Source organism: Amblyraja radiata, chromosome 12, assembly GCF_010909765.2.
Source record: "Amblyraja radiata isolate CabotCenter1 chromosome 12, sAmbRad1.1.pri, whole genome shotgun sequence".
NCBI lineage: Eukaryota > Metazoa > Chordata > Chondrichthyes > Rajiformes > Rajidae > Amblyraja > Amblyraja radiata.
In genome coordinates, this window is record NC_045967.1 from 23,347,550 (window position 1) to 23,419,638 (window position 72,089).

Sequence of the window (72,089 nt, forward strand, 5' to 3'; positions counted from 1 at the left end):
ATTTTATTTTCCCAGGGAAAATGTCCTCATAATCCATTCACAGATTTGGGAATTTTTCCAGTTATTCCTTTTTTCAGATTTTTTTTACTTTGGAAACTTTCCATTCCAAGGGTGTCCAAGTTTCCAAGATTCACTTTTGATCTATACCCTGTAAATTTGACTGGTTTTAAGTTCAATACATTCCTGCTTAACTAATACGCAATTTCCTCATGTTTCCACATCATAATCACCCACCTTCTGCAAACCCTTTCTCTCATCACCCACTGTTGATTGTGAAACACGTTTTCATTATCCTTTCCTCTGTTCATAACTTTGCATCTAACCGCATTGAAATCATATAAATAATTTAAGTTTCATTGCATCAAATGATCTTTTCATTTTTACTAGTTGAAAATTAGTCAATTTAATGATATATGCAGAACCAGAACCAATAATATAGTTGTGCCATTTCAATAGCAGTTGCATGCCATGTACCAATCCTGCTTTTCGTTAACTTCCATGTTACAATGGAATAAATATTTGCCAATTCCAGTACCCAAAGACTCTATTGGTATAAACTCTGATACCAGAAGTTCTCAAGGAGCTGCTGGTTGTCCAAATGCAGTATTGGTAATATGATGTACAGTTTTTAAATTGGTAGTAAAATAGAACAACGTCTGTGAGAGATGCTGACTGTTCCATGAAGATATTCATTTCTGCTATTGTGCCAACCTTGTTGACCCCAAGCAAAGCTCAAAGATTCTTCACTTCCAATACCCAGGGATTTCCCAAACATTCCAACATTAGAACCCTCATGGCCCAGTGGTGGAAAATGGACATCTATAGAAGGTTGAGGAAAATACTATCATAACAATTAATTAATTAAACATTTAAACAGGTACGTAGATAGGACAGCTTTAGAAGGATATGGGCCAAATGCAGGCAAATGGGATAGTGTAGATGGGACATGTTGACCAGTGTGGACAAGTTGGGCTGAAGGGCCTGTTTCCATACTGTAAGACTCTATTACTGTATAGAATTCCCAGGCCTTAAGGTGGCAATTTTTCCACTGTCCTGCTGCCAGATTTGAATAGAAAGGAATGACTGAAGGACAATAAAAAATAAAGTAATTAACATTTTCTTAATTGAAATGTGTTAATTTTAATTTAATGGTTGTTTTTATGTCTTCGTGTTTTTTACTTTATTTCTCAACTTTCTTAAAGATTTGAAACTTTTAAAAATAATTTGCTTAATTTTTAAGACCTTATGAACATTTTTCAGGGTCAAAAGCACTACCAAAATGTGGTATATTACATTTCATTCACCACTTATGATGAGAGAGGCCCTGGGATGTGCCACACCCATCAGCAGTAAGCCGGCTTAGTTGAGAGAGTTGGCTTGCAAAGCGGGTCTGTTTCACCGAGTCATAGAATGATAGTGTGGAAACAGGCCTTTAGGCCCAACTTACCCACACCTGCCAACTTGTCCCAGCTACATTTGCCTCACCTGCCTGCATTTGGTCCATATCCGTCCAAACCTGTCCTGTCCATGTACATGTCTAACTGTTTCTTAAATGTTGGGGTAGTCCCTGCCTCAGCTACCTCCTCTGGCAGCTTGTTCCCATCACCCACCATCCTTTGTGTGAAAAAGTTATCCCTCGTATTCCTATTAAATCTTTTCCCCTTCACCTTAAACCCATGTCCTCTGGTCCTCGATTCACATACACTGAGCAAGATACTCTGTACATCTAAGGTGAGTTTCAGGCATGAGCGAATATCACAGGTAGCTTAGCAGGTGGTGAAGAGATTTAAATCAAAACATTGAAAGGGCATTGACATCTCAAGAGAAATCCAAGAATAGCCTACTTAAACATAATTGAAAAGGTAACTAATGTATCACTGCTGACCAAGTCCTACAAGTAGATGTGTAAATCCTAGCCAAAACCGAGCTAAAATAAAATGAAGAATTTATGCATCTACAAAGCCTGTTAGCCTTTTTCTGTAAGAAGCCACAAGCTGCGAGCTGGTGCCAGGAAGTCTAGGTCCCAGATCAATACATCAGATAAGGTGAGGTCCAGATGTCCTCCCAATTGATAAAATGTATGAGGATTCTGCAGAGAAACTCTAAGGTGTTGTAGGTGCATTGTCTTGATTGGATTGCTGCAAAGGGATTGTAAATAATGCTAATATTGTTGCAAGACAGTTATACTGCTGTTTGATGATTGGTTGAAGTGTGACGCCCTGGCTGGATTGTTGGCACTGCCAGGGTAAATGTTGCATTATTCAGTTAGCTGATTACTTTCCAAAAGCTTCGATAGAAACAATGTATTGGGACTCTTTGTAATTGGGTTGGGGAACTGTCAATAATACTTTAATGTAATTGATATGTGTGATTGGCTTGTAGAGGGCACCACCCCAATGTAGGTCGGCCCCTCAGGGTTCGATGACCTATAAAAGGTAGCCCCCACTAGGATCGTTGTCGATCTTCTGGAGGGGCGCTTAGGACTGCGTGACCTTTTGGAAGTGTCTGCTTGCACGAGGCTGAAGGGCTTGGCCAGGCAGGGACAACGATCGAACCCGCGGTGGTTTAGGTATCGTATAGGGGATTTGTTGTTCGTTAAAAAAATAAAGTTTAGTGGTCCAGTGTTTTACTGAACTAGACTAAGGGGGCTTAGCTCTAGGAGCATGATTACAGATGAAGTGGCAATCTACCAATTTTTATGTCCTTTGAAAGACAGAAAGCTAAAGTGCCTGTCTCACTAACGCGACTTTTCAGCAACTGTCTTCGACCTTCAAGCTCGAGGGCACTCGTCTGAAAAACCATGAGCTGGATCAACCATCAGTGATGAAACCGCTAGCCGGATCGATCATCTGCACACACACACACACACACACAAACACATCGCAAAGGCGGGGGCCAGGGAAAGCGGGGGAGTGCTGTCTGAAATTCACACCCGTGATGAACAGGAAGGTAAACTACAGCTGGCACAGTTACGGTAAATCCTTTAGAGAGCGCGGAGAGGGGACAGAAGGGGAGAGAAGAGGCAAGAAGGGGAGAGAAGGGGAGAGAAGGGGAGAGAAGGGGAGAGAGGGGGGAAGAAGTGGGGAGACTGGGGGGGAGGGAGGGAGAAGGAATGGAGACACTTTTAAGAAGCCAGACAACTTTTAATAAAGTTTAGCGGGCATTTAACATTATTGGTCAGTTTATTTACCTTTTTTTTCTCTACGAACTTTACCTTCAACTACCTTCGATTGCCTTCAATTACCTACAGTAGCATTATGACCTACTACGACCTACCTCGACTAAACCTACGAGTGAAAAAATATTGATTTTTTCCATAGCAACTTTTTTTTACTTGCGGGCATTTTGCATCTTGCTAAAAAAAACGCCGTGACCTAACTAAGGCCTCGAGTACGTGGGGACTACTCTCGAGCATGAAGGAGAGTTACAAAGACCTCCTAGGACCTCTTGTCGACCATTCTGCTGTGATTGTGAGTTGAGGACAAACTCTTCTAAATTCGCAAATTAGGTTCCCGCAGTGGGACAGGCCCTTAAGTATTCTTACGCCACGCTTAATTTCTACAATGAAATTAGGACATGCATGAGGCTATGGAGTGAGAAACAGAGATAATTTTTCAGTTCAAAATGTTGTTTCTCTCTTTATGGTTGTTTCTCTCTTCATGGATGTTACCCAAACTGCAGGTATTCCCAGCATTTGCAGTTTTTATTTTGGTGTTCCTTGCATCTGCATTTGCTTGTTCTTTGACTCATTTTTCCGGTGATCATTTACAGTCTCTATTGTACCTCTACATCACTGTGGGCATGCATCAATGAGGGTGATATGACAGCTTGCTGACCGTAGTTCACCTCATTTCTCATTATATATTTTACTATTGCAAGCAGTGTTGTTGTCTTGTCAATGTTTTTGCCCTGTAGCTCAGGACATATGGAAATATGCAAGTTTGCAGTAAACAGTAAGCACCAGTCTGCTGGGTGTTCACAGATTTGCAGAAGGACCCTGAGGTTGGTTTCCTCTTCAATTGCAGGCAGAGATATTTATTGTCCCTTCACGACCTGCGCTCTGTCATTGATCCTCTACATCAGTGGTTCTCAAATGGGGGTATGCGTACCCCTGGGGGTACGTGAAGGCACTCCAGGGGGTACGTGAGATTTTAAAATATAGGCCTACATATATGTAGGCCTATATTTTTGCACTGGTTAGGGGGTACTTGGCTGAAAAAATATTTCACAGGAGGTACATCACTGAAAAAAGGTTGAGAACCACTGCTCTACATGACCAGGCAATGTGCAAGGGCAGAACTGTGGAAATAGATTTGAAACCTTGTATTTTCAGATTGGCAGGAGTACCACTGGGTATTCATGGTGAGCATTATGTGATTCTGATGTGATGTGATAATGTGATCTCCTGGTATAACAGTGTAAACACATTATTAATGCTTCAAAGCTTATGACACAGTATTATAGACTTATAGGTCAAGAGTGTTTCATTGTTACCAGCAGCAGAAATGTGGAATTATTATTTGCAGCAGCCTAACAGGCCTGTTATGCATTGACACACAGATAGGCAATAATATAATAAATTAATAACAGTTATACTTGGTAACCATAATATTGGAAAACCAAAGTTCGAATGCAACCAAAGACTCAGTCCATAGAAGATCTTAGTTGCAGACATAGTGGTTAGTGGTATGCAGTGTTCAAGAGCCTAGTTGATGGGAATAAACTGTTCTTTAACTTGATGATCACAGTTTTAAAGCTCCTGAACCATCTTCCCAATGGTAAAAGTAAAATGAGAGCATGGTGGTCTTCATTGGTGTCCCATTGATGAACATGTATATTACTAAAAGTCTGAGCTTGACCACTTCCTGTTGTTCTATATATTGATTTTAGAAAAACGCTGACACGTACAGCTGTGATTCTTGGCCATCTTACTCAGAGTCCCCCTCCGTTGCACAGGGCAAGAGTTATTAGTGTTTAAAAAATGTTGAAATTCTCTCTTCTGAAGGCCACGCCCCTTCCGGACGGACTATAAAACTCGGAAGTGTTGAGTGCCTCAGTCAGTCTCTGCAAGATGGGGGAGCGAGATCATTACGTCTCTCAGTCTGAGCCGTGAATAACACTGAACACATGTCTACTAAACTGCGAGTGTGGTTTTACTGACCTTGAGTGCCCTTAATGTAGTTTGGAAATGAAAATGTGGTTGGTTTGAAATGAAGCACAGCAAATGGTTGGTGGTGGTTGGTTTAAGCTGAAGCATAGCAAATGGCTGGTGATGGTTGGTTTGAACTGAAGCACAGCCAATGGCTGGTGGTGGTTGGTTTGAACTGGCAAATGATTAAACGTCTAAACTTGACAACTTCCTGTTTGCATTGATTTTAGATAAAACACTACCACTTACAGCTGTGATTTTTGGCCATCTTACTCAGTCACCCTCCGCTCATCAGGTGCAGAGGAGTCTTCCCATCAATGAAAAATAAAAGTGTTATTAGTGTTTAAAAATGTTTGAGAATCTCTCTCCTGTCAATCACGCCATGAAGGCCACGCCCCTTCCGGTGGGAGGTGGAGGATTATAAAACCCGGAAGTGTGGGTGTAGCTCAGTCTTTGCAAGATGGGGAGGGAGAGGTCACAACTCTGTCTGAGCTGTGAATCAACTGAACACACTGAATGTCTACTGAACTGTGAGTGTGGTGTTTATGTGGTGTTTTGTGTGGTTTTATAGACAATAGACAATAGGTGCAGGAGTAGGCCATCCGGCCCTTCAAGCCAGCACTGCCATTCAATGTGATCATGGCTGATCACCCCAATCAATACCCCGTTCCTGCCTTCTCCCCATATCCCCTGACTCTGCTATTTTTAAGAGCCCTATCTAGCTCTCTCTTGAAAGCATCCAGAGAACCTGCCTCCACCGCCCTCTGAGGCAGAAAATTCCACAGACTCACCACTCTCTGTGAGAAAAAGTGTTTCCTCGTCTCCATTCTAAATGTTTACTCCTTATTCTTAAACTGTGGCCCCTGGTTCTGGACTCCCCCAACATCGGGAACATTTTTCTGCCTCTAGCGTGTCCAAACACTTAACAATCTTATACTGCACCTGAATTTGGTGGCTTTGAACCCTGCTTGAAGTGGTATGAAACTGCACTTGAATTTGGTGGCCTTTCAAGGAATAGCCGTGGGTCAACTGCCAGCCCACCAACCGTGAGTGAGCTGCTAGCACATCTGGCTTGAGTGACTCTGCCACCCCAAGAATCCATTTGGCCAACAATGTCCATATTAAACCTCTGGAAACCAGTCCCTTCAGCCCACAACACCCATACTAGCCCTCCAGAACCCCCCCCCCCACCCACTCCACTAGCCACCAATATTGGAAATGCTGGAGAGGTGGGACCAGCACTCCCGTGTGAACATGGGTCCCACTTAGTCTAGTAGGTTATAGATTTTCTCTTATCATCTCACGTTGATAGTAGGATAATTGTTCTGACACCATTCAATCAGATTATCAATCTCCCTCCTTTACTCTAACTCATTATTGGGCAGTGGGTAGGTGCTATAGACCTGCATGGGAAGGTAGACGCTCCCGCCCTCACAAGTCTCGGGCAGATGGGGCTCGTCGGCCTGTGAAGGCAGTCCATCTAGGAGAGGGAAAACTCTGATTTAAACCCTCCACTGCCTTGTGGCCATATCCAGTCATGAAAAAGGCTCCAGGAGTAAACCTCAAGAAAATCCGGCGTCGGAGCTCCTAAGGCAGTTCGTCATTGTCTACAACTTCGCTCTGGCAGCTTCTGCGACAACGCTGATGCCAAACTGTAACGGCTCTGCTGTTCCTTTGGATCGATCAGCTACGTGGAGAGGGGGGACGTGTTGTACGGACAACAGCCTGTCCTCCATATGACATCGCCCAGGCTTGCATCCGACCAGGATGCATCACCCATGGTCAATCATGCTATCATCTGTGAATTTAAATATGGCATTGGAGCTGTGCCTGTCTTCCCCTTTCATTGGTATAGAAAGAGTAGAGCAGGGAACTGAGCACACAGCTTTGCGGTTATGTGGCCCGAGAAGATGCATTGATGTTCTCCCTTTCTAAGCAAGCATAGAAAGCATCGAGCTTTCCAGGAGTAATGAATCACTGTCACTGTAGCTACTACTTGATATCATCCTTTAGGAAGTAATGGCATGCAAGCCCTGCCACAGCTGCTGAACATTTGTCTTATCTTCCAGTGTCTCTTAGCTTTTCCAATGGCCATATTGAGCTTGTTCCAGGAATTCATAAATGACCCTGTATCGCCAGACCTGAATGCCTTAGATGTGAACCTCAATAGATTGTCGACTTCCTGGTTCATCCAACATTTCTGGTTAGGGAACACATGGATGGCCTTGGTGGGAATGCACTCCTTCACACACTTCCTTATGAAGTTGGCTCCGGTCCGTTATTGAATCCATGAACATCATCCATTCTACTGACTCCAAGTCATTCCTCTGTCTCCCCTGGCCAGCTTTATGCAACTTCACCTCTGGAAATCCACTCTTCAGTTATCTGTATACAGGAAGAATGAGCAGGTAATCTAATTTTCCAGGTAAGAAATGTGCTGGTGTTAGTTAGGGAGTGATTTTTTCAAACTAGCTTTGTTGAAAATCCTGGTCATGATGGAGAAAGCATCAGGGTATGCTATTTTGTGTTTATTGACCATAACATGCAGTTACTCCAGTGCTTACCCGATCATCTGACTGGAGTGGGGTGTAGACTGTAGTCATGATGATGGAGGTGAATTCCCTTGAGGGGTGGAAGGTTTGGCATTTCACTCCTGGATGTTGCAGGGAGCAGGTTACACTAGCCCGCTTCGTCTGAGGACCGCAAAGAGTTTACCATGAGGCAGATGGCACCGCATCTACCTATGCCCACTGCCACTGTTTTTGTTTGCATCTTTGAGCACTCAACCTCCTTAGAACCTTCCCTCCATCTCTGCAGATGAGCAAGGAGTGGCAGAGGGAATATATATTATTCTTACTTGGGAGTACTTTGAATATGATGTCCTCATTTGCACCTGTAGGCAGCACGGGAATTGGTGTGAAGAAAGTGTGAATGGCTGTAATATTTCAACATATGATGTAGTGAAAGGAATTTTTTTTTAAATGGCCAAAGTTCAATTGCTTAATGTAACAAGCAAGGAGAATCTAATTTATCAAATGGAAAGCAGCATAGCTTAATGGTTCATGGCTACAATGACATTTGGGTCTGTGACCTTTTATCATAAACTTTGAAACATGAATAATGAAGTTTTAACATTATTATTCCAATCCAAAAGCTACTACAGGCTATGAGTTCCTTGTAAGTCTCCTGCCCATCTGAAAATATCAAAATGTTATATCCTTTTCCACTGCCTGAATTCATAATTATAAAATGTATTTACATTTAAAATAATTTACAAAAGAAAAGGGGACAGTGGAATACCACTCAATAAAACACATCAAGTATTAGAAATCTTGCATCTGAACACACTTCCTTTCAACTTTTTTCATTACAAATTTTGATGTGGTGTATTTAAAATGCAAATTGTCTTAATAAATATGTCACCTTCTAATCAGAACTTCCATCAGCGATGCTGTGATATCTTCGTTTTTTTTGTTCCTCAGTTCTTGTCTCTCAAGCAAATAAATTCTTGTGTCCCAACACAAATTGCCATAGATTTTACGCCGGCAACAGCAATAGAGGTAATGTGTGATTATCTATGTTCTTGTTCCTTGTGTAGTTTATTTATTGAACTTGATGGACCAATGGTGATGGGAAAAGATTAAAGTCACAGATGGAAAAACGGTAAATAGAGAGCTGCAGTCATATTGAATTATAATTATCTTTTGTGATAAAATTGTACTGCATGAAATTAGCAATGAACAAATTAATTTTCAAAAGTAAACATATTAATATTTTCACTCAGTGTTTGGTGGAATTTCATATTAACAAATTAATTTCTTCATTTTTATTGCTGTTCACATCCTTTTCCATGATATAGCAAAATGCTATATTCTAGTGAAATTCAAATCATTCACTACAGCATTTCACCCCATCTACTTCCCAGATAACTATTTTTTTGAACCACTAAATGTATTTCTGCTGTCTTCAGGAAATGAATCCAATCATTCCCCTAAAGGTTTTATTACTGTCAACTTAGTGGTGAAACTATGTGCTAGCGCATGTACAAAAATAAATAACATTCAGGAATATCAAAATTCTACAGTCCTTTTGGAGTATCTTAATTGTAATTCTAAGTGTTTTCTGATTTCTGTTCAGGTCCAGGAATGAGTAGGTTAACATATGATGAGCATTTGGCGGCACTGGGCCTGTACTCGCTAATGTTTAGAAGAATAAGGGGTAACCTCATTGAAACCTATACAATATTGAAAGGCTTGCATAGAGTGGATGAGGATAGGATGTTTCCACTAGTGGAAGAGTCTAGGACTAGAGGTCATAGCCTCAGAATTAAAGGATGTTATTTTGGGAAGGAGATGAGGAGGAGTTTCTTTAGTCAGAGGGTGGTGAATCTGTGCAATTCTTTTGTTTTGGATCCCAAGTCAGTGGATATATTTAAGCCAGAGATAGATAAATTCTTGATTAGTACAGGTGTCAGTTGTTATGGGGAGAAGGCAGGAGAATGGGGTTAGGAGGGAGTGATAGATCAGCCATGATTGAATGGCAGAGTAGATGATGGGCCGAATGGTCTAATTCTGCTTCTATCACTTATGATCTTGTGATCTTATGAGGTCCAAACCAATCTCCTCCCATGCTTCCCTCAGTATCCTCAGGCACTGGGGACTCATCCACTCTAATGTTTTTCAAGACATCCAACACCACCACCTTCTCAATGTCAACATACCCTAAAATTTAAACATGCACCTCCCTGATCTAAAAAGACCCTAATGGGACTTATCAAACAGTAGCCTGGATATAGGATGCAAGTTGAATCAAGAGTTAAAATTGGCATGTCATAAAGGTAATGCTAGGGTTGTTATGGGAGATTTAATATGCAGGTAGACTGGGAAAATCAGGTTGGTACTGAACCCCAAGAAAGGGAGTTTGTGGAGTGCCTCCGTGATGGATTCTTAGAGCAGCTTGTACTGGAGCATACCAAGGAGAAGGTAATTCTGGATTTAGTGTTGTGTAATGAACCGGATTTGATAAGGGAACTCAAGGTAAAGGAGCCATTAGGAGGTAGTGACCATAATATGGTAAGTTTTAATCTACAATTTCAGAAGGAGAAGGGTAAATCAGAGGTGTCTGTGTTACAGTTGAACAAAGGGACTATGGAGTAATGAGGGAGGAGCTGGCCAAAGTTGACTGGAAAGATACCCCAGCAGGGATGACAGTGGAACAACAATGGTATGTATTTATGGGAATAATACAGAAGGTGCAGGATCAGTTAATTCCAAAGAGGGAGAAAGATTCCAAGGGGAGTAAGGGGTGACCGTGGCTGACAAGAGAAGTCAGGGATAGTATAAAAATAAAAGAGAAGAAGTACAACATAGCAAAAATGAGCGGGAAGCAAAAGGATTGAATAATGTTAAAAGAGCAACAGAAGATAACTAAAAAGGCATATACGGGGAGAAAAGAAGAGGTACGAAGGTAAGCTAGCCAAGAATATAAAGGCGGATAGTAAAAGCTTCTTTAGGTATGTGAAGAGGAAAAAAATAGTTAAGACCAAAGTTGGGCCTTTGAAGACTAAAAAAGGTGAATTTATTATGGGGAACAAGGAAATGGCAGATGAGTTGAACAGGTACTTTGGATCCATCTTCACTAAGGAGGACACAAACAATCTTCCTGATGTACTAGTGGTCAGAGGATCTGGGGTGGTGGAGGAACTGAAGGAAATCCACATTGGGCAGGAAATGGTGTTGGGTAGACTGATGGGACTGAAGCCTGATAAATCCCCAGGGCCTGGTGGTCTGCATCCCAGGATACTTAAGGAATTGGCTCCAGAAATTGTGGCTCTAGAAATTCATTTTCCAATGTTCTATAGATTCAGGATCAGTTCCTGTGGATTGGAGGGTAGCTAATGTTATTCCACTTTTTAAGAAAGGTGGGAGAGAGAATAAAGGAAATTATAGACCAGTTAGCCTGACATCGCTGGTGGGGAAGATGCTGTAGTCAATCATAAAAGATGAAATAGCCGTAACAGGATTAGCCGTAACAGGATCTGTCGAAGTCAGCATGGATTTACGAAGGGGAAATCATGCATGACTAATCTTCTGGAATTTTTTGAGGATGTAGCTAGGAAAATGGACAAGGGGGAGCTAGTGGATGTAGTGTACCTGTACTTTCAGAAAGCATTTGATAAGGCCCCACATAGGAGATTAGTGGGCAAAATTAGGGCACATGGTATTGGGGGTAGAGTGCTGACATGGATAGAGAAGTGGTTGGCAGGCAGGAAACAAAGAGTAGGGATTAACGGGTCCCTTTCAGAATGCAGGCAGTGACTAGTGGGGTACCACAAGGCTCGATGCTGGGACCGCAGCTATTTACAATATACATCAATGATTTAGATGAAGGGATTCAAAGTAACATTAGCAAATTTGCAGATGACACAAAGCTGGGTGGCAGTGTGAACTGTGAGGAGGATGCTATGAGAATGCAGGGTGACTTGGACAGGTTGGGTGAATGGGCAGATGCATGGCAGATGCAGTTTAATGTGGGTAAATGTGAGGTTATCCACTTTGATAGCAAAAACATGAAGGCAAATTATTATCTAAATGGTGTCAAGTTGGGAAAAGGGGAAGTACAACGGGATCTGGGGGTCCTTGTTCATCAGTCAAAGAAAGTAAACATGCAGGTACAGCATGTTGGCCTTCATAACAAGAGGAGTTGAGTATAGGAGCAAAGAGGTCCTTCTGCATTTGTATAGGGCCCTAGTGAGACCACACCTGGAGTATTGTGTGCAGTTTTGGTCCCCTAATTTGAGGAAGGAAATTCTTGCTATTGAGGGAGTGAGGGAGTCACAAGATTAATTAACGGGATGGCGGGACTGTCATATGCTGAGAGAATGGAGCGGCTGTGCTTGTATACCCTGGAATTTAAAAGGATGAGAGGGAATCTTATTGAAACATATAAGATTATTAAGGGTTTGCACACACTAGAGGCAGGAAACATGTTCCCGATGTTGGGGGAGTCCTGAGCCAGGGGCCACAGTTTAAGAATAAGGGGTAAGGCATTTAGAACAGAGATGAGGAAACACTTTTTTGCACAGAGAGTTGTGAGTCTGTGGAATTCTCTGTCTCACAGGGAGGTGGAGGCCGGTTCTCTGGCTACTTTCAAGAGAGAGCTTGATAGGGCTCTTAAACATGGTGGAGTCAGGGGATATGGGGAGAAGGCAGGAACGGGGTACTGATTGTGGATGATCAGCCATGATCACATTGAATGGCGGCGCTGGCTCGAAGGGCTGAATGGCCTACTCCTGCACCTATTGTCTATCGTCTATTGTCTATTGTCTATTGTTTATTGATCTGACCATCATCCATATCCTTCTCCTTCATGAATACTGATTTAGGAAAGCAAAGAACTCATTTGAAGTTTGTTACGTTTGCGGATGATACAAATGTATTTTGTTCAGGGAATTATATAAAATAAATAATGAAAACAGCAGAAAGAGTATTCATAGTGCTAAAAAAATTGTTTGATATTAATAAATTATCCCTAAATGAAAATAAAACAACATTTATGGTGTTTGGTGGTGACAGGGTAAATTGTGAAATAAAATTGAATTTAAATGGAGTTGAAATTGAAAGAGCATATCAAACAAAATTCCTGGAAGTGATTATAGATCATAAACTTTGTTGGAAGCCACATATAGAATACATCAAATGGAAATTATCAAAATCCATTGCTATTCATTACAAAACAAAAGATCTGTTGAATAAGAAGTGTTTTTTTTATATTGTATTGCTCGTTTATAATGCCATATATGTCATATTGTGTTGATGTTTGGGGTAATGTATATAAAACAAATATAGACCCTATAATTAAACTCCAGAAAAGAGCTATGAATAATACATAAACCTTCTTACCGTGAAACTACAAATCCATTATTCATAAAGGCCGGTACCTTAAATATTTTGGATATTGTGCATGTAAAGACATTATAAATACTTTTCCGAGTTAGGAATAAAGGCCTTCCTGGTAGTATTTAAAAAAAAAGAAAAATTAAGAGAAGGACATTATAATTTAAGAGGGTTGTGTATTTTTGAAACATGTAAAGTGAGAACCAATGTAAAATATAGATGTCTCAGTTTTGGGAGTCAAATTATGGAACCGGCTTAGTAATGAGTTGACATTTTGTAGCTCTCTGTTGAGTTTCAAAAAAGTCTTAAAATGTAAAATAATTAAGGATTATAATGTAAAATGATTAACATGTAAAATAAGTAAGGATTACAATTTATAGTACATTTTATTTATTTTTCTTTCCTTTGTAATGCTGATATTCTGGGTTATCTTATGGATTGTATAGGATAGGCATAAATAAGCTTTGTGACTTTAGCCTATTCCTTTTTCGGTCATTGATTATGTGAACGTTGTGTGAAATGGATACAGTGTTGATTCATATTCACACAGCTTGTAAAGTTTTGTTCTTTTTAATGTATGACCGAAATAAACTATTCATTCATTCATTCATTCATTCAAAAACTATTCATTCACTCATTCATTCATTCATTCATTCATTCATTCATTCATTCATTCATTCATTCATTCATTTAGCACCTCACTCATGTCTTTTGGCTCCATGCATAAATTGCATCTCCTATCCTTGAGTGGACCTACTATTTCCATAGCTACCTCCTAATTTCCATGTAAAATTCCATGTAAAATGCCTATTGTACCTAATCCTACTCAGCATTACGGTCAAAGAGGTGCTGAAGGTATTATCCTATATGAAGTTAGGCAGATCTCCCAGGCATGATCAAATATATCCAAGGACATTGTGATAATTAGAGAGGAAATTGAGGGAGCCCTGGTTAAAATTTACGAGTCCGTCTTAAATGCAGGGGAGATGCCGGAAGACTGGAGGGTGGCAAATGTTGTGCCTCGATTCAAGAAGGGCTGCAGGGAAAATGCTGGAAACTATAGGCCAGTGAGCTCAACTTCTGCAGTTTGAAAATTACTAGAGAGTATTCTGAGGGATGATGTACATGCATTTAGAATGGCAATGGGTTATTAGGGATGGTCAGCGTGGTTTTGTGTGTGGGAGATCATGTCTCACAAATCTGATTGAGTTTTTTGAAGATGTGACCAAAAAGATTGATGATGGCAGAGCTGTAGATTTTATGTATATGGTCTTCAGCAAATTATTCAACAAGGTTCCATGTGGTAGGCTGCTCTGGAAGGTTAGATCGCGTGGGATCCTAAGAGAGATAACTGAATGGATAGAAAATTGGCTTAATGGAAGGAAGCAGAAGGTGATGGTGAAAGGTTTTTTCTCAGACTGGAGACATGTGATTAGTGATATGCCTCAGGATTAGGTGCGGGGCTGTTACTGTTTGTCATCTATATCGATGCTTTGGATCAGAATGTACATGGCAAAATTAGCAAGATTTGCAGATGACACAAAAGTGGGTGCTATTGCAGATAGTGAAGATGGTTGTGAAAAACTGCAGGAGGATTGTGAATGGTTGACCAGGTGAGCTGAGGAATGGCTGATGAAATTTAATGCAGAGAAATTTGAGGTGTTGCATTTTGGGAAGTCTAACATGGGCAGGACCTACCCAGTGAATGGAAGGGCTCTGAGGAGTGTTATAGAGCAGAGGGAGTGCAGGTACATAGTTCCTTGAAGGTGGAGTCGCAGGTAGATAGGGTGGTCAAAAGGCTTTTGTCACATTGACCTTCATCAGTCAGTGTATTAAGTATAGAGGATGGGAAGACATGTTGCAATTGTATAAGGCATTGCTGAGACCGCATTAAGAATATCGTGTTCAGTTCAGGGGACAATGTTATAGAAAAGATATTGTCAAGTTGGAAAGGGTGCAGAGAAGATTTACGAGGATTTGCGGTCCTAGAGGGTCTGAGCTGTAGGGATAGATTGAGTAGGTTGGGACTCCTTGGAGCACAGGAGGATGAGGGGTGTTCTTATAGAGGTGTACAAAATCATGAGAGGAATAGACCGGGTAGATGCACAGGGTTTATTGCCCATGGAATCAAGGACCAGAGGACATAGATGAAGAGGAAAAGATTTAATAAGAATCTGAGGGGTAACTTTTTCAAACAAAGGGTGGTGGGTGTATGGAACCAGCTACCAGAGGAGATAGTTGAGGCAGGGATTATCACAACATTTAAGAAACATTTGGACAGGTACATGGGTAGGATAGGATTGGAGGGATATGGGCCAAACACAGGCAGGTGGGACTCGTGTAGCTGCGACATGTTGGCCGGTGTGGGCAAGTTGGGCCAAATGGCCCGTTTCCGTACTGTATGACTCTATGACTATGACACTGTACTATCGTAATTTCTTGCTTCCTTTATCTTCATGAAGTGCTTTCAGCTTCCCAAACCTAACATATGCTTCCTTTCCCTTTTTGACTAAACTTACAATATCTCTTGTCATCCATGGAACCCAAACCCTGCCATCCTTACTCTTTCATCTTCACAGGAACATGTTGGTCCTGGACACTAATAGCTTGCCTTTAAAAGACTTCGATGTTTCAGATGTAGATGTACCACAGAATATTTGCTATCAGTCTATTTTCGTGCAAGGCAGGGCCGGCCTTAAGCCGATTGGACCGATTGCTCCCAATTGGGCCCCGCGAGTAAGGGTGCCCCGCGCCAGAGTAATTTACTCTCGGCTCGGGTAGATCTACGTTTTTAAGAAGGAACTGCAGATGCTGCAAAATCGAAGATAGACAAAAGTGCTGGAGAAACTCAGCGGGTGCAGCAGCATCTATGGAGCGAAGGAAATAGGCAAAGTTTCGGGCTGAAACCCTTCTTCAGTCTGAAGAAGGGTTTCGTCCCAAAACGTTGCTTATTTCCTTCGCTCCATAGATGCTGCTGCACCCGCTGAGTTTCTCCAGCACTTTTGCCTATCTTCGGGTAGTTCTACCCTGGGTGGAGGGGGGAGAGAGGGGCAGAGAGAGAGTAGAGGGGTGTAGGGGGAACAAAGGGGTAGACGGGGAGGGGGGTGTGAGGGGAAATGGAGAAGGGGGAGGTGGGTCATTCTCTCACGGTCCCGGGGCAGTGCTCCCGCCCCTCCAGTCACCGTGCTTCACGCACACCGCCCCGGCTCCACCCCACTCTTTCCCCGGGGCGACGCGGTGAACAATACACGGAGGGCCGGGCCGGGGGTTGGAGCAACATTTACAAACCTCGGCCTCAGCTCACACGCGTTCATCCAGATCACGACATCTGCTCCCATCGCCGGCCCTCTCCCTCCCTTCTCTCCTTCCCTTCTCTCCTTCCCTCCCTCCTTCCTCTCTCTTTTCCATTCTCTCATTCGCTCCATCTCTTCTTTCTCTCCTTCCATCCCTCCTTTCTCTACTTCCCTCCCTCCTGTCTGTCCTTCCTCCCTTCTCTCCCTCCCTCCCTCCTCTCCCTCCCTCCCTCCCTTCTCTCCCTCCCTCCCTCCCTTCTCTCCTTCCCTCCCACACACACATAACACACAGACAACTAACACACACACATCACGCACAGACAACTAACACACACAACTAAGTTAGGATAGGGTAGAAGCCCAAAGGGTAGGATGGGGCTAAAGCCCAAATTTAATGCCTGGACTGGTTTCTCACCAATGGTTATTGGTTTTCCAGGATCTATTTAATTAAATCACTTTTTTTTTCATTTCACAGTCACTAAAACAAGTGGTATTGTAACTATGTACTTTTCAGAGGGGATATACACATTTTGTTTTTTACTTGTAGCTTACATGTATGCAATTTTATATTAAAATGTAGCTTAGATCTGTTTGGTCCATTAAGTCGCATGCACTTTTTAAGTGCACATTTTGATTACTTTCCATTCTACCATAGAGAAATAAAGTCTATAATAGACTTTAATTATATTTCTATGAATCTACTGGGAACCTGGGGCTCACCAAAATTGTTCCCAATTGGGCCCCTCACCTCCTAAGGCCGGCCCTGCTGCAGGCTACTGTTGAAATTAGCCTTTCCCCAGTTTAATATTTTCACCCGAAAACCAGTTCTATCCTTATCCATCACTATCTTAAAATCCAGTATAAACTCAGGCAGTCACAGGAAAAACATAATGACTCCACATAGACAGCAGCCCAAGTCAGGATCAACTTTTGCTGGAACCATCTGCTGCACCACCATGCAATCCTTTTGCTCCATTATTTTCTTTCCCATAGATGTGCCTCACATTTTCTCCAATGCATATTTGCTTTTTGTCTCAACATTGCAAGTGGTAGTGAATTCATCATTCCAACCTCTGAGTTAAAAAAAAGAACAGTTAGATATGCTGTTATTTAAAATGTATTAAGTAAACAAAGCTCCTTGAATGCTTTGTCATTTAGAATAAAGGTTTCAGAGTTCATACACCATTGTTGGGCACTGAGATTAACATTTCCAAACAGAGATATTGCATTCTAGTCACAGTAACCAGCACTGTAGCTGTATAATTAGTACTGCTGGGACTTCCTAAAATTCAACAGATTCTAATAGTAAGCACAACTTTCCAATCTGCAAGTGGGTGTCATGAATATTAAAGTTAGCCAATGCACAAAACAGCTTTTCTTTTTGCCTCTTCGGCTGATCTCATCAACATATTTAGCAAACAGAAGGAATTGCCTTCTAAATTTTCACATTACATTATTATTCACTCAATGTATTTTGATCAGCTCAATGAATTAAATTTGTTTCTTCACTGCCTGGGGAAGGTTAGGAGGGAAGGAACATGGGCATGAAGCAGAACATGATCAGTTTCTAATCAGATTAGTGGAAAGGAAATTGATGGTGTCCCATTAGTAGCCATTTTCCTATTCACACCCGATTTTCATATTTTTTCACCCAGTCTACAGCTTGTGTCTTATCGGTACAGAAAATAAATTAACACATGAACAAGCATTGTTTCAAATTTGAAACATAAAGGAGTTTGACCATGCTTTATGGATTCCGTAAGTTTGACCATGCTTCACAGATTCTGTAATATTTGTTCTGTTTGATGTTTCTTTCTCAGCATTCAATGGAGATATCCTCCATTATTATCTTACATTGATCTCAATGCAACATGGAAGCATTGCTGTGGAGCTTTACTCAGGTGTGACATGAGCACTGGGTGTTATGAGGCTTGATTTGTCCTTATTTTATTTCATCTAAACTGCACGATTTTTACATCCCTGTCGATCAGATGAGTGCGCTGTGGATGTTATTTTTGCCTTTGATTTCAGTAGGGCTACTCAGAATAATTTGAACCTAAATAAGCTGTAAAATTGTTGGACAGCCACAATTTCTGCTTAACATTCATGAAGCTGGAATGTGTGAAACCTAAGATTTTCACCACCTATTGCATCAGCCGATGACTCAAACTGTCATAGTAGGAAATATGTTTATTAAAACTGGAGAAATACATTGGATTATTTTTATTAATCAGAGGTGGCCAAATCTTTTATCAGGGGTGACAGGGTGGCACAGCGGTAGAGTTGCTGTATTACAGAACCAGAGACCCGGGTTCGATCCTGACTACTGGACTTTATTTCTAGGTCCCTACCTGGTCGGTGTGGCAGCCTTTTCTCCGGGCTGCCCGTCGACCCGTCCTCGTGGCCTACCTGCGGGCTTGGAGCACCGTTTCCTGGCGGGGACAGCCCAGCACCTCGGCCTCGGCACAGTGTTGGAGCGCTGGAGCGGAGCGGATTGGAGCGGGCGATGCCTTGCCTGGGTTGCCGCGCTGGAGCTCTGGCGAGCTGGACCGCCGAGAGCAACATCTCCGGGCTGCGGGTCTGCGGAGTGCGGAGAGGCGGCGTGCGGAGAGGCGGCGCCGACTTTTTCATCGGGAGCCTGGGAGCTCCAAACCGGCGCGGCCTTGTTGGCTTCGGCAGCCGCGGGCTCCAACCAGGAAGCGGCCGTTCCAGGTGGCCCAGCCGCCGAAAGGACTCTCCCGACGCCGGGGCAAGACCACCCGGTGAGAACGGCCAGGGACATCGTGCCTCCGTAGAGGCAATTGCGGTGGCCTCAATAGGCCTGACTTTGGGGTGAACATGGGGTGGGGACTGGACATTGTGCCTTCCCCCACAGTGCTATCCACTGTGGGGGGATGATTTTTTTTGTCTAATTGTAGTCCTGTAGGTCTGTGTCCAAGATGGCTGCCGTGAAGAGAGAGTGGACGCTGGCGCGCTTTGGCTGCCGCTGCTCTCTCTTCACACTGTGTTTATGATTTTCTGTTTTTGGATTGAATTCTGTTTTTAATTTGTGTCTCTGTGATGTATTTTTTACCTGTTCTATTCCGATTATATGTTTTTATTCGGATTACTATGTAAGGTGTCCTTGAGATGTCTGAAAGTGCTCCAGTTTCCTCCCGCACTCCAAAGACGTACACATTTTGAGGTTAATTGGTTTCGGTAAAAGATTATACAGTTTTCCTAGTGTGTAGGATCATGTTAGTATGCGGGGCGATCGCTGGTCGGTGCAGACTTGGTGGGTCGAAGGGCCTGTTTCCGCACTGTATCTCTAAACTAAACTAAACTAAATATGAAATATTGCAACACCAAACAGTGATTCTCTTCAGAATGACTGAGTACTGAATGATTTTGCAAGTTTTAACCAGTTCTCAAAAGGGATTCTGAAAAATCTGTAGGCCCCGATATTTGAGGCATTTTAGCACCAAGCAATTGAAAGTTAAATTTTTTTTCCCTCAAAGCAAACAGCAATATTGTCTACTTGTGTCATTCCTAAAATTCCTGGGCAATTCCCAAAATAATTCACACTCGCTGCACGAGTGATGCAACCCCAGTTCTAAATAATGATATCCTTCCTCGTGCAATGCCATTTCTCAGCATGAAATTCTGTCACATGCTCATCCAACTTCCCCATCCTTTGTCATTCAGAAATCAGCAGGTTTCTCCCAGCAGTGTGTGTCCTGTAGCTGTGCAATTGTAAAATAATGTCTCTTACTTGTAAGGTCTGCATTTGGTTCCCTATTCACCCGCTCGCTCTAAAGTCTGCTCCCAATTGTTACCGAGCTTCTCATGTCCTCCACGGTCATTTCAGAGCTTTCAACCCTCTTTGCGTGGTGAAGTGCCAACCATTGTTGCCCAAGGATGGAAATGCCCCACCAGCATGAAAGGGGACCCTGAAAGAAAAGGTGTAGAAGAGATCACTCCTGCAGACAGGTACTGCTGAGGCACACGTTCCTGTCTCAGTCGCTCCATGGTGTAGGTCTACAGAGGATAAAGTTTAAAGACAGTCATCGCAGAGAATTATACCCCTCCTTGGCTGGAACTACAGGAACACATTGTGTCTGGGTGATTTTGACAGTCAAGGACAAGTTCACTGTTACTCTCAACCTCCTCGTTTCAGGATCATTCCAAGTGGCAGTGAAATTTATATGCCACTTGTCACAGCCAGCTACTCCCAGCAACATCGTTGAGTTTACTGTGATTCCAATTTCCAGGAAAATTAACTTTCTCTAGTTTCCTATGTTATCAACTCTCCTCACTGACTGTGGCCTGTCGGTCAGAAAGTCAAGGATCCAATGGCAGATGTGCTGATACCTAGGTGCAGGAGTTCCAAGAAGAATAAACAAATTGGATTGATAACATTTCACCTGACAAGGAAAAAATAGTAATTAAAATTGCAGAGATTGGAGAGGGGAGAACACAAAAGATAAGTGTGAAATGAAAAAAAAAAAAAAATCACATTGTAGTGTAAGTAGTTGGTAGAGCTGCTGCGTCACAGCACCAGAGATCCAGGTTCGATCCTGACCTTGGGAGCTGGCTGTGCGGAGTTTGCACAATCCCGCTGTGACTGTTTGGGTTTGCTCCGGATGTTCCGGTTTCCTCACACATCCCAAGGAATTGGGAGTTTGTAGGTTAATTGGTCTCTGCAAAATAGTCCCTAGTGTGGAATCGATGGGAAAGTGTGATGAAATGGAACAAATGTCAATGGGTGATCTGTGGTCGGCATGGTCTGTGGACTGCAGAGCCTGGTTCCATGCTGTATCTCTAAACTAAACTTGAAAATCAAAAAACAGTTGTTGGAAATCTCAAATAAAAGAATTTGCTAGAAATCCGCAGCAAGTCTAACTCTATTGGCGGAGAAAGGAATGTAGAGTTAATATTACAGCTCATGGTTATTTCTTCATAATTGCCGAGTTCCTTGAGCATGCTTTGGAACAGCGCAAGAGGCCAAGGATGGAGCTCGGGAGTGGGAGTGGGAGTGGGATGGATAACTACTGTGACAGGCAATTGGAACATCACGCTGATAATTTATTGGAGATGCTCCCTGGGAGCACATTCAGTGTTTTATTGCCCAAAGTATTTGAAGTAACAGAGAAAAAGAATTGGGGAAAACTACTTTCAGAGCTTAGGCCTACAGCTGGAAGCAGCAGCAGAATAAAATACAAGAGGCCAAATTCAACTTTAATGGCCAGGTTGATTGCACAGAGATGCTAATAAGCCTTTGTCTCATCAGCAAACTGGAGACTCACAAAGTATTACCATCTACTGCATGCTGCAGGATTTTTCAGTGCTGTGGATCATGGATACTGTAGGTTCATAGATTGACAATTTGGAAGATCCGCAGATCAACCCATCAAAAAATTGATGTGAGGAAGCAAATTGGTGCATGCTGTGTGAGTCAGAGCTTCTTCCAGAAATCAAAATACTTGTGTAATTTAGCTCTTGCACCAAAGTCACTGAAATCATCTAAATGCTCTCCCTCCCTTTCCGGAAGATGAAATTGGCTTTCACATGCATGCATTAGCCAGCATTAAAGGATACTGTTTTAATTAGCGACTTCCCACAAAACATTTAAACTTAGAACCATGGACATTTACAGCACGAGAGGCACCATTTTTGTGCTGACCAAAATTCCACGCGTTTTTCACTTTTTGGAGTTTTAAAAAATGATGGATGATTTTATTGAAACATGTGGGTTCATAAGGAGGTTTGGCAGGCTAGATGTTGAGATATTTCCACCCAGTGAAATGGTCGCCAACCAGATGATAAATTCACATCAAATGGGGATTGGCCAGTAATACTGAGTTTTTGGTAAATACTGAGTGTGTAGTAAATTTTCTCCACGGAATGTTTTGAACCAGAAGGGTGGTAAATCTGTGGATTTTTTTTGCCACAGAAGGCTGTGGAGGCAAAGTCAGTGGATATATTTAAGGCAGAGATAGATAGATTGTTGATTAGTATGGGTGTCAGAGGTTATGAGGAGAAGGCAGGAGAATGGGGTTAGGACGGAGAGATAGATCAGTCATGATTGAATGCTGGAGTAGACTTCATGGGCCAAATGCCTTAATTCTACTCCAATCTCTTATGATCTTATGAGATATCTACTCACAATCCATCTTCTCCAAGGTCCTGGTGTACTTCCATGCACCCAAGGAATAATGCCAATGGCAGTGGCTGATCACTCATAAAGAGCTTGTAATAGGAAGTTGGCACATGGGCTGTTGTACATTATCTGAGTGTGTTCATTTCCTCCACCACATCAATTTGGACTAATTTGAATGTTCTATCCTTTCCAAATAAATACTAATTGTGTTTCTAGATGACATTGAAAGGTGCTTACAATGTAATTTCATATTTCTGTAACTGGCTGAGGAACAGCAGTGGTTAACTTTAGTTGGATATCTTTGAGAATAATGGGTAAATTTAATCATTGGGTATTTCGCCCTTATCATCCAACCCACATTCAGCATGGTAAAGGGGCTGCCCCACTTGGGCGACCTAATCTGCGAGTTAAGAAGAGTGTCTTCGACCTTCAAGCTCGAGGGCACTCGCCTGGAAAGCCTCGAGCTGGATTGACCATCCGCATTGAAACCGCGAGCTGGATCGACCGACCGCACACACACACACACACAAACACATTGCAAAGGCGGGGGCCTGGGAAAGCGGGGGAGCGCTGTCTGAAATTCACACCCGCGATGGAGAGGAAGGTAAAACGGCTGCACAGTAACTGTGAGTCCTTTAGAGAGAGCGGAGGGGAGGGGGGGGGGGAAGAGAAGGGCAGAGAAAGGGGAGAAGGAGAGAGAGAAGGGGAGAGAGAAGGGGGGAGCAAAGGGGGGAGAGAAGGGGGGTAGAAGGAGTGGAGATACTTTTAAGAAGTATAATAAAGTTTAGCGGGCATTTTACCTACCGGGCGGGTATCCTTGATCCTGAAAACACCAATGAGCCAATCAAAATACTCGTTCAGCAAAGGAGATTGCCTACGGCTGCCCTCGACTGCCTGTAACTAAATAACGACCCCACTCCACTGCACTACGAGTTCAAAAGAACCATGCCGACCAAATTTTACTCACGGAGAAATTTTCAACATACTGAAAATTTTTCCGCGACCTAGCTGAGGCCACGAGTATTCGGGAACTTCCCTTGAGCATGAAGGAGAGTTTCAGCGACCTCATAGGACCTCCTAGGACTACGTGTCGGCCATGCTGCGAGTTTGAAGGTCGAAGACACTCTTCTAAACTCGCAGATTAGATCGCCCAAGTGGGACAGCCCGTTAACTGCTATCAGTCACTGTCCAGTAAACTACAGATCATCAATCACTTGAGATGACTGGCTAGACAAAATATCGTATAGGGAAGCTGCTAGATCTGCAGCTCAAAGTGCTGTTCAAAGTGATGGCCATCTATATAACTTGGTGTATTTGGAATATTCCTAGTTTTACCCTTTCATCTGTCAAATGCAACAAAGAAACACATTTGAAACGGTAGTTTAATCACAGTCCTTTGGAATTGCCTGAATCCTGTACGACTACGAGACATTAGTTATATGTACCTTAAACAATTCACTCCTCCTAACAGGATTTCAATCAGTCCTAAGGCACTCAGCCTAGCCCATCGAACAAATGCTTTTAGATCCCCTTTTTTATCACTGGTGCGTGACCATCAGTGAGCGCGTGAGTAATTGTAGAAGAAAGGATTAATGCAGTTTTTGAACTTGCTCTGTGATTTGCAACTGCATAATAATAATTATGAGATCATCTTCTATTCCACATTTAGTCCTTTATCTTGCAAGATCAAAATTACAAACATGTAACATAGAAACATAGAAAGTAGGTGCGAGAGTAGACCACCAGGTCCGTCGAGCCCGCACCGCCATTCGCTCATGGCTGAACACTAAACAGACACACTTACCCACAAACAGTAGACACAAGACACAGAACACAAGACACTACCCTCCCCTTTATACCGCTATCACCCCTCTCCACCCCAAGAACCTCGTGATCTCCTGGGGGAGGCAAAAAACCGGATAAAAACCCAGGTCCAATTCGGGAAAAAAATCCGGGAAATTCCTCTCCGACCCCAATCCAGGCGATCGACACTTGTCCAGGAGATCACTCAGGTCTTACTATACTAACCATACCTAGGTCCATATCCCTGCCCTCTCCCCGTAGCCCCTTATCCCCTTGGCAGCTAAAAAACCATCTATTTTAGTCTTAAATATATTTAAAGTTTCTGCTTCCACTGCTCCCTGGGGCAGTGAATTCCATAAATTAACCACCCTCTGGGTGAAGAAGTTCTTCCTCATCTCAGTTTTAAAAGAGCCCCCCCTTATTCTGCAACTATGTCCTCTAGTTCTAGTTTCCCCGATCATTGGGAACATCCTCGGTGCATCCACCCGATCAAGGCCCCTCACGATCTTATATGTTTCAATGAGATCGCCTCTCATTCTTCTAAACTCCAAAGAGTAGAGTTCCAGCCTACTTAACCTTTCCTCATATGTCAATCCCCTCATTGCAGGAATTAATCTTGTAAACCTTCGCTGCACTGCCTCCAGGGCTAGTACATCCTTTCTTAAGTATGGACCCCAGAACTGTACACAGTATTCCAAATGTGGTCTCACTAATACTGTGTACAGCTGCAGCAAGACCTCCGTGTTTTTATACTCAATCCCCCTAGCAATAAAGGCCAAAACTCCATTGGCCTTCCTGATTGCTTGCTGCACCTGCATACTAACTTTTAGTGATTCATGTACTAATACCCCTAGATCCCTTTGCGTTGCATTACAACGCAGCTCCTCCTCATTTAGAAAATAACTTGCCCTGTAATACCAGCAAGATGTTCTACAGTGTATCCAGGAAATTGCAGGTATAATTGTCTCCGATTTTCCTCTTTACTTGATAAAATTCTCCCAACAGTTGCACATTTGCAGAATTTATGCTGAAACTAGCCATCTGTTGTGATTTCGGAGAGCAGGATGAGTGTTGGCCAGGTTCCCAGTTCCATGCCATTATGTGATTTCATGAGCATAATGCATGCGAGTCTCCAGTGTTTTGCAACATACTCTGTGATCCTAACTTGCAAGATTTTGGTGTTACATTGTAAGTATATTTTTAAGCCAGCAATATGTGCATGGGTGTGTATTTGTTAATGAACTGAATGTTGTCCCAACGCTTACCTATATCAAAATGGGTATCAGTACACTGGTCCCTATGTTCACACATAAAGGCATGAGCAGTAGTTTGTGGTAGCTCAGTGCTATGAGCATCAGAGCATTACATACTGAATATAGGGCAGCTCCAATTGTAACACCTCAATTGATGTAAAACACATCGGAACAGCCTAACGTTAGAAAATGCACCAGCTAAGTGGCAGTGCTTCCTATTCACATTAACACATATGAAAGCAGAAACTTTATTTCAGGTTAGAAATGTTTTTATATCTTTGATTTTGTGATTTGAGAGTTATATGGGCTATGTGATTACCCTAACAAATATCCATGAAACACTGTTCCACATTGCACATGCTTGTCAGGTCCAAGCAAGCAAGCGAGAATTTTAATCTACTAACCCACATCTTTTTGAAAAATCAAACAAAATCCATGCATTCATAGGAAGAACATGGAACCTTCACATGGACAGCATCAGTGATCAGGATTGAACCTGGGTTATTGGAGCAGTGGGGTAACCAGATCAACTTTCATTGTGAGAAGCAATCCTTATTGAACAAGTGACTTACCTGAATCATGCCCTTAAACTTAGTGGAGGGCAGTTATCAATGGAGTTCCACAGGACTCCGTATCTTTATCCCCCTGTTGTTTGAAACACATATGACTGATTTCCACATAAATGTAGGATAATTATGAAGAAGTTGGCGGCTTATACAAACATTTTCGGTGTGGCTCTGATTGGAGAGGAAAGTTCCAGTACCTTGAGAGTCGAGAGTCAAGAGTCAAGAATGTTTAATTGTGCCAGCAACAGAACGATGAAATATGTACCAGCAGCAGAACTATTACATTTCGTACCTCCTGTTACAGGACCATTAATGTGATAACACTCAGGTAAATATGTATTAATCAATAATAAAATTAATCAATAATAATAAATAAATTGATTAATTAATGATTAAAGTGATTAATGATACACAGAGAGTGGTGAATCTGTGGAATTATCTGCCACAGAAGGTAGTTGAGGCCAGTTCATTGGCTATATTTAAGAGGGAGTTAGATGTGGCCCTTGTGGCTAAAGGGATCAGGGGGTATGGAGAGAAGGCAGGGATGGGATACTGAGTTGGATGATCAGCCATAATCATATTGAATGGCGGTGCAGGCTCGAAGGGCCGAATGGCCTACCCCTGCACCTATTTTCTATGTTTCTATGTTTCTAAAGGATGCATTAGCTGGGAATAGAGATTAATGGAATTCCATCCAGACGATATCAGGTAAAGCATGTGGAAAAGTGCAATTCAGAACTAAGTTGTGGATGTTGAAGAAGGCTGTCAAAGATTACAACGGGACATAGATCAGTTACAGATATAGGCAGAGAAATAGCAGATGGAGTTTAAGCCAGGCAAGTCTGAGATGTTGTACTTTCGGAGATCAAATGTAAGGGGAAAGTATGCATTTAATGGCAAGACCATTAACAGCATTAAGGGATCTTGTGGTTCAAGTTCATAGCTCCCTTAAAGTAGCAACATGAGTAGATAGAGTGATAAAAAAAGGTGTATTGTTTTGTTTGCCTTCATTGGTTGTGGCACTGAATATTAGAATTAGAAGCTCATGTTGCTCCTTTATAAAATTTTGATCAGGCCACATTTGGATTATTGTGTTCTGTTCTCCATTAGCAGAAAGATGTGTAGAGTTTGGTGAGGGTGCAGAAGTACATTAGGGTAGTCAAAGGTACACAAAAATGCTGGAGAAACTCAGCGGGTGCAGCAGCATCTATGGAGCGAAGGAAATAGGTAACGTTTCGGGCCGAAACCCTTCTTCAGACATTAGGGTAGTGCCTGGATTTAAAAAAATATTAGCTTTAAGGAGAGGTTGGACAAACTAGAACAGCTTTCCCTTAATCATCAGAGGCTGAGGGGAGACGTAATAGAAGTTAATATAGTTATGAGAAGCATCGCTTAGTCTGAATCTTTACTCCCAGTGTGGAAATGTTGATTACTGTTGGTAAAGGAGGAATATGGAGCATATGCAGGCAGAAGGGATTAGTTTAAATCAACATCATGTTCGACACTCATCATGGGCTGAAGGACCTGTTTCTGTGCTGCTCTATTCTATGTTCCATGTAATAAATGGGAGCACACCAATGAGCCTGGATCTCAGAGGAGCCTTAGTCTATTACCTATAGGTCTATAAAAGCTAACAGATCAATATGGTGGTTAAAAGGGCCTGCAGGAAAGTTTATTTCACTGGCCGAGGCACAGAATAAAGGAAAAAAGAGAAAATGTTAGGATTTTACAACACATTTTAACTTACAGCTTGAGTAAGCACCTATAGTTCTGATCACCATGTTCCAAGAAGGATGTAATTGTACTGGAAAGGGGGTGTGAAGATGTTGCCGGGAGTGAAACTCTCATCAATGAGGGATGAACGGATGGGTGGGTTTGATTTCTTTGAAACCGAGAAGGAGGAGTCGCATTTGAAATGTATGCAACTATACATGTATGCAAAAAGAAGTTATTATTTTTAGTACAGGGATCATAAGACAGGGATGTGGATTTAAAATAATTGGTGGAATGATTAGGGAGAAGAAACGGTGAAATGTTTTCATCATGAAAACTGCATGGATCTGGAACTCTTTGACTGAAAGGATGGTAGTGGCAAAATCTGCCTTTGCAGCAAAAAAAAGTACTTTGCAACAACAAATGTACTTGAAGAACTGTGACCTGCATGCCTGTGGACCTAGTGCTGGAGGGTAGGATTGAGCTGGAGTGCACGTGAGCTCTTGTGAATGGGATTGTCTGAAGAGCCTCCTTCCTTGTCATTAATTTCTCTCTGCACAATTTTGTATTAATACCAAGTAGCATCAAGCAGCTTTGCTGAAATATTTGCAACACATCAGCGACATATACACTGACAGGAAGGAATAATTGACTTCATGAATTAAGATGATGCTTAGGTGACAATTTCCATAAGCAGAGGACAGGATTAATCAAATTTTCCTTTGAGTCCATTCATTTTGTGTTGCACTGTGAACAACAGAAATTAACGAACCTCTAATTTATATAAAACACAAGCTTCTTAACACGTGTCCTTTTGTACTTCTAAAAGATATTTAGCTTTAATTATGTTTAATAAAGAACTACAGATGCTGGAAAAATCAAAGGTAGATAGAAATCCTGGAGAAACTCAGCGGGTGAGGCAGCATCTATGGAGCGAAGGAATAGGTGACGTTTCGGGTCAAGACCCTTCTCTTGGACCAAGGACCCTTCTTTTAGCTTTAATCATCCTCAGCCAAAAATATTTGACAGTTATTCAAGATTAGGAATAGATTTTTTTTAATGAACCATATTGATAGAAAAAATAAATCTGTTGTACACAATTTTGTTGGGAGAGACGTCACGCATTTTAGGACAGCATCTCTGGAGAACATGGGTATGTGACTTTTCAGGTCGAGACTCCTTTATAGACCTTTATTCTCCAAAACAACTGAGTTACAACCATATAAATTTCTGCAGTTAATTAAAGAGGAAATAGAGCCGTATCTGAGATATTTTTGTAAAAATTAGCCACTTAAACAGCTCAGAATATCAACACAAAACCAAAAATGTTCAGTTTTGTGGCAAATCTCCCTTTCCTTCTGCTGGGACACAAATGACATATCATACTTGCGACCATGTGCATGAACCTTGTCCCCAGCGAAATGCTGCATCGACTCACATTATTAAAAATCTCCAATATCCTTTGTTGCAGCATGCACAAGATACTTTGCCGGTCGTCTCTGTTTTATGCCCATAAGCAATGTCCTGGGAGTTTCTTCAGAGGTTTTAGTAGTCATTGATGTTTCAAATGTCGGGGCGGTCCAGCCCGAGGCTGAAGACGGTACGGTACTCACGTGAGGGTGGCTGGGACGGTGTTCTGGCGGTGGTGGCCTGAGTCCGGGGTTCAGCCGCGGGCCAGCGGCTGCGTCTGCAGGACTGGTGGGCGGCAGCTTCGACCACCCCGGGCCGCGGTGTTTGAGCCGCGGGACTGATTTGTAACATCGCCCGGGGGGTATCGCCTCAGCGCAGAGGGAGAAGAGGAGGAAAGAGACTGCAGATCTAAGACTTTTGCCTCCATCACAGTGAGGAGATGCTGGGTGGACTCACTGTGGTGGATGTTAATATGTGTTTATTGTTGTTTTTATTGTATTGTATGTATGACTGCTGAAATTTCGTTCAGACTTCGGTCTGAATGACAATAAAGGCTATCTATCTATCTATCTATCTATCTATCTATCTATCTATCTATCTATCTATCTATCTATCTATCTATCTATCTAATGAAAAATGTGTGCCTGAATTTTTGACTAAGCACTTGTGCAGAGAAGGAATCAAACCCGGCTTCAAATGAGCCATCAACACTTTAAAGGTGAGGCGTGATCACGACTGCCCTTAGTTATTAATTCATTCCTTAATCTTTTGACTGCTGCCAATTCCAAGGAAATTACTATTTTCTTGAGTGTCCTCATTTTTTTCATCGTCTCGCCTGTGAGGCTGTACCAAACACTAAATGCAGTTATAAAACAATTCAAATAGATTTATCCAGCTTTAAATGTAGAGGTATAAATATTTAAATTATGATCTTTGGAAAATAATTATTTATGCCTGCTAGCCCAGTTGTCAATTTCTCATTGTTCACGTCCCACCTTTCTCCTTCTGGTGTCCATAATTGTATTCCTATTTACGACTGTCTAGTCTCTGGGGATCCTATTTTCAAGGAATTTCAAAATATTTTATGTGTTTAGGTGCCCTGTCCTCATAAATATGTGGGAATTAATTAACCTGCAGAGATCTAAAAGGCTCTATAAAATGACATCTCCCAAAATAGAAATGGCCTGGTTTGCTAAGTTTGCTGTAAACTTCAATGTGTGCCGGTAGATTAATCAGTTTCTGTGCCATCAATAAATTCACTGACGACACCATTGTTGTTGGACAAATCATGGGTGGTGACGAGTCAGTGTATAGGAGAGTGATCAAGCACGTGGTTGAGTGGTGCCGCGGCGAGAACCCCTCACTCAAAGTCAACAAAACCAAGGAACTAATCGATGACAGACCATGCACCAGTTTTCATGGTTGAGTGAGTTAGCAGCTTCAAACTCCTGGTGTTAACATCTTTGATGTTCAGTCCTGGGCCCAACACCAAAGGCATATCAGTCCCTTCTGCATTTTCAGTAGTTTGACACTTGGCTAATACTCTATTGGCAATTGGCAATCTCTAAAGGCAATTGGCACATCGCCTAAAACTCTAACACTATTCTAAAAATGCACTGTAGAAGGTATCCTGACTGGTTGTAACATGGCCTGGTATCAGAATTCCAGTACATAGGAGAACAAGAAGCTGCAGAGATTTAGTGAATTGTGCCCATTGAGACCATCTATATGAGGCACTTTCTCAAAAAGGTGGCATCTATCAGCAAGGGACCACACATTTGGGCCATACCCTCTTCTCGCTGCTACCATCGAGCAGGAGTTACAGAAGCCTGAAGTCACACACCACCAAATTCAGGACCACTTTCCTACAACCTTCAGGTTCTTGAACCGACCTGCACAACACTAATAATAATAATAATAATAATAATAATAATAATAATAATAATAATAATAATAATAATAATAATAATAATAATAATAATAATAATAAATATAATAATAATAATAATAATAATAAAAAACTTTATTACGGACTTGAGGTCCAGACAAGGGGCAACGTTACATTAAAAAATATAAAGTACAGATAAAATCTTAGTATATCACTTATAAAAGCATCATAGAAGAATCAAATACACAGGACAAGATGTTAAGAAGTCCCTTGTGCCAATAGGTGGGGAGCATTTCACGACATTCGTTGATTGTTGAGAGTGGTAGACGCTCAACATCGGTGGGGGGGCGGGGGAGTGGATACGTATATCTTGGCCTGGGTAACCTTCAGGACAGTTGGGAACAGGACACATCATCAGTAGTGTACCCTTGCATCACTGGGTGTTTCGGCCTTTTAACACTATACACCCTCCACAAGGGCGGCCCGCTGCAGGATGATCAGCCCTCAGCGCGTGTCCCGTGTCAAACCGTCCCAAAGATTCACCCTGAAATACTTGGGGCCCAGCATGGGTCTTTCCGCTTGAGCCAAATCCACCGGCTGCTTCTTTCAGCCGCCTCTGAGAGTGATCTTATGGTATTCCGCAGAGCCTGACCGTGGATTCCAAGCTCCTTCAGCAGTCTGATGGTAGATGACGCAACAAATCCTCTGCATCCCACTTCAACTGGATAGACTTTGGTGTTCCAGCCACGCTGCGTTGCCTCTGCTGCAAGCTCTGCGTAGCGCAGCTTCTTACGCTCATAGGCCTCCTCAACAGAGTTCTCCCATGGAACTGTGAGCTCTATGATGTAAGCAGTCTTCTGTGAAGGGGACCAGAACACCAAGTCTGGCCTGAGGTTGGTGGAAGCAATTTCAGGTGGAAAAACTAGTTGTCGGCCGATGTCCGCCAGCATCCTCCAGTCGCGGGCCCTGCATAGGTTTCCTTCTTCTGATCTGGTGGAAGGATGTTTAGATGTTTTCTGTCCTTCTCGGACAAAGGTTGTTGCCCTTAGGGGGAGGGGGTTGCTTGCTCTCGGAGGCAAGGAGTTGGTCGCACACCGCCTGTTCTCAAGGGCTGATGCCAGGCTTTTTAGTACCTGATTATGCCGCCACGTGTATCTCCCTTGCGTGAGGCTGGTCTTGCAGCCTACCATGATGTGTTTGAGGGTCGCTGGAGTTGGGCAGAGGGCACAGGTTGGATCCTCGCCGTACCACTGATGGAGGTTCTTTGGTGATGGAAGCACGTCATAAGTCGCTCTGATGATGAAGCTGATCTTGCTTGCTTCCATTTCCCATAGTTCTTTCCAGCTGATCTTCCTCCGCTCCACACCTTCCCACTGCATCCATTGCCCCTGTTTGGCAAGAGAGACCGCCTTTGCACTTCTTGCGGCCTCCTCTTGTCGCCGCACCTCCTCGACCACCAATGTCCTCCGCTCTGATGTTGTGGCCTTTCGCCAAGTTGGTTTACTTGTCGTAAGGCCAAAGCCTCCTCTTCCCTGCTGGACTTGCCCCACGATGTCTTTGTGCCTCAGGGCTGATGAAGCTTGCTGTACTGCATCAGATGGTGTCCACTTCCGGCCAGTTACTAGGGGCGGCGCAACAGCACTGATGGTCTTGTCTCTAGAGTCCCTCAGTGTCATCTGAAGTCTTACTTTAGAACACTTGTATTCCTCTGTTAGACTAGTGAGAGGTAGTTCCAGGACCCCTTTGCCATATAGGCCGATGTTAGTTAGACATCGTGGGACCCCGAGCCATTTCTTCGCGTATGAAGTTATGGTTCGCTCCATCTTCTCCACAGTTGTTATTGGGGCTTCATAAATGGTCAGTGGCCACATTGTCCGAGGAAGGAGTCCAAACTGTAGGCACCAGAGCTTCAGTTTCCCAGGCAGTAGGGTCTGATTGATGTTCTCCAGGCCATTGACAATTTCTTGCCTTAGTTGTTGCATCTGCTCTTTGTCCTTGAGACTTGCGTTGTACCATCTGCCCAGGCTTTTAACTGGCTGTTCAGACACTGTTGGTATTGGGTTGTCACCGATACAGAACCTTGTGTCTCTAAGCACCCCCTTGACTATGGAGATGCTTCGAGATTTACTTGGTTTGATCTTCATTCGGGCCCACTTGATGTTCTCCTGCAGCTTTCCAAGTAGCCGCTTGGTGCATGCTGCAGTAGTGGTTAGTGTGGTCATGTCGTCCATGTATGCCCTGATGGGTGGCAGACGGAGCCCAGCCCTGGTTCGTTCACCGCCCACCACCCATTTTGAGGCCCTGATAAAAAATATCATAAAGTACATATAAAATCTTAGTATATCACTTATAAAAGCATCATAAATTATATTAAAACAAAACACAATACATAAGTTAAAAATCCAGGTTAAAAGAATGATCAATGTCCTACAACGAGACAACGATACCAGTGTCTCCACAGCTGGGATTGTAGCGTGTAGTGCTAACCCTTATGTTTGACAAGGCCTCAATAATTACATTTTTAGAGTCATTTATCCTGCAAATGAATTTATACATGTGATTTCTTAGGATAGCTTCTAAAGTACTGACTCCTGCAGCCACAAACATATTACTGGCAGTACACCATCTCGGTTTCCTTAGCAGTGTTCTCATGGCATCGTTATATGCCACCTTTAGTCTCTGCAAACTTGTCTTTCCATAGTTCGACCACAGGTGCGCAGTGTAGAGTGCGGTGCAGTATCATCAGTGCTCCAATTTTATATGCCTCCCAACCTTCTCTCTCTTTCCTGTGCCACCCTCCACTCCCATCCCAGTGCATCCCAACCATTTATCCCACTATTCCATCCCTTTGCCCCACCTCTTGACTCCTTCCACTTATTTCTCTCCCTCTGGCTTTACATTTGACTCCTCTTCTCTCTTTATTTGATACCCCTTTGTCTCTCTTTCACTTATTCCACCCATCCATCAATGTAACCTCTCACCTATCACTTCCCAGACTTGACCATGCCCCCAGCTCTCATTTCCAGTTTCTCCCTGCTACAACAATCAATTTGAAGAAGGCCCAACTCGAAACACTGCCTATCCATTCCCTCCACAATGCCATGATTCGCTGAGTTACTCCAGCGTTTTGTGTTTTATCCATTCTGGCTTCTGCAGTTCCCTATGTTTCCCTGTCAACTCCATCTCTCCTCCAAATGACAAACTCTGCCATGCCTGGAATCAGCTGCATGGATCTTAGACATAGAAACATAGAAAGTAGGTGCGAGAGTAGACCACCAGGTCCGTCGAGCCCGCACCGCCATTCGCTCATGGCTGAACACTAAACAGACACACTTACCCACAAACAGTAGACACAAGACACAGAACACAAGACACTCCCCTCCCCTTTATACCGCTATCACCCCTCTCCACCCCAAGAACCTCGTGATCTCCTGGGGGAGGCAAAAAAACGGATAAAAACCCAGGTCCAATTCGGGAAAAAAATCCGGGAAATTCCTCTCCGACCCCAATCCAGGCGATCGACACTTGTCCAGGAGATCACTCAGGTCTTACTATACTAACCATACCTAGGTCCATATCCCTGCCCTCTCCCCGTAGCCCCTTATCCCCTTGGCAGCTAAAAAACCATCTATTTTAGTCTTAAATATATTTAACGTTTCTGCTTCCACTGCTCCCTGGGGCAGTGAATTCCATAAATTAACCACCCTCTGGGTGAAGAAGTTCTTCCTCATCTCAGTTTTAAAAGAGCCCCCCCTTATTCTGCAACTATGTCCCCTAGTTCTAGTTTCCCCGATCATTGGGAACATCCTCGGTGCATCCACCCGATCAAGGCCCCTCACGATCTTATATGTTTCAATGAGATCGCCTCTCATTCTTCTAAACTCCAAAGAGTAGAGTTCCAGCCTACTTAACCTTTCCTCATATGTCAATCCCCTCATTGCAGGAATTAATCTTGTAAACCTTCGCTGCACTGCCTCCAGGGCTAGTACATCCTTTCTTAAGTATGGACCCCAGAACTGTACACAGTATTCCAAATGTGGTCTCACTAATACTGTGTACAGCTGCAGCAAGACCTCCGTGTTTTTATACTCAATCCCCCTAGCAATAAAGGCCAAAACTCCATTGGCCTTCCTGATTGCTTGCTGCACCTGCATACTAACTTTTAGTGATTCATGTACTAATACCCCTAGATCCCTTTGCGTTGCATTACAACGCAGCTCCTCCTCATTTAGAAAATAACTTGCCCTATCATTTTTTTTCCCAAAGTGAATGACTTCACATTTATTAGTATTAAATTTCATCTGCCAAGTTGTTGCCCACTCACCTAGCTTATCTATATCCTTTTGCAGACTCTTCCTATCCTCCTCATCCCCTACTTTTCCTCCCATTTTTGTATCGTCCGCAAATTTTGATATATTACACTTGGTTCCCTCCTCCAAATCATTTATATAAATTGTGAACAACTGGGGTCCCAGCACCGACCCTTGCGGAACCCCGCTAGTTACCGGTTGCCATCCCGAGTATGAACCATTTATCCCCACTCTCTGCTTCCTATTTGTTAGCCAATCCTTTACCCATGCTAATATATTACCCCCAATCCCATAATTTTTTATTTTTAGCAATAGTCTCTTATGTGGCACCTTGTCAAAAGCCTTTTGGAAGTCCAAGTATACCACATCCACCGGTTCCCCTTTATCCACCCGGGTTGTTACTTCCTCAAAGAATTCGAGCAGATTCGTTAAACAGGACTTCCCCTTCACAAAACCATGCTGGTTCTGTCCGATGAAGTCATGTTTATCCAAGTGCCCCGTTAGTGTTTCTTTAATAATTGTCTCTAACATTTTACCCACCACCGATGTTAGACTAACCGGTCTATAGTTACCTGCCTTCTGTTTACTTCCTTTTTTAAATATAGGTGTTACATTGGCCATTTTCCAATCCACTGGGACCGTTCCTGTCTCCAGGGAGTTTTGGAAAATTATCACCAATGCATCCACAATCCCCACCGCTATCTCCCTCAAGACCCTTGGATGTAATCCATCAGGCCCAGGGGATTTATCCTCCTTCAGTCTCATTAATTTCCCTAATACCACCTCCTTGGTGATCTTAATAGTATTTAGCTCCTCCATTCCTACCGCCCCCTGTTTATCCAGCGTTGGAATATTTTTTGTGTCTTCTATGGTGAAGACTGATACAAAATACTCGTTTAATGCCTTTGCCATTTCCATGTTCCCCACCAACAACTCTCCAGTCTCACCCTCCAATGGACCAACGTTCACCTTAGCCACCCTTTTTCTTTTTATATAGCTATAAAAACTCTTACTATTAGTTTTTATGTTGTTCGCTAAATTCCTTTCATAGTCTATTTTCCCCGTCTTAATTAATCTCTTAGTTATTTTTTGCTGACCTTTAAATGCTTCCCAATCCTCTACCCTCCCACTATCTCTGGCTACCTTATATGCCCTTGCCTTCAGCCGAATACTATCCTTTATAGTTTTACTGAGCCATGGCTGACTGTTCTTACCCTTACCCCTTTTTTTCTTCATAGGAATAAATTTTTCTTGAAGGTTATACAGTAGACCCTTAAACGTACACCACTGCTCATGTACCGTCTTATTCTTGAGTCTGCTATCCCAGTCAACTTTGATCAGCTCAGTCCTCATACCTTCATAATCCCCCTTATTTAGACTAAGCACCCTAGCCTGAGTTTCAACCTGCTCCCCTTCTATTTGAATATGGAATTCGACCATATTGTGGTCACTTGTTCCCAACGAGTCCCTAACTATGACATTTTTAATTAATCCTGCTTCATTACACAGGACCAGATCCAAGATTGCCTCCCCCCTTGTCGGTTCTGTGACATACTGTTCTAGGAACCCGTCTCTAATACATTCTATAAACTCTTCCTCTAGTCTACCCTGCCCAGTTTGGTTTGCCCAATTAATATGAAAATTGAAGTCCCCCATGATTACAGCAGTTCCCTTTTTACATACGTCAACTATTTGCAGATTTATGTTCTGACTAACCAAGTAACAACACGACATACAGTAAACCATTAGGAATAAAACTTAAAACATTAAAATATTAAGACTAAAACATTATAGTTTAAACATGTGAATGAAATAGAATACCAGAGCAAAAGGAGGCTACAGACTTTTGGTTATTGAGTAGAGCTACTGCTCATGGAAAAAAGCTGTTTTTATGGCAAACTGTATCCATAGTCCATCTACATTCTAACCAAGGCCCTGTGGATACTCACTTATTTGATACTGGTATCACTGTGTTAGTGTCACGTTACTGGGATACAAGGAAAAATATTGTTTTGCATACCCTGCAAGTTAATCAAGCCATGCACAAGTACAACACTCGCAAAAGAGAAAGGAAACAGAATGCAGAATATAGGGTTACAGTTACAGAGAAAATGCAGATAAAAGAAGTGCAAGGGCCACGACAAGATAGTGGAAGATTAGAAATGCACCCTTAGTTTATGAGGTCCATTCAAGAGAGTGATAACAGGAACGAAGAAGCTCTTCTTGAATCTAAGGGGATGTGCTTTCAAGCTTTTGCATCTCCTCTCTAATGTTAGAGGGGAAATGAGTGTGTGACTGATTCTTAATTATGTTGCTTACTCTCCCGAGGCAAAGGGGGGGGGGGGGGGGGGGGGGGTGAGATGTGGAGAGGGGAGTGATGTGTCCAGAATCTTGTGGTCTTGAGAAAAGCTGTTGCCAAACCAAGTAGTGATGCATCCCTTTTAGTATGTTCTTCAATGGATCAATGGTTCAATGGTCCTTTATTGTACAATGAAAAAAAGCAACAAGATGCAAAACTACATTAAGATTAAACATAAACAGCCACCACAGCGGCGTGTGAGAATCCCTAGGGCACACAGCATAAGCGGAGACCCACAGCCATCAGTCCAATGTCCGGGCCACACACACGTCTCTTCACCATGATGTGACCAGAGTTGTTATGGAGTTTTTATGGTGCATCTACAGTAATTGGTCAGAATTATTTGACACATGCCAAATATCCTTTGTCTTCTGAGGAGTGCTTTCTTGGTCACAGCATCAATTTAAATGGACCAGAAAAAATTGCTAGTGATATTTATGCCACTTCAGCACCAATGTTGTAGACCTGGATCTGTACTCCATTCTACTTTATAAATTCAATGCCTAGCACCTTTGCTTTGCTGAAATTGAGGGATAAGTCATAAGTGTCATAAGGGATAGGACCAGAATTAGACTATTTGGCCGAGCAAGTCTACTCCGCCATTCAATTTTGACATCTATATCTCCCTCCTAACCCCATTCTCCTGCCTTCTTCCCATAACCCCTAACATCCATACTAATCAATAATCTATGTATCTCTGCTTTAAATATATTCATTTACTTAGCACCACAGCCTTCTGTGGAAAAGAATTTCACAGATTCACCACCCTCTGACTGAAAAAGGTTCTCAGGTTACAGTCTTGACATGCCTACTATGTACCTGGTTAGTTGTTTAGAGTGTGATTGGTAATTAGGGTCAGGTGAGTATTCCTTTTTTTATTACTGCAATTCAGTGGACAATATTGAGGTAAAGACTTTGAATTATAATAAGCAGTATTGGGAGAGGAATGAGATCCCTAATGCAATTAGTATTGTTTAATTAAGGGCAGAAACAAAAGAGTTTAATTTAAGAGTAATTCTTTCCTACGTGTTACATTTTAAGCAAAAGGGCTCTTTGTAAAATTAAAAGTATGGCAGGGGAGATCACAAGCATGTGTTACATGACCTGAAGCTTGTGGGAGATTCTAAACACTTCTTGCAGTCTGAAGTCCATATCTGCAGAAGGTGTTACTGATTTGGCCGGCTTAAGAACATACCTTCAGAGGGGAAATGGTTGGTAACAGTCAGAAGAAGTGGCATTGGCAGATAGACCAGGAAAATTCAGAGTCTATCTCTCTCCAGAATAATTTTTAGATGCTGGATAAACTGAGAATGAGTATTCCTCAGAGCATCCAGAGTTAGGATCATGGGATTGTAGGTGGCTCCGCTGTACAATGAGAGAGGAACAAGTCTCCAAGGGCAACTCGATATTGAAGGGAATTGACAGGTGGCTCTGTGACCATGAATGTGATTCCAGGAAGGTATCTTGCTTCCAGGGTCAAGGGTGTCACAGAATTGTTGCAGGACTTTCTAAATGGGCTGCGTAAAAAGAAGTCTTGATCTGCATTGGTATTAACAACATAGACAAATGGACAGATAAGGTACAGCATATTTAGGTTAGGGAGCAAGATAAAATTAAAAAATAGGACCTTTCATCTTTGATTACTTTTGGTGCACATGCTAGTGAGTTTAGGAATAGGACGTAGAATATTGTATGTGGTGCAGAATATGTGGCTGGCGCAGAGGAAGAGCTTAACATGTCTGGACCACAGGGACAATATTTGGAGAAGGTGGGACCCTTTACAAGCCAGGCGAGCTGTACATTAACTGAAATGGGTTGAATATCCTTGGCTGGGGCATTTTCTAGCATCGCTGGGGAAGGTTTAATTTAATTTGGTGAGGGAATGGGGCAGTTTACTTGGTAGCCAGGGAGGAGTTTGCTCGGATTCTGATTGAGATGTTCCAAAATTCTCAGGCCACAGGCGAGGAGCTCATTGACTGGAAAACAATGCATAGGATTTTAAAAAAGGGACACAAAATGCTGGAGTAACTCAGCAGGTCAGGCAGTATTGGAGGAGAACATGGATAGCTGATGTTTTGGATTGGGACCCTCCTCAGACAAATATGGTTTCTTTATCCAAGAAGGGCAGGAGGGATGTCATGTAATTATATATTGGTGAGTCTAGGGAACTTATTGGAATTAATTCTGAGGGACACAATTAATCTACAATTGGAGAGTAAAGAAAAATCAAGGATAATTAACATCTTAGTTCTGTGAAGATCTTTCAGCTTAGTTGATTGAATCTTGGAAGAGAAAACAAGTGCATGGATGAGAATGTTTAAGAAGGAACTGCAGATGTTGGAAAATCAAAGGTAGACAAAAAATGCTGGAGAAACTCAGCTGGTGAGGCAGCATCTATGAGCAAAGGAAATAGGCAACATTTCAGGTCGAAGAAGGGTTTCGACCTGAAACATTGCCTATTTCTTTCGCTCTATAGATGCTGCCTCACCCGCTGAGTTTCTCCAGCATAGATGAGAATACTGTATAGATAAGAATATCTGTATGGATTCCAGTGTGGCTTTTAATGAGGCCTTCTAGGGAAACGGGGCAACAGATAAGAATTCAGGAAGTCCAGGGTAATTAGAAAATTAGGTCCAACATTAACTTGGTGAGAGAAGGGAGATGATGATGGTAAATGGTGGCTTTTGTGACTGGAAGCCTGTGATTTACCTTAAGGATTGTTGTTGAGACTAGTGCTCTTTGTCATATACAATGATGATAGGGAGTATGCAAAATTACATGAACATTAGTAGTGTTCTGGATAATTAAAAAAGTAATCTTTAGCTATTGAATGATGTGTATGAGTTTGTAAGATAGGAAGAGCAATAGCACATGGAATTTAATTCAGAACACTTGGGGGTGAGAGGACGACTAAGGTAAGGATGGTATGGTAGGATGGATTGAGGTGAAAGGAACTTTAGTGTACTCATACAATTATTGAAGAATGTAGCAATGCAGATGGATATTCTGGTTATGCAGCCATAATGGGGACTTGTTTTCCTGAGCTGGGACATAGAATATTACATCAGGAAAATTATAGTGTGAAGATATAAAACCTGATTTAAGGCCACATCCAGTGCATTGCGTACAGTTCTGATCACCAAGCAATAGACATGATTATACTTGAAGCGTTGCAGCAGAGCAGAAGCAATTCTCCAGAATGATGCATCAAATGGTGTGTTGAAGCTTTGATGAATGATAGAAAGGGTAACTTTTTTTTTCTTGGTGCTGGACATGGGTGGGGATGGGGATTGGGTTGGGGGGGGGGGGGGGGGTGGATGAAGGCGATGGATGGTGGGGGATGGCGGAGTGAGAAAACAAATCTGACTGATATGTAAAAGAACATGAGGAATAGAGATAAGATACATATTGAAAAAAACTATTCTCCATTGCAGAGATATCCATAACTAGAAGGGATGGATTTAAGGTAAGGACTGGGAGAATATTTGCACAAAGCGATTTGAAATCTGGATCATACCGACTGAAGATAGACACAAAATGCTGGAGTAACTCAGCGGGACAGGCAGCATCTCTCGATAGAAGACATTGGTGACTTTTTGGGTTGTGACCCTTCTTTCAGTCTGAATAAGGGTCATAAAGTGAAACGTCACTCATTCCTTCTATCCAGAGATGCTGCCTGTCCTGCTGAGTTAATCCAGCATTTTGTGTCTATCTTTGGTTTAAACCAGCATCTGCAGTATCTTCCTACATCATACTGATTGAGGTGAAGGTGGAATCAGGTACTCTCCTATGTTGATAAGCATTTAGGTTATTTTTTGAGTTGAGTTTTGAGTTGAGTGCTAGAATGTGGGATTCATATAGATGGATTAATTGGGGCTGGAAATGGAACACTGGGCCGATGGGCCTTTTCCCTTGCTCTATGACTCCGTGACAATGTATATCCTATGAAATAATTGCAGTTGAAGGAGGTGTAGTACTTGCTTCATTTCTTATTAGATAAGGCCAAACATTAAATCAAGAAAACTGATTGGACAGTCTCTCAAGATAAGCAAGCAAAATAAAAGTATGGGTTTGAAAAACCTGCAGTCTTTTGGTCAAATCACATGTTGAAAATGCAGGGACACATTCAACCTTTGGAATCAGTAAGTAGAAGGAGGATGAAGTCAAAGCATGGAAATAGATTATATGGCCTATTAATCCTTGTCAACAGTTACCCTCCACATTTAGCTCTAATCACATTTACCCAATTGGTTTCCATATTTCTTTATACTCTTACTTAGTTTATCTGATCACTGTAATCTTTAATGCTGACAGTATCTGCCTCAGCCACTGAGCCTAGAAGTGTGTTTCACAACCTAAGTACTGCCGCCTTGAAGTCTCTCCTACATTATTTTCAAACAGTTTCATAGTTAATCTTTCTTTACAATGTCTTCTCATTCTAGACCCATGAGCAAGTGGAATATATTGTTTCCTATCTCGTACGTGCCAAATGGAATATAATTTAAAACATCTATTACTTATGGCCATAATCTGCAAAGTTTTAATGGAAAAAAAGGTTCATTTTTCGACTTGCTCAGAATTTCTAGTTTCTCATGACAAGTAGTATTTGGTGAGCTTTTTATACCTTCTCCAATGTACTGACTATTGGGAGAAATCCAATTCTTCCCTCTCATTGAAGTGTTATCAATGATTTAGGTTTAGTTTTGTTTAGTATTTAGTTTAGAGATACAGCATGGAATCAGGGCCTTTGGCCCACTGAATCCACGCTGACCATCGATCACCCATTCACATTAGTTCTATATTATTCCACTTTAGTTTGCCCTTCACATTAGTGCACGTGCCTCACCCGCTGAGTTTCTCCAGCATAGATGAATTGCCCTTCACATTAGGGGCAATTTACAGAGGCCCAATGATGTAGGGAACAAGAGATTGCAGAATAATCGATGATCATATGTGCACCAACCAATTGTGTGGCCATTCACTTAGCTCTCGTCTTCAGCCTGTCTCTGCCTAAAATCCTGGCCTTCCGCAGTGCTCAATAGCAACCAAGCTTGTGAAAAGCTTTTCTGTAGGCTTGGATAACTCTGCAGATGGCCATGGAGGTAAACTCAAGAAGCTCTGGACCTAAATGGTCATGTTTGTGCAGCACTACCTTGTCAAATGTGGTAGCAGGCTGGTAGCTAGCTGGCAGGCACAGCTAAAGAACTCCAGTATAACCCTATGTCTCTTGATTTACTCCTGTTACTCTGGGTTGTGAGTAATAATAAGGCTACAGTTGGGTTCTTTGCTTTCCTTTAATCACATGAAATCACGGTAACAGGTAACGCAACATGCCATCTCCACGTGACCACCAAGAGATTTTCTGTGGTACATAAAATAACTCCCCAATACAACAATTGTAAAAATCTAATACATCAACAATAATGTAATTAGTGGTTATATATCAATTATTAGAGCAACAATATCAACAATCATACAAATAACAAAATGCAATGCAATAAACTAAGATTACAGAACTATAGAATAGTTAAAAAAAAGAGTATTCTTATCCTGAGCGTATAATCGACTCATGCTTAAGAAACCATTAAACCAATCAGACATCGAGTGGCTTCCATCTGTACTGCAATAGAAGCTATGAGCTACTGTAAATCAGATGCTAAATCTTGGTTCAATCCATGTGTCGGTGGAGCTCGCTACCATTTGCATGCTTGGAATGGTAGACTAGTGCCTTGTTTGAGGAGCTTTAAGCAGACGCCATTCCCTGTTCTAAACTAATATCTGGAACACCTAGACAACAAGGACTCCTACAGTATACTCCTATTTTTAACTATAGCGCTGCCTTCAACACCATAATCCCATCCCATTACAGATTTCTCGCAACTGATGTTTTGTTTCTTGTGCTTCCTGTGATTTTTTTTCCTACATTTCTTTCTCACTCATCTTCTCTGTTCTCCTCTCTCCAATCGCTGCAAGCTTGATTTCCAACTTATTTTACATGTGAAATGTTATCAATCTGAGATGTTAACATCTCCAAACTCCTGGGACCCAGGAATCAGCACATCCTCTGCCACTGGATCTTTGACTTTCTGCCCACACATCACAATCAGTGACCATAGATGAGAACACCTTCTCCACAATAATTCTCAGCACCAGTGCCTTGCAAGGTTGTGTTCTCAGTGCCCTACTATACTCCCTATAAACTTATGACTGTGCAGCCAAATTCAGCTCAAAGTTTTAGTTTAGAGATACAGCGTGGCAGCAGGCCCATTGGCCGCCAAGTCTGTGCCGACCAATGATCACACGTGCACTAGTTCTGCTATCCCAGTTTTGCATCCTACACACTAGGGGCAATTTACAGTAGCCAATTAACCGTCAAACCTGCCATCTTTGGAATATGGGAGGAAATCAGAGCACCCAGGGAAAACCCTTGTGGTCACAGAGAGAATGTACAAATTCCATACAGACAGCATCCTTAATCAGTATTGAACCTGGGTCTCTGGTGCTGTAAGGCAGCAACTCTACCACTGTGCTGCCCCTATCTCCATCTACACCTCTGCTGATGTAGCTGCTGCTACTGCTGCTTGCTGCTACTGGCGCCAACGATGGCGGCCACGGTGTACTGCTCCTCAAAGATTAAAAAGACTAGGCTTGTATTCACTGGAGTTTAGAAGGATGAGGGGGAATCTTATAGAAACATATAAAATTATAAAAGGACTGGACAAGCTAGATGCAGGAAAAATGTTCCCAATGTTGGGCAAGTCCAGAACCAGGGGCCACAGTCTTAGAATAAAGGGGAGGTCATTTAAGACTGAGGTGAGAAAAAACGTTTTCACCCAGAGAGTTGTGAATTTATGGAATTCCCTGCCACAGAGGGCAGTGGAGGCCAAGTCACTGGATGGATTTGAGAGAGAGAGATAGAGCTCTAGGGGCTAGTGGAGTCAAGGGATATGGGGAGAAGGCAGGCACGGGTTATTGATATGGGACGATCAGCCATGATCACAATGAATGGCGGTGCTGGCTCGAAGGGCGGAATGGCCTCCTCCTGCACCTATTTTCTATGTTTCTATGTTTCCTTGCTGTTTTGTATGTGTTTGTTCGTTTGTTCGTGTGTATCGTTTGTGAAAACTCTACAAAGATTACTTTCAGGAGGGAGGTATTCATAAACATTGGACATACAGTACCTCCAAACATCGTTCCGGATTTCTCTCATTCCCCGGATTATTCGGATATACTCGTCGGCGGGGCTGTGGCTGCGTTCAAGGTCTTGAGACGGAGGAGGACCCATGGGAAGCATTCTGGAGCACTCACCCGACTCCGGCGATGAGGATCACGCACACCACTACCGAGCATATTTCTGGCAAACGTATGTTCTCTCAAGAACAAAGTGGACGAACTGCAACTCCTGCATCGGACAAACAAGGACTCTCTCGAGCTGCTGCCCTGTGTTTCACCGAGACCTGGCTTTGTGAGTCGACCCGGGACAGAGCGCTGCAACTGGCTAGCTTCCAACTTTACAGAGCGGATCGCGAAGTGGCAGCGGGGAAATCAAGAGGCGGTGGAATATGCTTCTATACCAACCAGGACTGGTGCAGCGACATCACGGTACTGTCAAATTTCTGCTCTCCGAACCTAGAATCCCTCCTTATAAATTGCAAGCCCTTCTACTCTCCGAGGGAATTTAACTCGTTTATTCTCACTAGAGTTTACATTCCTCCCCAAGCCTGCGTACGTGAGGCGCAAATGCAACTTGCTGACCAAGTAATGAGGGTAGAGAGTGACTTCCCGGACTCCATGGTCATTGTTTTGGGAGACTTTAACAAAGCTAACCTCAGCCGTGACCTTCCAAAATACAGACTTCATGTTACCTGCCCCACCAGAAGGGAGAGAACACTCAATCACTGTTATACGACAATCAAGAACGCATATCGTTCTGTTCCCTGGGCGGGTCTGGGTCTCTCTGATCATTGTCTAGTTAACCATATTCCAACCTACAGGCAGAAGCTAAAAGCTGCTAAGCCTGTGGTCAGAACAACGAAAAGATGGACAAGCGAGGGCATTGAGAACCTACAATCCTGCTTTGACTGCATGGAGTGGAATGTGTTCAGGGAAGCAACCACAAGCCTCGATGAGTATACGGACACTGTATCATCATATGTCAGCTTTTGCGAGGACAGTTGCATTCCAACATGGTTCAACAACAACAAGCCCCGGTTCACTGCAGAACTCAGACAGCTCTGACGGTCTAAAGAGGAGCCCCACAGGAGCGGGGAGGCAGACCTCTACAGGCAGGCCAAGTACAAGCTGAGAAGAGGAATCAGAGCTGCCAGGAAACGTACTCTGAGAGGTTGAGGAGCAGGTTCTCAGCTAGTCGCTCTTCTTCAGTTTGGAAGGGCTTGCAAGAAATTACCAGCTACAAGAGGAAAGCCCCCCGCTCTTTGGACAATCGTCAGCTGATCAACATAGAAACATAGACATAGAAACATAGAAATTAGGTGCAGGAGTAGGCCATTCGGCCCTTCGAGCCTGCACCACCATTCAATATGATCATGGCTGATCATCCAACTCAGTATCCCGTACCTGCCTTCTCTCCATACCCTCTGATCCCCTTAGCCACAAGGGCCACATCTAACTCCCTCTTAAATATAGCCAATGAACTGGCCTCGACTACCCTCTGTGGCAGAGAGTTCCAGAGATTCACCACTCTCTGTGTGAAAAAAGTTCTTCTCATCTCGGTTTTAAAGGATTTCCCCCTTATCCTTAAGCTGTGACCCCTTGTCCTGGACTTCCCCAACATCGGGAGCAATCTTCCTGCATCTAGCCTGTCCAACCCCTTAAGAATTTTATAAGTTTCTATAAAGAGTATTACTGCAGGTTTGAAAATCAGAAACATAACCCTTGTACCCCCTCTCCCCCCCCCCCCCCCAACCAACACAGCCAGACCCCAGTCTACAAAGAATGAACCCTGCACCCTCTCTTTCCCATTCACCACTTCACACCTACTTAAGGCAAGACTCCAGTATGAAAAGACTGGACCATTTCCCACCTCAACCAACACTTCACACCCACTCACAGCCTGACCTCATTCTGCAAAGACTGGGCCCTTCTACACCCACCCCCCTCCAATCACAACTTCACACCCAATCAACCACACCCTCTGAGTTGCACAACATTACTTCTCTATCATCAAAAATAAAAATAGAGGTGGTGGAGAGGCTTTTCAGAGGACAAAAAAGCTGGAAAGCTCCAGCACCTGACAATGTTTCCACCTCTACTCCTAAGCTCTGTGCCAAGCAGCTGGTACTGTTATATACAGATATTTTTAACCAGTCCCTGCAAACATGTACTGTCCCTGCCTGCTTCAAAGTCTCCACTATTGTCCCTGTACCCTAAAAGGTAAGGATTACTTGTCTTAATGACTACAGGCCTGTCGCACTGACCTCTGTAGTCATGAAGACACTCGAAAGGCTTGTGCTGGCCAAGCTGAAAAATATCACAAACTGGAACCTCTGCAGTTTGCATATCGGGCTAATAGATCTGTGAATGATGCAGTCAACCTGGGCCTGCACTTCATCCTACAGCATCTGGACCGCCAGGGGACCTATGCGAGGATGCTGTTTGTTGATTTTAGCTTTGCATTCACCACCATTGTACCAGAGCTACTACACTCCAAACTTTCCGAGTTGACTGTGCCTGAACCCCTCTGTCGGTGAAGCACCAGTTTCCTGACAGACAGGAAACAGCATGTGAGACTGGGAAAGCACATTTCGGACACGCAAACGCTCAGCATAGGAGCACCGCGAGGCTGCTTACTCTCTCCTCTCCTCTACTCTCTCTACACCAATGACTGCACCTCCACAGACAGCTCTGTCAAGCTTCTCAAGTTTGCGGACAACAAAACCCTGATTGGACTAATCCAGGATGGGGAAGAATCTGCCTACACGCAGGAAGTGTCACAGCTGGCGTCCTGGTGCCATCGCAACAACCTAGTGCTCAATGCTCTTTTTTTTTTTTTTTTTTAATATTTTATTTTATTAGAAGTAAGTACAGTCATATGGCACCAAAGTGCCTAATATATATTTTCATAATACATTTTATGTACAACTTCTTTTTTTTTTTTGTTACACTGAAAAAAGATTAGAATAAGAAAAAGAAGTTAGATAGTAAAGGATAGAAAGATGTGAAATATATAGTGTGTGAAAAAAGAAAACGAGTAAATGAAAAAAGTTGAGAGAGAGAATAGAGAGAAGAAAAGAAAAAAAGAGGAGATCATTATTTATAGTCTTGACCAACCCTCGTCCAGTCCTGAAACAGTTATTTTTTACAATTGTGTTGCACCATATGATTCCAAAAAAACGACGAATGGAGACCAACTCGTTATGAATTGGTCTGATTTATCCATTAGGAGGAATCGCATTTCCTCAAGATGAGCGGTGTCCAACATACTTGCAATCCACATTTTAAGCGTTGGTATTGATGTACCCTTCCAAAATTTAAGAATTAATTTTTTTGCTATTATTAAACCATAGTTAAGGAATAGATTTTGAGATGTGTTCAATTTATTCCCATCTTCCATTACGCCAAATATAATCATTTCAGTATTAGGTTCCATTCTTGTCTTGAATAATTTTGTAAATATTTCAAAAATATCATTCCAAAATCTATAAAGTTTTATGCAGGAGACTAAGGAGTGTGTTATAGTTGCCTTTTGGGCTAGACATTTATCACAAGTGGCGGATATGTTTGGATAAAATTTGTTCAATCTTGTTTTTGAGTAATATAATCTATGTACAATTTTAAATTGAATTAAATTATGTCTTACATTAATTGAACATTTGTGAATATATATCAGGTATTTTTCCCATTTAACCTTCGTAATTTTTATCATTAGTTCCCGTTCCCACTCTTCTCTAAGTACCTCTGTCGATGGTAGGTCTATATTTAGAATACTATTATATAAATATGATATTAATTTTTGTGAGTCAGCTTCAATATTCATTGCCTCTTCCAATAAGTCAGGAGTTACTTTTTGATATCCTTGTATATATTTTTTCACGAAATCGCAAATCTGAAGATATTTAAAATATTGGTTGTTTTTCAATTTAAATTTTAATTGTAATTGTTGGAATGATAGTAAGTTTCCCATTTCATACATATCCCCGATCCTTCTAATTCCGAGACTTTCCCATTGGTTATATGTCTTATCAATAAGAGATGGTTTAAATAAAGGGTTATTCGCTATTGGCATTAACAGTGATAGATTTCTTAATTTTAAAGATAATTTTATTTGTTTCCAAATTCTTATTGTACCATATATAATTGGGTTCTTCTTATATATTGTGTTATTCAGTTTTTTTGGGGAGAAGAGGATCGTTCCTATATTACTAGGATGGCAATCCTCCTTCTCCATTTTTATCCATTCTGTCTGTTGGGTAGCACTATCCAACCAATAAATCATATTCTTAATATGCACTGCCCAGTAATAATACATAAAATTCGGAAGTGAAAGTCCCCCGACCTCTTTTGGTTTACATAAGTGTTTTTTTGTGATTCTATGTGATCTATAGTCCCAAATATAATTAGTAATATTAGAGTCTAATTTTAAAAAAAAGTATTTTGGTATATATACCGGTATAGATTGAAATAGGTATAGTAATTGTGGTAGGAAGATCATTTTTATTGCATTTATTCTACCTAATAATGATAAGGGAAGTGTTTTCCAAAATTTAATCAACGTATTAAGTTTATTTAATAAAGGCATGAAATTAGCATTGAATAATGCTTTATATTTTCTAGTAATCTGAATACCCAAATATTTAAATTTTTCTGTTGCGATTTTAAAGGGGAACTTCAGTAAGTGTGTAGGTTCTTGAGGTTTTAATGTCATGATTTCACTTTTATTCCAGTTTATTCTATATCCAGAAAAAGACCCAAATTCCTCTATTAAGTTTAATAAATTTGGTATGCTCGTTTGTGACTTTGTAATATATAAAAGTATATCGTCTGCATATAATGAGATTTTATTCTTTGAGTCTCTGGTATTATAGCCCTGAATATTCGGATGAATTCTTATACTTTCAGCCAGGGGTTCTATCATAAGGGCAAATAGCAGGGGTGATAGTGCACATCCCTGCCTATTACCCCTTGATAGTTGAAATTTTTGAGATAACATGTTATTAGTTAAAATTCTTGCCATCGGTTTATCATATAATAATTTTACCCATCTTATAAAATTCTCTCCCATATTAAATTTTTGTAGTACTTTATATAAGTATTGCCACTCTACCTGATCAAATGCTTTCTCTGCATCCAAAGAAATAATTGATATATCTTCTTCCTCTACTTTATGCGAGTACATTATATTAAACAGACGTCTCAGATTATTAAATGAGTATCTTTTAGGTATAAACCCCGTTTGATCAGGGTTTATCAATTTACTAATATATTTGCTTAATCTTCTTGATAAAATCTTTGCTAAAATTTTCTGATCTGTATTTAAAAGTGATATAGCTCTGTACGAGCCCGGATCTTCTAAATCTTTATCTTTTTTTGGAATAAGTGTAATAGTTGATTCTGTTAGTGTTTCAGGTAGTTTGTTTTCTTTAAAAGCATGGGAGTATAAATTAAATAAATAAGGGGTTGTTATCTCCTGAAATTTTTTATAAAATTCATTATTAAAACCATCTGGTCCCGGTGTCTTACCATTTTTCAGCGATTTTATTGTTTCACCTATTTCTTTGATTGTAATTTGAGCTCCTAATTCCTCTTGTTCCAAAAGGTCCAGTATTGGAAGATTACAATTATCTAGAAATTTTTTTATTTTACTATCTTCTCTTTTAATTTTAGATGTATATAAGTTTTGATAAAATTGGGCAAATCTATTATTAATATCTTTAGGTAGTATTAGTAATTCTCCTTTCTCTGATTTAATTTTGGTTATAGTATTTTCCTTTTCTTGTTTTTTCAATTGGCGAGCTAAAAGCTTATGTGGTTTGTCACCAAACTCAAAATGTTCCTGTTTTGTCATTTGGAATAGTCTTATTACCCTTGCCGATAAAATTCGATTAAGTTTAAATTTCAGTAATATTATCTTATTGTGTTTATCTGTCGTGGAATCTTTGGCATTATCCATCTCTAACTGTCTGATTTCTTGTTCTAACAACAATTGTTCTGTCTTATTCTTTTTATTTTGAAAACTTTGATATGAAATTATAATTCCTCTCATAAATGCCTTAAAAGTTTTCCATAATAAAGAAGGCAAAGTACCTGGTATATCATTTGTATCGAAAAAAAGTTCCATTTGTTGTTTTAAATATTGATAGCCTTGCACGTCATTTAAAATATGTGTATTAAACCTCCAAAAAAATTTTTTGCCCGGCATTCCCTCAAATTTTACTGAAAATGTCAACGGGGAGTGATCTGAGATACTACTAATGTGGTATGTTGGGTTGTTTGTATATGGCATTAATTTCATATCCACTAAAAAATAATCAATTCTTGAATAAGTTTTATGCACCGAAGAGTAAAACGAGTATTCCCTTCCAACTGGATTAGCAGATCTCCATACATCTATTATATTCGTATTTTTTTATGTATGTATTTAGAAGTTCGCTAGTTTTAGATTTTAAATTACTCTTCTTTTGTTTTGCTGATTTATCTAGATACGAATCTAAAACACAGTTAAAGTCCCCCCCTATTATCACATTTTGGTAATTAAACTCTGATATTATGTCAATAATTTTATCAAAAAAGTGGGGGTTATCAAAATTCGGAGCATAAATATTTATCAAAGTAAGTGGGGTTGCATAAATTTCACCCGAAACTATAATATATCTTCCCTCTTTATCTGATATGGTATTCTTTAATTTAAAAGGAATACCTTTCCTAATAAGAATAGCTGTACCCCTAGATTTAGAAGTAAATGAGGAGTAGTATGTTTGGCCTATCCAATTCGCCTTTAATCTTATTTGTGTTTGTTGTTTCATGTGTGTCTCCTGCAAAAACATTATGTCGCTTTTCAACGATTTTAGTTGGGCAAAAATTTTACCCCTCTTAATTGGTTCGTTGGCACCCCGTATATTCCAACTACAAAATGTAATTCCTCCATTCTTTATTTGTCTATCGTCTTGCATTGTAAATCAGGGTAATATTCCTGAATCATATGGTGCAAACAAATACCTCAGAACTTTAGGACTTGGGTGGTCATCCCGGTTTATTAGATTTATATTGCATCTCCTTCTTGTAAAGTGCCTTAGAAAAAGAAAAAAAGAATGTGATACACAATTACTTTCAAAAAAATTAAACAGATAAAAATCTTGATTGTGCTTTAAAAAAAAAGGTGCTATTAAGGTATCTAAGGGAAGATACCTTAAGGACGAATAGCCATCAACGATGGCTAAAAATGTATAGACCTCCATGATGTTGTTATACATTGAGCTCCTCCCCCTTGGCGAATCCTCATAAAAAGTTACATATCGTTTCATATTGTGTTTTTTCTTATATGAGTTTATCAAATCAGTGCTAGTGACAGCCGAGAGAAAAAAGAGACATAAGGAATAAAAAAACAAAACAAATATAGAACAAACATATACACGATTATATAAGTATATATGTCCCTCTAATTTATCCAATCTTAATCTAATCTAAACTTTCCCATATATATCCACCCTGTATTCTTACATAATATCCCATTCTATAACTACCATACATCATACAAGCTGGTACCAAAGGGTTAACTACCGTACAAGCAGGTGCCAAGGGGTTAAACTTTGAGCTTTGCATCCAAGGTTGAATATAACCAAGCTCTCTGAATAACACATTCCAACGAGATAAGCTTTATAATTGTCTGGGTAGCTCGGCCATTTTAATCAGTTCAGAACTTTGTAAAAAGTTCAGATTTCTTCATTGTTGGCAGCTTGACCCGATGTTTTCTTAACGATATCCTCTGCATACTTTAAAGCTTTTCCGGGAGCTGCAAATGAGCGTTCAACGCCGTTATAAGTTATCTTCATTTTTCCGGGAAACAAAATTCCATATCTTACTCCCGGGACTTCCCTCAAAGTGTGTCTTGCCGGTGTAAACAATCTCATTTTCTGGACTACCTCAGGAGAGTAATCGCGAAATATTCGCACATCATCCCCACGGTATGTCAGCTTCTTCCCATGAGTGATCTTTTTCAATATAAATTCCACTGAAGAGATGTCACGGAATTTCACAATTATCTGTCTTGAATCATTTGTTCCTCTTCCAACTCGTTTAGCGACGTCTGTTCTTGGTTCTTCCGACAATTCCAACACATCTTTGAGTAAGTCAGTAACGAAAGTACATGTTTGAGATTCATGTCCCTCTCGTCCTTCCTTTACTCCGAGAATCCTCAGGTTATATCTCCGATTTCCTGATTCCAGGTCCAGACATTTATCAGTCATTCTTCCAAGTTTTTCCTCTTCAGTTTTCTGTGATTGTTTCAAATTCTTTATTTCCGAGACAATCTCTTTTATTTCATTCTCCATCTCTTCCATTATCTCATCCAGCTTTCCGATATCATCACTTACACCTTTAAATTTCTTGTTGTAATCATTTTCAATTCTGACACACTCTGATTTTAATCTCTTATCAAATTCCTTATACTGCTTTTTGAGTTCTTTTAACTCACTGCAAGTATTATCAATTTTTTGAGAAATACTCTCCATGTTAGTTTCCATACTCTGTTTATTACTTTCCATGTGAGACTCTATACTTTGCATCTTCTCCAGTGTCATGTTAATTGTAGCAGTCATATCTAAAAGCATTTGCTTCACCTCTTTCTCCTTCTTGTCTCCTTTTGTTGCCATTTCAAGCAGAGACCCTTGGCTGTAAGAATCTTCTTCTTCTGTCGTTTGCAGAGTATCCAAAACTTCCTCGAGCTGAAGGCTGATAGTATTTTTCTCTGGCGCCCTTGAACGATTATCTCTGCTCATTTAAACTCATTTAAACACCCGATTTCACCATTAATCTCCCCGATTTTCACGTCACCTTCTGATGATAACACCCTTACACAACACCAGGCGACTTCGGTGAGTTTTTTAAAAAAATCGGTGCTGACTTAAACGACTTTTACAATTTTTTTTCGGGGGAGAAGCTCAGTGCCGCGCCTTAATTCTCCATGACGCCGCCGGAAGTCCCCGTGCTCAATGCTCTTAAGACAGTGGAATTGATTTTAGACTTTAGGAGACCTCCCCCTCCCCTCACCCCACTGATCGTCAACAACACCACAGTCACATCTGTGGAGTCTTTTAAGTTCCTGGGAACCATCATCTCCAAGGACCTTAAGTGGGGGGTTATCATCGACTCCACAGTCAAAAAGGCACAACAGAGGATGTACTTCCTACGGCAGCTGAGGAAACACTATCTACCACAGGCAATGATGGTCCAATTCTACACAGCCATCGTAGAGTCTGTTCTCACCTTCTCCATCATGGTCTGGTTTGGCTCAGCCACCAAGCACGACACCTGGAGGCTGCAGCGAATCGTCCGATCAGCAGAGAAGGTTATTGGCTGCAATCTTCCCTCCATTGATGAACTGTACACTGCAAGGGCCAAGAAGCGAGCGGGCAAGATCATCTCTGACGCCTCTCACACTGGCCACAAACTGTTTGAATCACTTCCCTCTGGATGGCGACTCCGGACTGTCAATGCTGCCACAGCCAGACATAAAAACAGTTTTTATCCATGAGTAGTTGCTCTACTCAACAGCCAAAAATCTGTAGCCTCCCTTTGATCTGGTATTTTGTTGGTTCACATGCTTGGTCAATGGTGTTTTATCATTAATGTTTTATTATTATTAATGTTTAGTGTTTTCTGAGTCATTCGTAACTGTCACTGTATGTCATGTTGTTACTTGTGGGCGGAGCACCAAGGCAAATTTCTTGTATGTGAATACTTGACCAATAAACGTACTTACTTACTTACTTACTTACTGATGACACCACTGTTGTGAGCTGAATCACGAACAATGACTAGATGGAGTACAGGAAGGAGATAGAGAACTTAACAACATGGTGTCAGGACAACAACCTCTCCCTCAATGTTAGCAAGACAAAAATGCTAGTTATTGACTTCAGTTGTGATGGAGTATATGCCCCAATCAGCATCAATTATGCTGAAGTGGAAATAGTTGAGAGCTTCAGGTTCCCTGGCATAAATATACCAATGACATGTAATGGATATTGAAACGACAGCCAAGAAGACACACCGACAACTCTACTTCCTTAGGAGATTGAGCAAATTTGGCATGTCTCCAGTGACTATTACTAACTTCTACAGATGCACCATGGAAAGCACACTGTCGAGTTGCATCATAGCTTTCTTTGGGACCAGCTTTACCCAAGACCCTAGGAAATTGCAGAGAGTTGTAGATAAGGCCCAGTCCACCACATAGGCCAGGTTCCCCTTCATTGACTCCATCTATACTTTATGCTGTCTTGGAAAAGTAGCCAACCTAATCAAAGACCTGTCGCACTCTGAGCATTGCCTCTTCTCTCTGCTCCCATTGGGCAAAAGGTACAGACGCATGACCCACATGGTCACATGGAGAACTTCCAATCTCTACACAGTTGCACCAGGAGTCATGATTGAAACTGGATCCGCAAAGATGTGATGCAACAGCATTTTACATATTAATCACAATAGGGAAGGAGGATATTTGATGTTTTTATACTATGCTGGCTCCCACATCAATCCTCACAGTCACTTTCTCCCTCCTATTTCAATGTAACCTCTTCACTCTCAAATGCTGATCAACTTTTTCCTGATTCTGTTACCGCCCACCTACACAGGGGGCAATTTACAGTAGCCAATTAATTTACAAGTATGACTTTTTGGGAAGAAAGCAATGTACCTGGCGATAACCTGTATGATCACAGTGAGAACGTGTCTCAAGGGGAAGGCCGACCAATCTTTGGCGAACACAGGAGAGCTTTGCCAGAAGTCAGGTGCTAGCCCCCATACCTAGTCTCGCATAGATCGATGCAAGCTTTCCAATTCACTTATGAATGAAGAGATCAGGATGATGAGGATCTCCCCTTTGAAAAGCGTAGTCATAACTACTCTCAGCACCACTTTGACTCAGTTGTTGACAGCAATTGCTAAAATTACACCTCAGGAGCATGCACTAATGTGATAAATGATGCATTAGTTGGACATTGCAATAATAGTGAGGCACGCACAAAAATATTAGGTACACAGTTCTCGAGCTTCAGAATTCCAGTTCATGTTTCTCACTGTTAATGAATTTTAAGCCATTTTTTATAATATCAAAATGTGAAGTGCAATAATCTGAGCATTTAACCTTTGGCTAGGGAGCGCTTTTCCAGTAATATAAGATGATTTGCTACTTTTATTTTTATGAGAGCTCTCTATAGAATCTGGCAACTGCACTTCTATAATTAAATAAATAGAAATGGAACAAACCTTCCAACTGTTTGTCTTAGATGTAATTTAATGTCTATTTTTTTTCAATATCATTTCTAGGACACATACAGAGCATCGAAGCTTCATTCTTCACTGTCGAATTATGTCTTCTTGCCCATCTGAATAAAAATCTGGCTTGGAAATGTAGAAACTGCTAAATTCCCCAAAACGGGGAAAGGGATCATAATGGGATAAACTAATGTCTCAACACAGGCAATGCTTTGAATCTATGTTGCTAGTTGTTTGGGATCGTTTTACGCATTAGGTATTAATAGAAAGATTAAACGAGAACTTACCGTTTGAAGTTTGATCTTTATTTTATGAGAAGTTGAAGTGAGGGATTACGTGAAGAGCCCACCCGTCCGCATGCGCGTCAATCTTTAGAGCAGCTGTATGAAACCACAGAATAGTTGCTGACGTAAGCTATAGAAGGATTAACGATCTTAGAACTACCAAATGATCTTTATGAGAAGTAGGGTTGGGAGTGGAGGGCACTCCCTCACTTCAACTTCTCATAAAATAAATATCAAACTTCAAACGGTATGTTCTCGCTTAATCTTTCTATTTTATATCAAAGTCACGTGAGTGACTATGTGAAGACTTCAAAGCTCTGTGGTTTCATGCAGTAACCCAGTCTGTGTATAAAACACTTAAAGAGATAAACCATTAATGGTAGAAAAAACATGGGTTATTAATACCATGATGTTAACTTGCATACATGTCCATTGTTCTTAACCGGACCATAGTCCCAATTGCCTTTGAGTTAGACAATAACTCATGCAACACTGTGCAGAATTCTATCTGCCAATATCCAGACATATTCAACCAAATTTCTTAATTTATTAACAGGCACTATGTAAGCCTCTTGCTGCATGATGAAAGGGAAATATCCATTCTATTGGCTGCTAATGAGCCATCAGCAATACCTTGAGACTATTGACTAACAATAAAGAAAGTATCTTTCATCTCATAGGTACTAGCAAGCTCAATGCACTTGTATACCTAATGACACCCCCAATCTCTGCTCTAGTGGGTATGCTGTCAACTTCAAAGGACAAAGCAGCACAAGCAGTCGATTGTGCTATCACATGAACGCTTCTCTAGGCTCAAACTGAAAACCACACAAACTTCTGTTACTTCCATTTAAAAGTAACTCACATATTTTGTTCACAAGCTTCCCATACAATCGTGCAGAGCTAGCTGCCCGAGAAGACAGGCTGCCCCAGCCATCACTCGTGACCGAGTTGCTTCAGCCGCCTTACCATGGCCTGAATGAATAGGCAAAATTGGCACTATTAAATTTCATGTTGCCTCATTCTTAATATCGCAAGAAGTATCTACTGATAACCCCTAAGTTTTATCAGCTGCAAATTTTGCATATTATCTAAACTCAATGACACAATGCCCTTTGATCTGAGTAGGGCAGCATTGGCTTCCACCACTGCCTTAATTATCAAAACACCAGATAATCTGTGCCTCATGTGTCTATAGATATGGCAAAGTATACATTGTCAAGATCGATTCTCTGAATCAGTTAGATTGCTGAAAGGCAATCATCCATCTTAAACTGGGTAAATAAACACATGATTAGCCAAATGCTAACCTGATTCTGTAATCTTGCGAAGTATCAGAAATATACCCCTCTTGTTCTTGGCCAGACCACTCATCCTCCGATGAGATGTCACTGATTCCACTCGGAACCACCGTTCCTCTATTGACCATACGGACGGAAATTTATTTTTGTCTTCTCTTGCCACGGAAGATGCATTATCAAGTATTCATACATTTCGCTGATAACATATAATCAGAACCTTATGACTATTGACTAACAATAAAGGAAACACAGAACTGAAAACACAGTCTCCCTTTGATGTGGGAATACTAGTTCCTTGTCAACTCTTGACTATAAGAGTCACCACAAATTCTCAGCTTTCTTCCTCAGAGTGGAATTTTAGCATAATGCAAGCCTGAATCAGGAATTGCCTCACAGTCCTCTGACTGAAACCACTTGTCCGAGTCGCCAGAGTGCACAACACAATCTCTTCGACCCGCCACTCAATCAGGAATACTGGTATTGTTGATTCACAACATGAACCTGCAGGTCAGATAAAAAATATTATATGCCAGACCAGCTTCCTGCTGGTAGCTACTTATCCCAGAGAGGATGGCAATGATGATTCCAATGAACTGGCAACTCTACTAACTGAGGAGAAAATAAACCTTGTGTTGAGGAAGACTTCAACTACTTCATTCTACTGAGTAGTCTGATAACCTCAATCACAGATGATGAGGCAGTGCTTCCCTTGTCAATATGACCCATATGGCCAGCCAGTTCCATGATGGTCTACCCTGAACCCAGGGAAACCAAGCTGTTCCTACTTGGAACTTACAGAGGTTCCTATGCAAGGCACCCTGCCAATGTCTCTGCATCAGCCTGATCTATCCCAGAAACAGTGAAAAAATACTAGACAGCCCATGCTGCCAGTAAACCCAAACCTGGGCTGACAGACTGCTCCATTTCGGAGTTTTACGGAGGTTAATAAAGAAACCTTACCTGCCAGCGTCTCTGAACCCGGGTCAATTTGCTTGTTGGAGCATCAGCTATGTTCTATTTGCAGACCCTATCTGTCATGCTTGTCATTTCTTCAGCTGGTGTGATGTTCGATAGCTGATGCCGCTGGCCAACTCCTCTAGTAGTGGCCTTTTGCGACTCTCGTATATCATGCATTAAAGCATGGGATTCAGGCGCATAGTCATGTTCGGAGTCATGTTCAGAGTCAGCTCCATACTAATCTCTGACACTCCCTTAGGGAGAATTAGTGCACCCCGAACTGGGCGTTGCCACATGCGTATGACTCGAACTGCCTGTGCATGCTTCCATAACACGGAGCATATTTTGTGACACCATCTCCGATAGTCTTTCGAGTGGGAGGAATATTCCAACCCTGAACCAGGAGTTGCTACAGGCATATGATTTGAACTGCCTGTGCATGCCTCTGTAACATGGAGCATATTTATTTGGCATCATCACCAACACTCCTTTCATGTGAGTGGGAGGAATATTGCAACCCTGAACCAGGAGCTGCCTCAGGCATATGACTTGAACAACCTGTGCCTGCGTCCGTAACACGGAGCATATTATTTGGCACCATCTCCAACACTCCTTACATCTGAGTGGGAGGAATATTGCAACCCTGAACCAGGAGCTACCTCAGGCGTATGATTCGAACTGCCTGTACATGCCTCCGTATCACGGAGCATTTCTCGTGCCACCATCTGATTCATCAGGTGTTCCAATTGAGACAAACTGCCAATCACATCTGCCATAGATGTGGGGACAGAATCCCCTTGACCCAAATCGTCCGACATGACTTGGCCCACAGATTTGGCTTTGACTTTGCCCCGACTCGGGATTGTCAAGCTGCTCCCTCTATGAGCCGAATCAGGACTAGCTGTGCAGATCGGTGCTCTGTCGGTATCTTCATTGTTTATTTATACTTACCAGACAGGTTGCACCGGCTAGTGACTCCGAGTCCTTGCTCCCTCAACGGAGTATTTCAGGGAGGAAATAGAGCGCAACCCTGTACCAGGTTTTGTTTCCTTAGGCCTCTGGCCCCCATATGACTCGGATGAGCCGGCATTATAATCGGAGTCACCTCTTCCCGATAGTCCGCTAGACAGAGTGGGAGAAATACTGCAACCCTGCCAGGTGTTGTCACAGGCAAATTACTGGAGCTGTCTGTAAAGCCTCGGGTATGCGGAACACAGTTCATATGATTTAAACAGAAGCATAGCCCCATTGGATCAAAGATTCGACTGATTTGTCGATATCCACATGGTTGGGGTCTCTTCTGAATGATCTCCAACAGTCCCCTCTACTGAGCGGAAATTATCATGATGCTACCCTGCACTAGTTATTGCTCCACAGGTGTCTAATAGACAGCTGAAAAAAGGCTTCCCAAGCCAGGAGCTATTTTCTGGAGCCTCAATGGAGTTCCTCCAAACAGCCGCCCGCTCCAGTGGAGCCCCATTCTGTGCCGTAATGGCAAGTCAAATTTTACTACACCACATGGTGTATGATAATAAATGTCCTATCTGCTGCAATAGTCACAAACGTGACCGAACAGCAACCGCTATTAAAACTGCCAGCTCTATTTATAACTACCTTAAGCGGCCTTTTCACGGGGCGACTTGACGCAAGAGTTAACAGGAGTTTAACATCGTGGGAACCTCGTGCGATAACAGTACGGCATTCGTGGACCACCGTGGACCACCGTAGCGCTAACGGCAGGTCATCGTGTAACTTGGTCACTCGGGAGAAAATTCAAGAAAGTTTGAATTTCTCCAAGAGTGACTTGTACACTTGTGGTTGAGTATTGCAACATTATATGAATGTAGTGGCCAGTGCGATATCCGTAATAACTCTTGCGGGTACCGTGGGAACTCCTGCGAACGGTGAACCCGGAAGCTGGACAGAGGGAACGGTGAGTAAAAATTATCTTATGTGGGATTGAATTTAAAAAAATAAATAAAAATAAAGATTTGCATCCGCATATGGACATCAACTTATTCATGAGTTATGTTAATGAGATTCAAGAAAATAACTATAATCTTTAAAAGGGACTTTAAAAGGGACTTTACTGAAAGGTTACGCATTTTTATGGTCCGTGAGAAATTTTTCACATGTACTTCTTTGAGAGATACAGGTCGGAGTCCTCGGGTCCAGGGGTCCGGAACGCTACCAATCAATGTTGTACAGAGACCCGTGTAAGGAGTGAACTGCACATGCTGGTTTAAACCGAAGACAGACACAAAAAGCTGGAGTAACTCAGCGAGTCAAGCAGCATCTCTGGAGAAAAAAAGCTGATGTTTCGGGATGAGACACATCTTCAGACTCAATTCCGATTAGGCTGTCTGAAGAAGGGTTCCGGTGTTGGGGGAGTCCAGAACCAGGGTCCCAGTTTTACAGTCTACCGTGGGAACTCTTTAACTCAGTAAAGTAAAGTAGCCTTTATTGTCATATCAGCGCACAGGCAGCAGTTGACTGTTGCTCTATTCAGTTTCCCAGGGGGTCGGGACGGGACTGGAGTTGGGAGAGAAAGGTGGGGGAGTCGAGGGAGAGGAGGGGGAGACAGATGGGGGTGTCTTCATTTACTGACGGCGGGTGTCTGTCACTGAAACAGGCAGGTGAGATTTCACATCCACCTTGTGTGTGCCTCTCTCTCTCTCTCCCTCCCTCTTACACAGGCTGAGAGACTCTGCCTCTGTGAGTGTACGTCTCATTCTCCCCCTCTCCCACACACAGTAAGACCGAGGTACTGTGCTCAGTCCATCTGTGTCTCCCACATACACAGTAAAATATGTCTCCAAATGAGCCAATTCAACCAAGGGAGGATATATATAGTGTGTGAAAAAAAAAGTTACATCATTTGTGTCACGTGTAGTTCACGATGTTCATTCAAGATTTAACGGGAAAGCTCGGGAAACGGACAAGTTCACTCGCACAAATAGCAGAAATGCCGAGTACCGTGGGAACTCTTTATCTACTGCCGTTATATCGTGCGAGACTCGTGCTGGACCACGACCTCTTCACTCTGGTGACATCTTGCGTCAACTCGCCCCGTGAAAAAGCCCCATTAATCAGTTCTTCAGATTTTTACTTTAAGTAAAGAACTATGTGTAGTATATTGAAATGCCCCTACTAATAGAGCACACACTATAAGCTGGTCTCCAGCATATGCAACCTCAGCAGCATCTATGTTTAAAAATGTATGGGCACTATGGCAGCTGAGCTACCTAGAGTTCGCTCCCCTGCCCGCTGCGAACACTGGCTGCTGGTATCTTTGGCAGCGATCTCCCTAGCCGCGCCGGCAGCCCCAACTCCTAATGGAGTTACCACAGTGGCCTAAAATCCGGCCACCTGCTCCCGTATGGAGCTCCAAAGCCGGCAGGCATAACGAAACCGAGCTCCTATGGAGCTTCCACGGCGGCCTCCAAATTCGGCCGCATGCTCCCGTACAGAGCTCCAACGGCGGCAGCCGCAAATTGAATCTAGCTCCTAATGGAGCCTCCACGGCGGCCCAAGACCGGCTGCCTCCATCATCTACTCCGGGCCCGCTGTCGCAGCGGCCCGTTGAAAGTAAAATTACTTACCTGCCAGAGCAGTTGCGAACTGCTCCGACTCGCCCCATGCGTCTCGCGTATTGACGCGCATGTGGACTGGTGGGCTCTTCACATAGTCACTCACGTGACTTCGATATGAAATCACACTTTTCATACCATAGCTGCACCCATTGACAAGGCATCACTTGATGCCAAATCACCCTTCCACCATAATCCTCTGTCTTTGAGTGAGCCAGTTCTAAATCCATGCGACCAAGTCACCATGAAACACATGGCCTGGATCAGCCTACGATGGTGAATTTAATCAAATGCTTTAATAAAATTCATGTCAACAATATCGACTGTGCTACCCAGATACCCAACACTCTCAGTAAAAAAATATATGCTCCACACATGTCCTTTAAACCTACCCTACCCCCTCTGACCTTAAAGCTATGCTCTCCAGTTTTTTGTATTTTCATCTAAGGAATATAGTTCTGACTATCGACCCTATCTATGGCTCCTAATTTTATATACTCCTATTTATAAATCATGTTCTGTCTTTGTGCAGCATGGTGGCAGAGCTAAGGGAACTGCTGCATCACAGCTCCAGTGACTCAGGATCAACCCTGACTGCTAGTGATGCCAATGTGGAGTTTGCATGTTCTCCCTTGTGACCTCATAGCTTTCCTCTCTGATATATATAAATGTTACAACTACAGTTTAAAATATACTTTTCTTTCAATTTAGTTTCCTTTTTTTTTAGTTTTAGAGATGCAGGATGGAAACAGGTCCTTCAGCCCACTGAGTCCGCAATGACCAGCGATCCCCGCATATTAACATTATCCCACACACTAGGGACAATTTTACATTCATACCAAGCAAATTAACCAGCAAACCTTTGGCGTGTGGGAGGAAACTGAGGATCTTGGAGAAACCCCACGGGGAGAACTCCGCACAGTACAAACTCCGCACAGACAAGTACCCGTTATCAGGATCGAACCCGGGTCACTGGAGCTGTAGCTCTACTGCTACGCCACGGTGCCACCGGATTGGTCTAGCATAATCTATCATTGTGGTGTTGATTGCTCCAACTCACAATTTAACTGCACAATCAGACTGATTACAAAATGCAATATATTTTCCAGACCAAAAATTGCAAGATGAATGAAATTGAATGCACCCTTGGTGAGTTGTTAGCATAACATTCTTAAATATATACATTGCATTATTCAAGTATACTTTTCACTGAAAGGATTGGGTTTTTAAGGTTGATTTCAGCCTGTTCTTAAGGATTGCAGGTTCAATGAGGCTTGAGCTTGCAACTCATGCCAATGTTGCTTGAGCTGCTTAACATGAAATAAATGTCACCTTTTCTTACTGACAACTAATTTGTGCGTAATTAAGAATGGTAGACGGTGCTGCAAAACTATCACTCGGATTAATTTCCTAAACCCTAGAAATCCAAATCCAAATGGCTACCTCTTCCTGGTTGACAGAAAGCACATTAATTTCTAGTTTGCATTCTCAAAATATATAACTTATTTATCTCCAATGGATTTCAAAATCCATTAGCTTACAGTGCCCACTAAGCATGGTTTTTGCTTCATTTATAATATATTTTAATCTCTCAAGGCAATGAACCCAATGTAAATTAAGAAAGTGTTCAGTCTCTGCGTTGCAGTCTTTTACATAAATAATATGGGACAATTTTCTCCAAAATGGATTCCACGATGCGTTATTGAGCTAATGAGGTATCAGAATGAGCTCATATTGGTATAATAGCAGAGAGTAGAAAATTAGTTATTGAAATGCGATATCTGACATTCATTTAAAAAAATGCCAATGTGGAATTTCAAGAAAGGTGGATTGGTTTTTGATAAGGCTAGAATTTCCATCAAACAAAAAGACAAAAACTCAGTGGCAGTCTTGAACAATTGTAGAGGACCAAACAAACTGACCTTCTGCACCCAATTGGTGCCCCATGAATTGGAGACATTCATCCCCCACCCCCAGAACAGCTTGCAGCGGCCAATGGCTTTTGAATTGTATTCTCATAGTCACAGACATTAAAAAAATATTCATATCATTTTAGATACACATTAAAAACTATAACAAATACAAATGCAAAAATCAACACTTACCTGCACTTGTCCTTCTCCACAAGGTTGATGACCCCACAGAAAGGGACTGCCATTCTTACACCAGCTGAGGCTGGATTGATAAAGATGAACATCCATATGTGGTGCATTCTGCCCCTCTCCTTAGCACACGAGTGCTCCACCACTCAACTCTTCTACCCTCCTGCCCATCTCAGATTTTGTGTTCATCCAAGCATGCACAGTGGTCTATGGCCAACTGAACTGCAGGCAGCAGGCAGCCAGCAGTTCCCTACTGCACCATTGATTCTCAGTGAACTGAAAGCAGAACTAATTCTCCATGAGCAGTTTTGATCACCTGAGCGGATCTGAAGGAAACTTCAAAGGGTATTATTTCCCTCATAGATCTGATGGTTTCTTTATATTTTTACCTGCGCCAACAGACTGTCTTCATTGATTTTTTAAATTGAAGAGAATGAAGGAAGATGGTGTTTGGCTAAGAATATCCAGAATTCAAGTAGTCCCTACTATAACAAGGCACAGCAGCCATAAAGGGATGTGTGGTCTCCTCATGTTTCTGCACTTTATATGTGTGCATTGCAACTGAAGTGAGGCAAAGGAGGAAGTAAATTGAGGAGGCTTGTCCAGGAGGTTTGCAAGTAGAATAGGCTTGATGGACCAGCAGACTTTACTTGCTCGTTATTTTCAGATGTTCATTCAAAACCGCTACTTAATTTTGTTACATCAACTATAAAAAAGCCAGTTGGGTTAAAGTGTGCATATAGATTAGCAGAATAGCAATTAGCAATCAGAACATAGGCAGGGATCCATCTGTTTTAAAAGGTTATTGCCTCTTAAATTTTAGGGGGGAGTTGGGGAATGTCATGAAAGACTATTGCATTCCGCCACTAATTTTGAGAACAGTAATTCTGCATCCTAACCACGAAACATAAAGACTTTTAGATCACTGTCATCAAAGTAATTTATTGGCAGGTCAGGGTGTGTCAGTGTTCCCTTCTGTTTTAGATCAGAATGAAAAAAAGTTCATTAACAGGAACTGAAAAACCTGTGGTCCAGTAAGAATGAAGAAGGGAGGACAATTAGTATTCATGGGAAAACAGACTGAAAGCCATTAAATCCCAAGGACCAAATGATCTGCATTCTCCAGTTATGACAGAATTGGCTGCAGAGATAGTGAATGTCCTGTTTCTCATTTCCCCAAATGCATAAATTCTGCAATTGATCCTGTGGATTAGAGGCTAACAAATCACATCCCTTTACTTAAGAAGCAGTGAGAGTGGAAGCGGGAATTTCTAACCTGTTAATATTAACCCAAGGTCAATATTGGGGAAAGTATTTGAATCAATGGGTGGAGGGGTAATAACAGAATACCATGAACAACATGCTGAAGATGCTTCCAATAGTTAGGAATCCAGTACCAGGGGTTGCACACCTGGTACTGGAATAAGGAGTTGATAATTGAATTAAAAAAAAATTACTCCACTGAGAGAATTGTGAACCTTTGGAGTTTTCTTTCTTTGAAGGTCATAGAAAGCTCAGACTTTCTGTTCACTCAAAGCAGGGATTGATAGCTTTTGAGTATTAAGGAAATCAAAAGGTAGTGCAGAACAATGGGGATGATGTTGAAGATCAGCGATAATCTCAGTAAAGGAAACAGCAGACTTAAAGGATCAAATGGCTTTCTCCTGCTCAATTTCTTCCATCTTTACATGCTTATGTTTTCATATACCTAGAGTTATTAGCTTTATTGCATTTGATATTTCATAGTTAGAGTCATTGAATCATTGATCTGCACAGTATTGAAACAGTGCCTTCAGTTCAACTCATCCATGGAGAGCAAGTTCCCTAACCCAGCTAGTCCCATTTGCCTGTACCTGGATTATATCAGTACAAACCATTACTATCCCTGTGCCTTTCCAAGTATTGCTTAAACATTGTAATTGCTCCCACCTCCACCTCATCTTCTGGAAGCTCATTCCATATACACACACCTCCTTCTATGTGAAAAATTTGTCCTGCAGGTCACTTTCAAATCTTCCCCTTCTCATCTTAAAAATAGTTGGAGTTCTTCGTTAGTTCAGGGTTTTTTCTTTTTTCTTTTTCGTGTCTTTTTCAAAATTCTTTCTTTTCTTTTTCTTTTCTTCTTTCTTTCCCTTTTTTCCTTTTTCCTTTTTTTCCGATTTAGTTATTAACTTATAAAATGTTAAAATTGAAGCAGTACGAAAATTGTATAATTGTTATGTCGATTACTTTCTCCTTGTACAATTGCTCCTAATAAAATTAATATATATTTTTTAAATAGTTGGAGAAAATTAAAGCTTGAAGTGATTATTCCCATGAAATAACTGACATTATTGGTTATATAAACAAACTACTATAATTTGGATAAAGTATGAATGGCTGTATCAGAGTGTATTGATATTTAAAGTAAGAATCTCTAACCTCACTATAAAAACAATTATCACTATTCCCAGTGCAAAAACGTACACACACACTATGAGCCCTATCATTCCAGCCTTACCCCAGAAATAGCGCAAGCACTACTTCAGACACATGAGCGTGTAATCTTGGTCGAAGCAGCACCACAACACTGAGATGCTGCAAAACGGTCAGAGGTGTCCAAAAGTTGGTGCCTCAACCAAAGCTCATCAGATTGTAATTATGTTTAGCCTACAATTCCAACTCGATTCTAAGAATCCCACCTGCTTTATGAAGACAACTATCATCCCGGTGCCAAAGAAAAGTAAGGTAGTCTACCTTTTAATGACCAACATCCACAGGCTCTGACATCCATCATCATGAAATGCTTCAAGAGGTTCTCCAATCTTCCAACCTACCTCATTGCCATCCATGCATTTTTTTTAAATCAGTACTTTCTCGACAGCTGTAATGCAACACTGTCCTAACACTATATTCTATGCTTTTTTTTCCTTTGCACCACCCACTGTACTTGGTTATGGCTTGATTGTACTCATGAATTGTGAGATTTGACTGTATAGCACACAAACAAAGCTTTTCACTGTATCTCATTGCCTCTAACAAAAATAAAACCATATCAATATACTGTATGTATCCTGCTAATGTTACCCAGACTGTTGTTTTCATTAATTTCATCCAAGTATTATTTAACTAGACAGGTTAGCAAAGGGTAGGGGTTGCATATTCTGAATGCTGATCCTTTAAAGCTAGCATGATCTGCTGTAATTGGCCTGCACTTGATAAGAGGAAGTGTAACGTTGCTGGAGCAGAAAGCAGCTTGAATTGCTAAAGAAGGAAAGCATGGAGGCATGGAGAGGTACAGCACAGAAACAGGTCCTTCAGCCCACCGAATCCGATCCAAATAACAAGTACACATTTATTCTAAACCTATATTAATCATATTTACCATTCAAATTAACACAACTCATTTATGCATTAGGAACAATTTACTGTAGCCAATCTGCCATCTTTGGACGTTAGGAAGAAAACAAAGTATCAAAAGGAATTCCATGCAGTCACGAGGAGAAAGTGCAAGCTCTAGGCAGCCAGCACCTGCATTGAAACTGTATTCCTGGCCCTGCTAAGCAGTATCTCCAGCAGCTGCTGTGCCACTTGGGAAAGAATGAGTTCAGATTCCCAGATGCTCCATTGGAAATCTTGCTGAGAATATGGAAAATAAAGAGATATTTTGCTTACACACACACAATGATCTATATCAATGGTTTGCATGAGAACATACATGGCATGGTTAGCAAGTTTGCAGATGAAACAAAAATAGGTGGTATTGTAGATAGTGAAGATGGTTGCGAAAAATTGCAGCAGGATCTTGATCAGTTAGGCCGGTGGACTGAGGAATGGTTGATTAAATTTTATCCAGAGAAATGTGAGGTGTTGCATTTTTGGAGCATGAAGCAGGTACTGTCGCAATATTTAAGAAACATTTAGACACCTACATGGATAGGACAGGTTTAGTGGGATATGAGCCAAATGCAGGCAGGTGGGGCTAGTGTAGATGGGGCATGTTGTTCCACAGGCGTGTTTCCACGCTGTAAGTCTCTATTACTATGACACAGAAAAGTTGTTTTAGAAACACATTCAGAAAGTGCTGAGACCAGATGCCCATTGAGGCCAGTGCCTGGAATTAAACTCCAAGGATCTGGGGATGTGCCTCAAGAAGTTCAATTACCATCTGAGAGGTCAACTTCAATGAATAGACCTTCAATGTCATATTCCAACGAATAACACTTGCCCAAGACACAATTTCATGCACCACATCCCTGTCAATCATTACCAATGAACTCCAATCTCCACAAAACAGGACTTTTTTTTTTTTTTAATTGTACAATAAATGAGGGAAAGCCGTGATATTATGAAAGAGTTATCAAAAAGAAAGACCCATTAAGCAAAGAGTTAGGGAAAAAATTTAAGAAATAGGCCATAGAAAATAAAAAAAGAAAAATAAACAAAAGCTCTATTATGAAGACCGCGCAAAAAGGGATATACCAACTTCGTATTTTTCACCCCCCCCCCCCTTACCAGAACCTGACACCATTTATTTTTAAAGTACTGTTGCACCTTATACCTCGTAAGTCGAAAAATGCAGACCACGTCTTTTGGAAGTGGTCTGATTTGCCTGCAAGAAAGAGTCTCATATCTTCCAGGTGTAATGTTTCAAACATATTTGAAATCCACATATTTATTGTTGGTATAGGAGCATTTTTCCAGAATTTAAGTATAAGCTTTTTTCCCGTCGTTAACCCGTAATTAAATATATTCTTTTGAAACACATTTAGTTCAGGGCTGCCTTCCATTGTTCCAAAGATAATCCATTCTGCTTTTGGTATCAATTTTATTTAAAATAATTTTGTAAAGATTTCAAAAATTTCAGTCCAAAATTTTTGAATTTTTATACAAAAAACAAATGAGTGTGCTATAGTAGCTTCTTGAGATAGGCATTAATCACAAATAGGTGAGACGTTAGGGAAAGGTTTACTTATTTTGGTTTTTGAATAGTATAATCTATGTAAGATCTTAAATTGAATTAGAGTGTGTTTTACGTTGATCGAGCATTTATGCACATATAGTAAATGTTTATCCCACCTCTCTTTTGAAATTTTTATAGCTAGTTCTTGTTCCCAGTCTCTTCTAATACTGTCGGGTGATGGTATTTCTATATTTAGAATGATGTTATACAAGTATGATATTAAAATTTGCTGATTCGGCCTTTGTCTTCATTGCTTCGTCCAGTAAATCTGGTGGCATATTATAATAATCTTGTGTATATTTTTTCAGGTAGTCACATATTTGAAAATATTTGAAATAATGATTATTTCTCAAATTGTATTTTAATTGTAATTGTTGGAATGATAATAATTTTCCAGTTTCATACATGTCTCCGAGCGTTTTAATTCCTATTCTTCCCATTGTGTAAATGATTTATCTATAATAGAAGGTTTAAACGATGGGTTATTAACTATTGGAGATAAAAGAGAGAGATTTCTTAATTTCAGGGTATGTTTTATTTGTTTCCAAGCTCTAATTGTACTATGTATAATTGGATTTTTATTGTATTTTGTGTTATTCAGTTATTTGTGTTATTCAGGTTCATTGGTGAGAGGAGGATCGCTCCAATATTGCAATGGGAGCAGTCCTCTCTCTCCATTACAATCCAATCCACCTGCTGGGCAGAATTGTCCAGCAGGTGAATCATGTTTTTGATATTTACTGCCCTATAATAGTGCATAAAGTTAGGAAGTGCTAAACCACCCAATTCTTTAGGTTTGCTCAAGTGTGTTCTTTGTATTCTGTGGGATTTATAGTCCCATATAAAATTAGTAATGTCTGAGTCCAGTTTAAAAAAAAAATATTTTTGGTAGGTATATTGGAATTGACTGGAATAGGTATAGAATTTGTGGTAGAAAAATCATTTTTATTCGCCCTATTAAAGACATCGGAAGCGTTTTCCAGAATTTGATTAAAGCATTTAATTTCTTAAGTAGGGGACTATAATTTGCATTAAACATAGCTTGATATTTTCTAGTGATTTCAATTCCCAAATATTTAAATTTTTCTGTAGCTATTTTGAAAAGGAATTTTAAGAGGTGCGCTGAGTCTTTAGGTTTTATCGACATAATTTCACTTTTATTCCAGTTTATTCTGTATCCTGAGAAAGATCCAAAATCCTCAATTAGGTTTAATATGTTTTGTATATTAATTTGGGGTTTTGTGATGTACAATAGTACATTGTCTGCGTATAAAGATATTTTATTATTTGAATATTTTGTATTATAACCGCGAATGTTTGGATGTGTTCTGATTCTTTCAGCTAAAGTTTAACTAATCTTCTTGAATTTTTTGAAGATGTTACTCGGGAAATTGATGAGGGTAAAGCAGTGGATGTTGTGTATATGGACTTCAGTAAGGCCTTTGACAAGGTTCCTCATGGAAGGTTGGTTAAGAAGGTTCAATGGTTGGGTATTAATGGTGGAGTAGCAAGATGGATTCAACAGTGGCTGAATGGGAGATGCCAGAGAGTAATGGTGGATGGTTGTTTGTCAGGTTGGAGGCCAGTGACGAGTGGGGTGCCACAGGGATCTGTGTTGGGTCCACTGTTGTTTGTCATGTACATCAATGATCTGGACGATGGTGTGGTAAATTGGATTAGTAAGTATGCAGATGATACTAAGATAGGTGGGGTTGCGGGTAATGAAGAAGAGTTTCAAAGTCTACAGAGAGATTTATGCCAGTTGGAAGAGTGGGCTGAAAGATGGCAGATGGAGTTTAATGCTGATAAGTGTGAGGTGCTACATCTTGGCAGGACAAATCAAAATAGGACGTACATGGTAAATGGTAGGGAATTGAAGAATGTAGGTGAACAGAGGGATCTGGGAATAACTGTGCACAGTTCCATGAAAGTGGAATCTCATGTAGATAGGGTGGTAAAGAAAGCTTTTGGTGTGCTGGCCTTTATAAATCAGAGCATTGAGTATAGAAGTTGGGATGTAATGTTAAAATTGTACAAGGCATTGGTGAGGCCAATTCTGGAGTATGGTGTACAATTTTGGTCGCCTAATTATAGGAAGGATGTCAACAAAATAGAGAGAGTACAGAGGAGATTTACTAGAATGTTGCCTGGGTTTCAGCAACTAAGTTACAGAGAAAGGTTGAACAAGTTAGGGCTTTATTCTTTGGAGCGCAGAAGGTTAAGGGGGGACTTGATAGAGGTTTTTAAAATGATGAGAGGGATAGACAGAGTTGACGTGGAAAAGCTTTTCCCACTGAGAGTAGGGAAGATTCAAACAAGGGGACATGACTTGAGAATTAAGGGACTGAAGTTTAGGGGTAACATGAGGGGGAACTTCTTTACTCAGAGAGTGGTAGCTGTGTGGAATGAGCTTCCAGTGAAGGTGGTGGAGGCAGGTTCGTTTTTATCATTTAAAAATAAATTGGATAGTTATATGGATGGGAAAGGAATGGAGGGTTATGGTCTGAGCGCAGGTATATGGGACTAGGTGAGACTATGTGTTCGGCACGGACTAGAGGGGTCGAGATGGCCTGTTTCCGTGCTGTAATTGTTATATGGTTATATGGTTATATGGTTAAAGGTTCAATTACAAGAGCAAATAACAGTGGTGATAGTGAGCATCCTTGTCTATTGCCCCTTGAT

The 72,089-nt window shown here is 41.5% G+C and overlaps 1 long non-coding RNA gene across 1 annotated transcript; it reads right to left on the reverse strand.

The window, feature by feature from the left end:
• Positions 1-21,091: 21,091 nt before the first annotated feature.
• On the reverse strand, positions 21,092-41,704 carry LOC116979383. Its single transcript, XR_004413696.1, has 3 exons — positions 41,670-41,704; positions 31,988-31,992; positions 21,092-21,102 (listed from the first exon to the last, which is right to left on the reverse strand). It is a non-coding gene; the product is annotated as an uncharacterized LOC116979383 (long non-coding RNA).
• Positions 41,705-72,089: the final 30,385 nt, after the last annotated feature.